Genomic DNA, 72,089 nt, shown 5'->3' on the forward strand with positions numbered 1-72,089 from the left:
AAGGGGCTATAGGCAGAACTATAATAATTCTTTTTTTTTAATATACATTTCTATCCCTCATTGGATGAAATGCTGTGGTGTTCGCCCAATGAACATTCCCCCACGGAAAGCAGAGGGAATTGAAGGCCATTGACCCACTGGACTAAAATATCGGTAAATGGTGGAAAACACAAATAAAATGGGGCTACTCTTTTGATACACTTTCTTTCTGGAAATACAAACATAGTTAAAAGATGTGTTTGCACCTTATGAAAACACTTTATCCAAAGGCTTAACCAAGTGGGACTCCATTTTCCCCTGATTTAGTGTCAGATCTCAAGCCCCCACACCACCCTCATTCAGATTTATATTTGATTACTTCCCAATAGTAAATTGGGTGACCCCCCAAACTATAATTGTTTGATGTCTTAACCTCACTAGCATACAATCTCTGCCTCTGCTATTTGATAAACCCCCAACCCTTTATACCTCAAGTAACTCCACCCATTCCATAAAAAGACGACTCCAAAGGCACTGGCGCTTATACATGAGTTCTGTGGATATTTATTTATTTTTCAATTCTGTCGTCTCTTGTGATTCAGGCACAAACAGCTGATCCAAAAAAAGGGGTACGGGCTTTCCGACTAAACAATTGGAGCAATCAACCAAGAGAAGTTTGTAAAAACGTGGTGTTTTTTAAGGTTCAAACTTGAAAATAAACTTCAACCAGAGCAGTAATTGCGGAAATACATGCACAAAACATACAGGATATGTTGCTCGTGTTAAGTAACTGTGTATTGTGTCTTACACAAAAACAATAACACACACATCTAACATCAGTTCTCCAAATGAAGACAGATAACCCCAAACCTACATGTTTCTGTTCTCCAGTAATTCACAGAACCATCTCATTTTTAGGGTGTTAGGAATATAATGACACAGTGACCCAGACAGCTCCTGATCCTGTGGGAAAGTGTGTTTATGGTCTCTTCCTTGCATCTGGTGTCAGTACAGCTGGCACCATAGTTCCAGCAGCTCCCAGAATCCTCTCACACTTAGCACAGGGCAGTTACCAGGCTGGCATTTTCGTTTCTACCCCAGCCCATCCCCTCTGTTACAGTTGTTTCTTCTCATATCGCTTTCCCAGCCCCCTCCCACCCAGCTCTTCATCTTCATTAGCCCCCACCCCCAGCTGGCGGTAGTGGAAGGAGTCATTTCAGTTTTGTATTTCAGAAGTGGCTCTTTTTAGTTTTGTCTCAAATATCCAGCCCAAAGAGAACTGATTAAAGTAAATTTACAAAGAACTGGAAAATTATATAAATATAAGCCTTACACAGATAGGAAATAAGGATTTTTAAAAAGAAAATATGCAATCTGATTTTCAAAACTTTAAACTTTTTAAAATGTTTATCACCCTAGCCTTTTCAATTTTAAAGTACATTTATCATTGTACAAGTGGTAATTTGTCATTTCAATAATTGATAAAAATGTATAAATATATTTCTTCACTGGGGAATAATATTTATTTTGGTCATGGAAAATGCAACATACATGCCCACGACACTAAGGTAATTAAAAACAGAAAGCCTTTGAGGGTGGAATGTGAGGAGGAAAGTCGGCCTCGCTGTTCTCTGCAGTCAGGCACCTTGATTTACAACAGGGACTTGTTTCCAATGGGGGACTGATTGCCACTTTCGGGGACCACCCCCCCTCCATGTCTGCCTAAGTGTCGGTCACTCCGGACAGTATATTATGCATTGGATAATTTCAATCTCTGACATTCCTTTTAGTTATTTATTTTTTTATTTTTTGTTGGGTTCCTTTTATAAAAAAAATATTTACATTTCGTACAAGAATACACCCATCAAATTTAGAATCAACAAAAGTGAAACACAATAAATCATCCAATATTACATCACAAAAACTATACACAAGCACGGTAAAATATGTACATTGTCAGAAACCCCAGTCCTCCCACCAAAAACATAACACATGATGAGACTAGTACACAACCGAAAACCTCCCCCATATTTTATCATAAAGATTAATTCTCCTGCCCCTCCTGAAAATGGTCTTTTCCATGTCTGCAAGTTTATTCATTTCGTCAACCCATTCATCAGTAGACGGAGCAACCTTGGATTTCCACGCACGTAAGATCGATCTCTTGCCAACTATAGCACTTCTAAAAAGCCATTTCTTTTGTGAAATAGTCAGATCATCCAGCAATTCATCCCCACCTAAGATCATTGTTATAAAATCAAAATCAATGCTCTTGCCAAGCACTCTCACACAAATCTTACAAACTTCCGTCCAAACATCACACACTCTAGCACAGCTCCATAGCATATGTTCCAGGGAACCAACCTGATGCCCACAGCTCCAACAGCCATCAGAATCTTGGAGACCTCGCTTCTTCAAACGCTCAGGGCTCCAGTGTACTCGGTTTAAAATCTTAATCTGCCTGAATCTTTTACCCAGATTAAGTGAGCAAAGCATTGCCTTCTTGCACATACTCAGCCAAGCCGCAGAAGTAATATTGCAGGCCAATCTTCTACCCCATTCCTCCCGCAAATTGTCATTCTCCTTGTAATTCATGACAATCCGCTTGTAGATTCTGCTGGCCAGTCCTCCTTCTCCCTGTTTAGGTTTAGCCAAAAAAAGGTCCATATCCAAGTCATTGTCCAATCAACCTCTCCAACAGCCTTTTTCAAACGCCTGTATTACACATTCGAAAAACCTGAAACGTCCCATTTCGCTTTTACCTCATCTGCTGGAAGCCACTTTCCCTCTCTCCCAAGGTTACTGATCCACCTCACCCCTCCAAGAAACCACTCAGGCCAGAACAGTGTCTTTCCGTTGTCTCCTATCTTAGCATTAAACCAAATGGAGGCATTCAGCGATTTCAGAGCATCAACTCCAAGTAGTTCAAGCAAGTTTTTCCAAGATTCCCATAAAAATTCCATAGTAGGGAGTTTCTTGCCTCCCAAATTCATCTTTGTAGTCAGGATCGCTTTCGGGCTCAGTGGACCAGCAAAATCCGCCTCCGCGATTGTCCATTCATCAGGATCGTCATTTAGAAATGTGACAAATGACTGAGCTGAGAACGCCAAATGATATGCGGGAAAATTAGGGACCCTAAGCCCACCTTTATCTACTGGTAATTAGAGCTTCCAGAGTTTGAGTCTGCGAGGTTTGCGATCACAAATAAAGTTCTGCATCAATCTGTCCAATTCCTTCCAATAGTGCAGGCTCATCTTCACAGGTAGCATGCCAAGTACATCATTCACTTTTGGAGCTGAGGTCTTCTTGAGGGCATTAACCTTTCCCCATAGTGATAGGTTTAATAAAGCCAGCATCTCCAAATCCATCTTGAAGTCCCTACAAAGCTCCTTTAAGTTTTCATCCACCATGTCATCAACCAAAGGGGTCAACCAGATGCCCAGGTAGCGTAGTCATTTCGCACACCATCTAAAACCCATGGCCGTGAGCAAAGATTTATTACACATATAAGTTAAAGGCATAACTTCATATTTTATTCAGTGTGTTCTACATCCAGATACTTCAGTAAATTCGAACAAAAGCTGCATCAAACTGGGTAAAGATTTCCCCATATATTGCAGGACTAACAACAGATCATCAGTGTAGAACCATACCCTTTGTTCAACTCCCCAGCAATTCACTCCACTCAATCCAGGTTCGCACCTGAGTGCATAGCCAAAGGCTCTATCGCATTAATTAATAAGAGCGAGGAAAGAAGGCACCCTGTCTGGTACCCCTCTCTAATCGGAAAGATCTTGCTATCTTAATCCGTTTGTTTTGACATCCACCGTTGTGTTTGCATATAACAAAGCAATCCATGAGATATAACTCTCGCTCATGTTCATTTCACACAAAACAAAGCACAAGTACTCCCAATTTACCCGGTCCAAGGCCTTTTCAGCATCTAGGGAAAGAACCGCAATATCTTCATTATAATCCATGGCCTGATACATTGTTTGAATCAAACTATGTATATTGCTAGAGGTCCGTCTGCCCTTTATAAATCCAGACTGATTTTCATGGATCAGTGACGGAAGTCATTTTTCAAGTCTTGTGGCCAGGACCTTGGACAAAACTTTGTTGTCGGTTTAATTAGGCTAATAGGGCGGCAGCTTGAAGTCAGGTTACCATCTTTTCATTTTTTGAGAAACACAGAGATTGTAGCGTGATTAGTAGTTTTAGGCAGTGAACCGTCCCTCTGCAAAGTCACAAACATATCTTTCAACAACCCCAGGCCAGATTTCAGAAGTATTCTGAAATATTCGACCGGGAGACCACCCGGACCCAGGGACCTACCCACGTTCAATTTGTGATTCGCGTTCCTCAGATCATCAGCCGTCAGGTCTTTTTCAAGAAATACATGATCTGTATTAGAAATCTTTGGAATTTTCATGTTCTGAAAAAGTCTTTCCCCGTGCCGGATTTGCCCGGTTATTTGCAGTATTAATTCATATAATACTGTCTAAAAATGCCATTAATCTATTTTGGATTAAATAAGGTCAAGCCTTTAGGATCCGAAATCGAAGTTATTGCCCCATCAGAATTCCTTTTCCTAAGCCGATACGCTAGCCACCTGTCACATTTTTCACCCTTTTCAAAATACATGCACTGTGAATGATATAGATTACTCTATACCCTCTCAGAAAGAATAGCACTCATTTCGTTTTTTGGTCTTTGTAACTCCTTTTTTTTTCAGCATTCGTTTGGTCCAACATCAAGTCTCTCGAAAGATCTCAAATTTTTAGGTCTAATTCAAGTCTAGCGTTCTCGTTCTTTCTCTGTTTCCCACTGGATAAGCTTAGTAATACACCTCGCATGGTGCATTTAAATGCCTCCCAAATCATCATTGAACTCAATTCATCTGAACGGTTCTCGTCCACAAAGTGCTTTGCTTCAAAAACAATTTTTTCAAGAATGTCCAATTCATATAAAATTGATGTGTTCATATTCCAAGTAAAAGACCTACACAAATCAAATTTCATTTTCATGTGCATGATCAGTTATTAATATATTTCTGATTCTGCATGATCAATAGTTCTCAGTCATCTTCCCACCAGCGAGCAACATATCCAGTCTAGAGTAAGTTTTGTGGGCAACTAAAAAGAAGCCATATTCTCTCATCCTAGGATGTTGCATTCTCCAATTATCCTTCAAATTATGCTCCTCAACGAGAGCCTGGAGAGATAACTGATGATTATCAACTGTCCTATACAATCTATACCTACTCCTATCCAAAGTGGGGTCCATGACTGTATTGAAATCGCCACCCAGTAGAATGTTTTGAGAATTCAAATCCTGACTTATCTGAGCCACTTGTCTGAAAAACAATCCGTCATCAATGAACGGAGCATAGATATTGCAAATAATCATAATTTCCCCTTGAATTTTCACCAATAAGGCAACTATCCTCCCATCTTTATCTGCACATTCTTTCAGAACCTTCAAAGGTGATTTCTTACGGATAAGGATTGCAACCCCCTGAAATCTTGAGGTAAACGAAAATCCATGAGCTTACCCAATCAAATTTTTTTCCAAGGTTTTAATTTCATCTCTCAATAAGTGAGTCTCGAAGATGCAGTAGTCTCAGAACCAAACAGATTGTACAAAAAACCCACCCTGTTAAAGAAATGTTGGAGCCTAGAAGCGCTTTCAACCGGAGAAAAGAAATAAACATTTAACAAACTTATGTCCTAGGCACCTCTCCCAATCCCTGCAGAACTCAAAACAATATAAAGATAAACTGAATCCCGATAAGTTCTCCTCAAAAACTCCTAGCTGGTTCTGAACTATTGCTAAATCCCCAACACAAGATAATTAGGTTCAAATGAGGATGCTCCTACACTGGCCAAATAACGCCCTTCACAACAGACTCCAAATGAATACATGTGGAGGAAGACATATTCAACACCTGTATATATTGAAGTGTTTCATTGACAATCGCAAATCTAATTGTCAGCACACAGAACAAAGTATACCAACTCAAAAGAAGCCAAAAATGCTGTCTGCCCCATCATCTGAACAAATACTTCAGAGAGGACAGAAGAAAGCAACCCACTGAAAGCACAACCAATGCCATTCCTGCCCTCGGAGTTAGAACAACGCCTCATAATAACAACTAGCCCGATCGTAACAGCATCCATTTAGAAGAATCAAGAAAATACAGTGGGCCTCATTACGACCCTGGCGCTAAGGGGTCTGCGCCAGCGTTAGCTGCGCCGACCCCTTACCGCCAACTACGAGTTCCCATAGCGCCATGGTCATTTTTCCGCCCGCTTTTTGCGGGCGTAAAAATTCATGGCGCTATGGGACCTTGGTGTTAATTACGCCACCGTAATTTACGGTGGCGTAATTAACTCCTTCCCCACTCCCATTGAGCCCTATGGGGCCGAAATGGGAATGGGGAAGGGTAAATGGGTCAATGGGGACTTACCGCCCCGCCGACCTCGGAATGGGGCGGTAAGTCCGCCATCCGCCATGGCGTAAAGGGACTTTGCGCCATGGCGGAAAAGTCCGCCGATGGCGGAAAAAATCCGCCAGGGTCGTAATGAGGGCCAGTGAGAATTAAAAGAGTACAGACCGACTTAACCATCACATGTTGAAAGTTGTCATAGTAGCAATTTGGAAGTCCCCAATCTGCTCACACAAACCCAAAGGAAGCTTTTATTTGAGTCAATATCAAGTTCTGGAAATCTACAACCTGTTAGGCAAACCAAAGTGCGACAGAATACAATGCACTATATTTTGAAACAAATGAAACCCAATGTCCACTATCCTGAGATCCCTTATGTTAGAACTTAAAACAGCATAAACCTCAATTGTAATCTGACATTGTTTACACATTTTATTGTTATGAACACAATAGGAATCCAGGAATACCAAACAAAACAATCACCAAAAAAAAAATGTTTTAGAATGACGAGAGGTAGTTGTGGTGTATGATATAACCTCTAAATCAAATTGCGTATTCATAAAAACAAATAGATTAAGTAATAATACATGTTTCAGGTAAAGTAATTTAATTGCATTAATCACAAATAGCATAAGTTCCACATGATGTGTTGTGGTAATTGTAAACAGACAAATGAAATGTCATAGAGAAATGCCATTTTGACGTCACAAAAGAATGATAAGCTTTCAATGACCAACAAAGGTTGAGGGTCCAAAAATGAGGGTCTGGGAAAAACGTAAGATGTCAAAGCATACCTACCGTAGGGCTACTCTAAACCCACTTGCTGCGAATAAACATATTGTACTGAACAGTGAACAGATATAACAAGACCTCAAAGAAAATGTAAACTTGAGTATCCAAAAAAGTTGAAACAAACCTCCCCATACCTGCGTTACTTGAAATCACCCACCCCACGGTATTATAGGCCCCTTGACCTATCCCAACCCACTAGTTCATCCCTCAGGAGTTCCCCGCATCATCCCAATATTAAAACTAAAAAATAGGTGGCAGGGTCGGGGGAGAAACTGCACCAGAACCTGCTACACCTCGCCAGAGTTCCGAAGTGTGCAGGTCCTGAGTGCAGCACATTGAGGACACATATGAAGGTGGCAACATTAACAAAGATTAACAAAGATTAAGACATATCGGCTGGGAAGGGTGGAGGCTTAGAGCCTGGCCAAATTCCGCCGTCGCAATTGGAAAGGTTTCCTGAACCTCACAACACTGCCCACCATCACACCATGCATTCTTCTCCTGCTCTTGTGCTTTTCTCCCACAGCCTGATCCCTTACCCAATCGGGATATGAATCACAGCGCACGGACCTTCCCCTCATCAATTGAAACAGTGAGATTTCACTCAATATATGTGGGGTGTCCCAATGCTCCATCAGCATTTCACCCACATCCTTTTTCCAATCCAACCCATTTGCCCTGGACAACTGTATAGATTCCTTGATTATACGGTTGGTTCGTTCCACCAGCCCATTAGCTCTCGGGTTGTATAATACTGTGTGGTAATTCACTATGCCATGTTGTTCTAAATATTACTTCATCTCATTGGACACTAACTGAACACCGTTGTCAGATATTATAAACATATGGTATCCTTCGTGAACAAACTGTTTTTCTAAGTAATCAATCACTATGCCGGTTGACACGCACTCTACAAATTCCACCTTGAGCCATATCGAGGCATAGTCCACCACAACTATGGCAAACCTGTTCTCTCTCCCCAGCATTGGCATAGGACCCATAAAGTCAATGACAATCTTCTCCCATGTGTTATGAGGAATTTTCACACTACCAGTTTCCACCGTCAGAGTTTCAAGAGACATGTTAGTTACAGAACATGGAATGCACTGCCCCACTTCAATGTCTACCGTGGCATCCATTCCTGCGCACTAACATCTGGATCTTAGTTTCCTTTTTGTTAAACTTTTTCCCAATTGACCACGGTGTGCGTGCATGGTCAATTCACCCTGTAATAAAAACGGAGGTATCATCCCCTCCCCCGGACTAGTCCCCATTCAGAACTACTCAATTCATCTTTACCTTTATAGTAAGGGGATTTCATCGATTCAAATGATATCTAACCTTGATCCATGTACTCCATAGCCAACCTCACCTCAAGCTCCTCACTCACAACCTCTCAAGATCCTCACTCACAACATCTCCAGATCCTCACTCACTGAGCTATCCAATCCTCTGATATGTCGTCCACTGGTCCTACACCATCAAGAGGGGCCCTGGAAAGGCAATCAGCTACTGGGATACATTTCCCCGGAAGATATCATACTGGGAAATTGTAACTCTGCAGGGCTGCTAACCACCTGGCAATACTAGGAGTTGCCAACCCTGAACCTTTCATGGTGAACAAATGAGCCAAAGGTTTATGATCACTTCTGACCTTGTAAGCTATGCCCCAAATATATGTCTTGAAGTACAGAGAGGCCCTCAAACATGACAGGCTTTCCCGTTCAATTGTAGACTATCTAGATTCTGTGTCAGTTAAAGTTCTGGAAGCAAAAGCCACTGGTATTTCCTTACCCCTCCTATTCTGACTGAATACTGTTCCGATTACAGATACACATGCATCAACCGCTAGACAGGTTTCAGTAGCAGGATCAAACCAGGAAAAAGTGGGAGCATTAGCTATTCCCCCTTCAAGTCTCTTGAATGCTCCTTCTTCTACCTGCTCCCACCTGAACTCAATCCTGTCTTTTAACAAAACGCATAAAGGCTGTCTTTTTACTGCACGATTCTCCACAAACTTGGAATAGAATTCAATTAGACCCAAAAATGATTTTAACTCGTCTTTGTTGTAAGCGGATTTCACTTTGACAAAGGCATCCACTATTTCAGGACGTGGTACCATTCCCTCCTTTGTAAGACTGTGGCCAAATAAGAACCTTGGTGCACTTTGAATGGGCACTTGGCTAATCTGACAGTCATCCCCGCCTTTGCCAATCTTCGCATCACTTCATACACCCTGGCATCATGTTCACATTCATTTTTAGTGCCAATCGGAATGTCGCCCTGGAAAGCCTGAACACCAGGTACATCCCTGAACAAGTCTTCCATAGCTCCTTGGAATACAGGGGATGCAGATGCCAACCCAAACGGCATCCTTTTGAACTGTTATGCACCCATGCAAAAGGGTATACACCTCATGTAGCAGAATGTTTGCGGTGGGTACAAGGATATACCAACTAATACAATGTTACTGTAAGGCCAGAGCTTACCGCCAAAAATAAAATGCATGTGTCTTAGCAATCTTCAGACAGGAGTACCTCCCACTGTCACTTGCAGATGGAGCTGGGACAGTCTCACTCAATGTGCCACAGGTAGTACAGTACAACCCCTCCGCCATACTGTATGGCCAAAGCACCAACATTTGAACTGATCCCCTAACCCTTTCTATTAGACTTCCAAAAGTAGATGGAATAAAGGGAGCCTGTAATGCCTTAGACCACCACAGGAGGATGCATCTTGTAGCTTCTAACAGGGAATAAATCCTAAAAAGCTTTTCTCTTGACGTGCTCTAATCCACAAGAAATGACACCTCCCACATGTTGATTAACGGGACGCACTGTCTGCGCCACACTGAAGCGTGCAGGCAAACCCTGACCCTAGCCTGCCGGAACTACCGTTGGTGGCTACCAGAGGAGACATACCACTTAGGATCCCAGATGAGGGACTGGGCCAAAACCAGCAGCATGTGTGATGTGGAGCCATAGCTGTAGTGACACCACACCGGCTCTGACTGCAGTCCGGGTGCTAGTTCCAGTCACAGCCGCTCATACACCTCCAAGAGCCAATTACTGGAATCTATCTTGCGCGGTAAAAACTTTCGGCATCAGCGTCGCAGTGTCAGCTGTCTGCCTCTGCCTGACACATATCCCACGGAGCTCCCCCCACACCTTGATACTCCCCCGTCCTTCCTCGTTGCCACAATTGAAGTAATACGGGATGAATGGGTAAGTGATGTCATCTGCTTTATTGGATAAACATATTAGTATAACAGTAGTAAGACCCCAGAGGTGTTAGCGAAGCCAGCATGAAGTGACAGTTGATGACCCTCATGCCACAGTTACGTCATAGCCTCGGGTACGCGAGGTGAGGCAGTGACGTTCGCCTCGCGCACCCGAGGTGCATGCTGAGGATACCATACTCTCTTCCCTAACATTGAACTTACCCGGCCTCTCAGACCTATTCAGCCCGTTTCCCACCAGAGGCCTTGATCTCCCTAGTGCATGCTGGTCCAGGGTCCTTTCCTCTCATCTCTTCTCTGAGAGGGCAGGATGTTTGGGGGTCTATCCCCAAGCAACACAGAGAAGGCTCCAGAGGGGTCTTCAAAAAGGGGATGGGGCGGCGCATCTGGTACTGTACAAAGCCTCTCCTCGCCTCAGTCCTCAGAGTGAGGCCTGGCTGTCTGCTGCGGCTCTTCTGAAAGTCTTTCTGTCTGTAGCTGGAAACACAGAAACAATCCCTGTCTCTGCCAGGACTGCCTTATGGGTCCTCCTACCTTATAGGCTGTCTCCTGGGCAACCAGCCCCTCACAGGTTCTACCTACCTGCCACCTGGAGCAGAAAGACCCACTCTGAAATGTTCTCCTTCAAGGACGTGGCAAGGATTCGACCCTCTGGCAATACCTGATTACAAACCCGAGGAGTAAACTGGTTCTGCACCAACAGCCCCTCACCCTCACTTTAGTTGCATGAACTCTGTGTACAAAGGGGACAGAAAAACTGCTTGGAGCCCAAAATCAAACAACATGTGGGCTACACCTAGCAACGCAAGTGCAGCTTTTACATGTCCACCCCTGTTTCAGGTGTGAAAGTGTAAATGAAGTGACAGAATGGCACTTGCTTTGCGTGTGCATTTCTATTTGGGGCGTGGGATGTGGGCGCATGATGCTTTCCCCTGAACCTGGCCTGCGACAGGGGAGACCAGGCACTGGTGAAAGAGCCACGAGGGCTGGTCAAGTTCAGAATAAGTCCCTTTATTAAACAGTGATGAGTACAGAAATGCAGCATTCACTCCTAAAGAATACGCCCTCAGCATACATTGTGTGGACGTGCTTAAAATACATGTGAACATGTATTTGTGGATGCAGTTTTTTTCAATTAACCAGCACAACCTCAAAATGTGGCAAACACAATTGAAAAAAAAACCCTGTGCAGACCTTTTCCCCTGAATGATGCTGGCATCTGTGATTCCTCAGGCAATTTGCTTAACCAACCTCCTCTACCGTTAAAGACTAGTGCATGCTGCCTCCTGACATGCCCGATTGATCATGAGTCTTTGATGAACAGGAGTATTTACAGGACATTCTATGATACATATAATGACTGCGATCATGATAGGTTTCTCTTCTTGCACATTCCTTTTGCTGTGACTATCACCCCTGTGTGCTGGCTTCATACTCCATTGAGCATCTGATTAGGACACTGGTTGTGCTTGAAGACCACTGTGTCCCGCTTTTCATGAGCCTTGCATTGCAGAGACTAACCACCACTTCACATGCGGTCTAAACGCCCACTGGGGGTTGGGGCAGGCTTGGCGGTAGGGGGCAGTGCTGTGCCCGATGCAGCACTCTAGAGGGACTTGGATCTCTGCACTTTGTGCAAGAGAAGCTACTAACCATGACAGCTTTCTTAACGGACACCACTATAGTTGTGGGCCCACCCTGAGAACATCGAGGAACCACTTTGCATTACCCCTGGGTAAATTATTAATATCGTGTGTGACCAATAACTTCCCTACACAAGTTTATGACTAAAAACAACAAGCATTTACACTTGCAATATAGGACATCTTTAGACTTATAAATAAAAAGACATAAAGAATTCCCTCTCTTTAATTAAAATGTATTTATATGTATTCTCTTGTATAGCTCATATATTAGCATTGCTAGTAGTATGGCCAAACAATAAGCAGTCCCCAACATTGGCAATAATGCAGTTGAGCATAGTCATAGCAAGCTATTCCTCTATTCACTTCCAGAAATGTAAAGCTAGCTACAGCCAATCAATAATCTCTACAGCCGCATACAATATGGCACAGTAAAGCTGAAAGATATACTCAAAAGCGTGCCATCAGGATTGGTAATCCAGTAGACAGGTGAGGCTATAACAACCACTCCAAACCCATTAAATGGAAATGACTAAAGACATATAGAAATCCCGGGGCTTCCAGGGGCAGCTACCTAACAACTATCTAAAGACATGGATTGCAAACACAGGAAAAGCAGTTGAAATGCACCTGCTGCTTTCGCCCTTTCATCAACTATTGCATATGTGGGCCCACTTCTCCTTTCTAGGAGAGGTGCAAGGAGAAGCACAGGTTAGTAAATGCACTTTGCCCTGACTGGCTTCACACCACATTTCAGTGCAGCTCTGCACACCCACGAATAGTTAGAAGCTAGCTTAACAGAAATACAACATGGCCAGTCTTGACTGGCAAAGGTCATAGCAAAGAAACCCGTGAAAAATAGAAAGGTAAACAAGGCTTTACTCAGCATCTCAAAATATACAATTAAACAAAAAAATATGCAAAGGGCCAATTTGTAGGTGTTAGGCAGAATCCCATGCAGTTCCCTCAGGGAACTCTACCCAGCATTAGGACCACAGGTGAGAGCAATAAATCCCCTTTGGTATCAGTCTGTACCACAAAGATTTAGTTGGTAGCTGTGGCTAAACAGTCAGACTTATCCCAGGAGGGAGATGAGCAGTATTCAGAGTTTACGCAATAGGTATCACAGTACTATGGGACAAGGAAACACTGACCAAAGCTTTGTATCAAAAAGAGAATATATATTTATTCTATACACATCTAGTTCAACACATGAATCACAGTTGATAAAGAAAGTTAAGGTTAGTCAGGGAAAGTATATACAACTCCCTAGTCAATTGTAGACAAGTTTGCGGTAGAGTGAAAACTGAGCAAAGCGGCAGAGTGAAAACCAACTACAAATGGCACTCTATCAATTTAACGAAAGGGAGGGAAAGCACAAGTTAAACTGAAATATCTTCAAACACTCCCTAGCAACACTTCCCTGAAGTTTTGTGAACAAGTAATGCACAGTGACACTTTAGCAGAAAGATAAGTGAATGAAAACTGAGCAAAATGGCACTCCACAAGTTAAAACAGTAGGAAGGAAGAGTGGTTTAGAAGATTCAGGTGCATCCACACATTTCTCATTGAAAACCAATCTAGTGAGAGCAGATCTAACAAATCAGCCAGAGTCAATAGGCCTGAGCCAGAGTCAGTGGTACAGGACCAAGAGCTTAGGAGCAAAAATGTTCTTGTAGCTGCAGTCAAGTCTTTTGTAAACGAATATTGAAGAGGTAGATGCGAGGCGAAAGACAATGTTAAGCGAGAGGGCGGCCAACCCAACAAGTAGATAAAAGATTTAAAACACCTTTAGGGCTACCACGGAGAAAGGGCGGCCTGGCGGAACAATGTACCTTAAACCTGAAGAAGTGGCTCCTGCGGTGGCGGTTGTTCCTGGTAGTTCCTGCAGGTCGAGGGGTCTAGCAGAGGAAGAGAGGCTCTCGTCGTGGAGGAAGGTTCGAGACACTGCACTACCCAGGGATGAAACCAGCGCGGTGCTGCCAAACGAAGTTTAAAAGGTACGCTCCTTGAAATCGCGGTTCGGGTTGATAGCTGCCTGGCTATCCGGTCTCCAAGTGCTGGGCACTGTTGATTCAACCAAGGCAGTCCCAGCAAAGCGATGGGTGAACTGGTTGGTCCCACCAGCTCAAGGGAAGAAGGCTCATGCGATGAAGATCTCCTCTCGTTGTGTGGAAGAAAAGTGGTGAGACGATCCGGCAGGGCTTCACCGGTGGTGTAGATGCTGAAGATGTCTCTGACTTCTCTCCCCTTCGGTTCCGTAGTTCCAGTGGTGACGTCTTGCTCTTCCAGTACTCAGGACCCTGCTTTTATGCAGAAAGAAACCCATTCATACAGCCTAGCTGTCACTCAAACAGTGGAGTGGTCTTCTTGGTGGGAGACCCTCCAGCCTATCAGGTTAGAGTGCGACCTGAGTTCCTGCGGCAACTCTGTCCAGGGGTTCTACTCCCCCTCCCAAACAACAGACCCACCCCAGACTCAGAGGCGCCGAAAGGAGGGCTTCTTAGCAGAAGCCCGCCAAAAGAGCGAACAATGGATCCCCGACCTGGGTTAGGAGTTTAGAGTAAGACACGAGAAAGAATTTTTATCAAAGTTCTGGCAAATAAATCCTACCGGAGTAAAGTTAATAATAAAATAAACCGGTGGTATGTTAGAGGCTGTCAGTAAAAGTGTTAGCCTCGAACAATGGGAAAATCCCATAGGAAAATATTTGCGGTCGAATATTTATGGTAGTAACCACTGCCACCAGCCAGAAACTTTAGAGAGCGGGACTTTAAGGTACCCCCTTGAAAATGAACCCAAGGGAAAAACTATTAACCCTTCCCAGTACCTCCATAGTAAGATGGGTTGTACTGGTTTAGTTCATAAGATTTGACTAGTAAAGTCAATGGGGACTTTACATGTCCTGGGAGACAGTAGTCAGTCCCAGGGTATGGAGTCTATGTTTGGGGGTCGCTACGACTCCCCCATGTCACTGCACTGAGGGTGCTGTGTAACACATGTGAATAAAGATGGTTCCTATGGGTGAGAGAAAATCCCATAGGCATTAAAAACAAAAATAGCCTCGAAGACACATAGCAAAAATGCCTAAGAGTGGGAAAAAATAGTCTCGCTCTTAGCAGGTAAGAAACAAACCCTTCAAATCCAGCAAAGCTGCTGGGGGACTCTAAAGGTAAGGGAAATTAGCCATAGAATTGGAATTCTCCCTTTCATCAACTATTGCATATGTGGGCCCACTTCTCCTTTCTAGGAGAGGTGCAAGGAGAAGCACAGGTTAGTTAATGCACTTTGCCCTGACTGGCTTCACACCACATTTCAGTGCAGCTCTGCACACCCACGAATAGTTAGAAGCTAGCTTAACAGAAATACAACATGGCCAGTCTTGACTGGCAAAGGTCATAGAAAAGAAACCTGTGAAAAATAGAAAGGTAAACAAGGCTTTACTCAGCCCCTCAAAATATACAATTAAACAAAAAATATGCAAAGGGCCAATTTGTAGGCACAGAAGTAAGTTTACTGTTGTCTGGTAAATATGTATTGGAATCTCTGCTGCTCGTTCTTACCACAGCAAGTCAGGAGTCCTGCCAGCACATGGGCTCAGCTCTGCCGGGCAACTCTCCCACACATGGAATCTGCTCACCAGGAAACCTCAGGGTGAGCTTTGTGTGAGACGTTATTTAGAGCTTGTTTCATAGGAGAAAGTCATGCTTACATAAACTTCATCTGCATCCTAACAACTAATTCTGGCAGTCTCTAATTTAGCATTGGTTTTAGGAAAAAGACTGGAAATTAATGAAATGGTGGTGTCATGGACTGTAATCTTAGCCAGGCTATAAAAAAAACCCCACTACAATCATAACTGGAACAGGCAGTTGGTCTTTTTCCCACACCTTAGTGTGGTTTTTAAGAAACACGTGGAACTTGTCTAAATAACAATTAAATGGATCCCTTCGAAAATCAAGAATTATTCAAGGGCTGGGCTTAAGTTTTTTCGCCATATGCAATTAACTTTTTACAATGGCTGAAAAGCCAAATTCCACTGCAGATGTATTCTTTATGATGGAGAAAACACTTAGACTTTTAAAATGCATTCTGCTCAATAGTCAAGGGAATTTACTTCTTGAAATGTAAAGAAATGTTTGAAGAATTCTGTGAAACTGACTTAAAATCAAGAACTTAATGGACCCTTTTGATGTAAGCAATGTAAAGACTGGTTATGTGGCCAGCTTGCAGTGAATGAGTAACAGATGCCCTGAGAAAGGTCCATTGCACTGTGAAACATTGGTCACCATTTTTGTATGTCCTTCTTTGCCTTTGCAATCACAGGTATGAGCAATACATTAAAATCACATTTACAAGTCTTTTTTCATTGAAAATTGTCTTTTTTATAGATGTTTAGGACAGTTTCTTCACAGTGCCAGCAACTGGCACTGTGAAGTTATGTTCTGTCTCACTTAAGTTCAGTGGGCACAATAGTTGAAGGTAAACGTATTAAAGCAATGTGGGGAACCCCCACAGCAGAGCCCTGACATCTCCTGAATTAGAGGACCCAGAAAGGTGAAAGGTAGGAATAGAGGTAGTCATTAGAAGTGCTTGGAAAGTCATTATTGTATGTGCTATATGAATATTGCTTGTTGACCCGTTTAGAGTTATCAAATAGGCCAGTTCTCTCATGTGCTCTGGTCTCTGGGGAGGCATTAATGTTGGCATCACACATATTGAGAAGAGGCACAGAGTAGAACATAGAAACTGTAGTATAGCCTAGGTGATACATTAGGTGGTCCTTTGTGGGCCTTCCCACTCTCCTATCCCTCTTCATATTTTCCGGTCCTATCCCTGCTGGTATTTTACTTCATAAGAACCCCAGAGAACAGGTGTTTGGCCTCAACACACAGCCCGAAGAAATCCAAACTTTGGAAGAACACCCTGACCTCAAAGCCCATGAACACGAGAATAAGAGGTTTGTAAAAGGAAGATGGGGTTAGTGGCTTCTCCCCAGGAAAAATGTCCTGCGTTAAGCTAACACCTCAACTGCCTTTAAAACACTGTGCCCTGTTATGGATGACTATTTCCCAGTAGGAAGATGATGGTATCTCTTTAGATGGTTAGTGGGATTCCCATTCCCACCCTTTGCTACCATATTCCCTGCTAGACCTGGAGAGAGGAAGACAAGGGAAGACCCAAATATGAGTCTTTTTCTGGCCAGCAGGGGGCATCCACTCCCTTCAAGAAGGTGGGCAAAGCCCTGATGAGTGACTTTCCACCAACATTGGGGTACCTCCCTCAGGTGTGTGGTGATAGCCCCCTTGAACTGGTTCCATGTAATAATGTTGCCACAAAAATATCTCCATGCAAAAATATCGCCGAAAAATTGTCGTTTTTTGTGGCGACATTATTGCATGGAACCAATTCAAGGGGGCTATCAGCACACTTTTTTTTTTGTGCCCCTGTCGCCATATATATGGTCACCCAAATAATATCGCCATGACATTTTCCCGGCGATATTATTTACGGCGACCATATATGTGGCGATATTACCTGATACCGTTGAACTAGCAACTCGAGTCTAGGTATTGGAAATCCTAGACCTGTTTGCTGCAGGGGGAAAACCCCTTTGTTGGAGTAGAGTGGAACTGGGGAAAGTAGACCGAATGTAGACCACTCTTGGTCTAGCCCCATGAGTCTTGATTCTCCAGCTGCCCAACCTCAAGACCCACTTCAGGAGCTAGTACTGAATCCACACAGTACTATGCCATCTATGAGACCACACGGCACATGCTAAAGGGGCACAGAGCCATGCCCTTGCTATACTGAATCAGGTATTGTAAGAATGCTTTTGGGAATGTGTGTATGGCATGGTGTGGCTTCTGGGCTGTACTGGGACATGGCTTGAGTTACTGTTATATGGCCCTGACAGACATGGAATATACAGATGCTGGATTCAAGCAAAATGGGTGGTCGCTGTTACGCCTACATAAAGTATAGGGTCCTGCTGTGATCCGTCAGCACAACCTCATGCTTTGCTGATTTTGTATTTGCTTGCAGTGGATGGGTTGATATTTCATTAGGAATTCACTCTACGGATGCTGCACTAGGATTTCTGTCTGTGACCTTATTTACTGCCCGCTCTCATGCCACCATTCATCAAAATACATGGTGCCTCATTTGCTGAATTGTTAGCGGGTGTGTTGGCACCAGCGCTCCTCACCTACGACCCCCTGACTGCTTTGGGATGTTAATGTGTGGGGTGAGGATATCGAAAAACAGGGAGCTTGAAAACCTTGACTTGTATCACATGTCTCCAGGCCTGCTTAGGCAGACATGTATGACTACCTTTCCCACAATGCATCTTCAGCGCTCTCCTTCTCCTACAGTCATTCTTAGACACTCTTCTAGTTTGACTACAATTACCAGAATTTACATTAAGTAGATGTAGAGTGAACTTGCAGCCTTACTGCCATCAAAGGACCAGAATGGGGGGTTCATGCCTTGCACTGGGCACGAGTACATTGGATTTTGACATCATTTCACCACCATTTGCACGTGCACTTTATAATGATTCCAGGATGAGCACCTTGAGGGCGTCCGAGTTCACAGAAAGCTGGAGTGGCCATAACTCCGCCCCCTGCCCGGTCTGCAGGACTAGTGGTGAGGCAGTAATGCATTCTATGCTTTTTTGTGATGCCCTAAAATGTTGAGGGTAAAATATGTGTTAACATTACTTAAAGCTGCTCACATTCACTGCACTGAGGAAGCCATGGCTTATTGCAAATCTACCAGCAATTTCAATGTTGTTCATTCTGTAGCCAAGTATTTACACAGTGCTTGGATTAGGAGGAGCACCTGCCTGCTAATGTGGGCGCCGTCCCTATGCTCTAAGCAAATAAGTGCGGTCCATATGAAGTGCATGCTTTGATGTTGTAAATGAGCACAATGGCACTTTTGATATCTTCTAGGAGTGGTCTGAAGGTGGCCAATACGTAATGGTGTCCAGTGCAAGTTATTAGCACTTTTATTTTGGAGCGGAGTAAAGAGGGTGGGACCTGGGTGGATGATCGTGCACAGGGTGTTTTAGTGAATGCAGATATTGTCATCGTGCAATCATGTGTGTAGATCGATTCATTGACAGTTTGTGAAAGAATGACTTCAAGCCTATGGAGAAGTGATGGCTAATCGTGTTATCTTATACATTCCTATGTCATTTCTTGATGTTTTTATTTGTGCTGAAGACTTAAGTGGAATAAAGGCGAATGAAACGAATCGCCAGAATTCTGTATCTGATCTTTGCTTCTCTCGCAGTCTTTTTGGGGTGCATAGGTTATTGATATGGTACCTCATTGGACGGCTGCGTCATGTGACTTGGATGAGACCCAGGGGAGTTGATATGTGGCTGTGCCTTGCTGCCATCTTTGTGGTCTCCCATGAGCCTTCTTAGGGAGAATTCTCAATATGTGCTAATGTCCCACACCTTTTGAGACCCCCAGCAACTTTACTGGATTTCTAGGATTTTATTATTTTTTTTTTTTACCTGAGAAGAGTGTGAGCCTTTGTTCCCACTCTTCCATGTATTTTGTGTCAGGTTTACTTTTGTGTTCTTTCGTTATGGAGCTTTAAAACATCTCCAGTGGCATAATCTTTTTCTGTGGGTCACAGAGCACCTTCAGTGCAGTGACACAGGGGTGTCTTTCAGACTCTCCAAGGTTTAAATACCTTCTCTGGGACTGACTACTGTCTCCCAGAGCACGGAAAGTTAAATTGACTTTACTAGTCTTTTTAAATTTACTGACCCAGCACACACTATCTTCCCATAGAGTGCTGGAGGGGTTGCCTAGCTTCCCCTGAGTCAAAACACTCATTTAACAGTAAAATGTCATCTTTTCCTATTTTAAATGGCTGGTGGCAGTGGTTTATGATATGATATGGTATGATATGGCATTTGTAACGCGCCTATACACAAGTGTTTCAAGGTGCGGTGTGGCAGGGACGGGGGACAAAGGGAAGACAGACAACGATCTTACTAGGCCAGGTGTCATTTAGATCACGCATGTGCATGGGCAGAGGGGAAGGGAAAGTGCAAGGGCAAAGGGAGAGGGGAAAGTGCAGTACAGGGGTAGTAGAACAACAAGATACATTATAAAGGCCAGCTGGTGGCAAGTGCAAGGTAAGTGCAGACGACTTTAGATCAACTACCATGATTGCTTACAACCGCTAACAACGGTACCTAAAAATCGGATCAGCCATGGTTTTCAATATGGCGCCCAAGACCTATCTGTAAAAACAGACTATGGTCATCTTTTTTCCCCATTTATTTTAGCAAAAGTCCTTGTGTTTTTCTCTGCGCGCCAAACCAGGTTTGGTCCCTTTGTTCATTGGTCTTTGGTGGGCTTCAGTGCTGAAGCCCTCCTCTGGTGCCTGAGTGGCTGGGGTGGACAGGATGTGAGGGAGGTGCTCAAAACTCCCTGTGCTTAGTCTACTAGGAGACCTCAATGCACTCTGGTGTGATTGGCTGGCTAACTGTCTGGCAAGGACAGCCACCCTGCTGTGTGAGTGACAACCAGACTGGAATGAATGAGGGAAAACTGTTTAAAAGCAGGTCTCTGAGACTTGGAAAGCAGAGTCGACCACTGAAATAAAAGCACCGAAGATGAGCTGAAGGAAGAGGACAGCTGCAACTCCTGGACGACCGGTGAAGCCCTGCTGCAGGTCTGAATTGCCTCAAACTCTGATGACAGAGAAGCCCTTCAAGGTTAACTTCTTCCCTTGAGTTTGGGGGAACAACCAACTCGCAAGCCACCTGGACACTGTCCTATTCTGGTCCAATTTTCATCAGAGTGCTGATGAAAACCAGATAGCCAGAGGAAACCAGCTGTGGACTTTAAGGCACTCACAGCTTAAACTGATGTCTTGTTACAGCTTTTGGCCTCATCCCTGAGCAGTGCAGGAACCTCCCGACGTCCTCTTTCTTGTCCCCACAACTGAAGCCCAGGAACAGCGAGATCTTCTCGAACTGCCAGGAACAACTGCCTCAGCTACAGCTTTCTTCATTGACAAGGTACTGTGCAAACGCGAACGGAAATCTTTTCGGCCATCGAGAAAATGCGTGAAACTTTCCTCACCTACGAAGGCTTGTCCTTCCCTAAACATTCGTCAAACATTTTGCCTAGCCAAATCCTTTAAAAATCTGTGGCATAGACTTAACCGTTATGTACCAGAACTGTGCTATCCTATACGCAAGACTCTGAACCATTGACTTGGGCCAAGGCCTGTTGAGAAGAATTGCTGGTTGTATTTAACTGAAACCCTTTGCCATGCCTTTGAATGTATTTGGGCTGTCTATTCTTATAACCTTGTCTTTTCCCTCCTTTATTAAGTATCTGAAGTGCCATTTTGCTCCCACTTCATTTTGGAGCTAAACCGGTTCAATTACTTACCGGTTGGATTTTTGTGGTGTATTAGTGTGTGATATTGAGCTGCTTATGCTAGAGTAATGTTTTCTAACTGACTGAGTAAATAAATGTATATGCTTTTACCAAGAAACCTTGAGTAAGTGTTTACTTGAATCACTGTATTGGTTGGTCCTTTGTGTAACTTGTTCTACTGCTCACTTAGACTCTTGAGAAAAGTCTGGCTGCTCAGCCATAACTACCACTTTACTGTGTAGTACAGTCTTGTACCAAAAGTGAAATTGTGTTTACACTTGTAGTCTTAATTGCCTGTAGTGTTCCCAAAGGGTACTGCAGGCGATTCTGCCTAACAAGCCTCCTGCTGTCAGGGTCTGGGCTGCTCCTCATAACGGGCCTGGCCCCACGGAGCACCCACTATCCATGTCCCTAATGCATCCCAATAGATGCTGGGCCCCCAGTACACAGAGGTGGTGATGCAGCCTGATTTGAATGCCTGCATCACATGACCAAGCCTCGCCCCTGAATGTTTGTGTTCTACAGAGTGGAACTAGTGTAAGGATAACACCTGTTGGCCTAGCTCACACTTCTGACCCCTAATCAACATGTCTTCTATCTCTTGGCTGGTTCTGGATTCCCCCATTCTCTCCTACCAACACCTGGTCTGGTTTGGGTTCCCACTCCCCCTGTCCTCCTTTCCTCCCATGGCCTGGATTTGTGTTCTTACTTCACACATCCTCACATGATGTTTTCCAGTGCTTTCATACTTTAGTCCAATATCCAGGAAAGTTTACATCCACCTCACTCCCATAACCACACTTAACATGATTAAGCCCTCAGCAATGTTTTTCCTATTATCATGCTTTGTCAAATTTATTTTTGTCCAAAAATACAAACTACATTGACTATATTTTCCAACATTTAGCATCAGGTGCATCTTGTGTACCCGTACCTCCAGGAGTCCTCGGCCACTTGGCCCAGTCTTCCTGCATCCTCTGGCTTCTTCTCGGGTTTGCTCATAGACTTCCATTGCTGGTGGCTTCTCGGGACACATGGATCATCTTTCCAGCTCTCACAGGACCTCTCATGCATGTCGTGGTGGCGGCACCAGTGCGCGTTGCTCCTCCTGGAATCTGAGCCATCTTCCTGCTCTGACCTCCAGGAAAAACAGGTCAACGTCCCTTTTCCGCCTTCAGATATGTCCCATTGGGAATTCCTGCTGGCATAGGACATGATGTTCCGGAAGCATCTCACCAATTTGACTCCTCACTCCACAGAGCTGGCCTTACACAGTCACTAGAGGGCACGCGGTGGGGTCAAATTAGGCAATGGAGTTGGTGCTTTCAGTCAGTCGTCTCACTGTTGCAAAGGCATCTTGGCATGAGTTTGAATGTACATGATTATGGCCTAGAAAGGTCAAGTGATGAAGGAGACCAATGGATGCAAAATCCAGAATCTTTTGAGCAATATTAAAGTTAATTCCCAAGAACAACCCCAATTGCGACCGATTGGTTTGCAGATGTTGACTTTCAGACCCACATTTTATCGGGATTACGTTGAATGCTATCATTGAAAGAATGGATTGCATTTTTTGAATACTTGCCTGTTTTTGTATCTTATTTATGCAAACTAATGTCTTCTCTTTTTATCTTTGATATTGACATCGGGAATTCAGACACCAAGTATTCTCTTCAGCCGGGGGTCTTTAATTCGCTTCATAATTCAGGGGCTAGGGAGAGCAATGTAAGATGTAGATGAGGGAGATTTGGAAGATGTGGACTGACTGCCACAGGGTGCCACTAGTTATGTCCTGCTCACTGGCTGTCATCTCCCGTCTTGGAACATTGCTGGAATTACAGAAAAACCTCTGTTAGGGAGAATTCTCGGTTTAGGCTGAATTTCCTAACCTAGTGAGTCCCCAAGCAGCTTTGCTGGATTTCTGGAGTTTGTTTTTTCCATCCTGCCAAGAGTGAGACTCTTTTCTCCCACTCTTGGACATGAATGTGTGTAATTCCTTTTAATGTCAATGTGTTCGATGGGCTATGGGGTTTTTTACTCCATAGGGTCTCATATGTTTTTCTATGTGTGTTACACCGCACCCTTCGTGCCGTAACACTGGGGTGTCCTAGAGGATCCCCACCATAGACTCCATACCCTGGGACTGACTACTGTCTCCCAGGGCATGTAAAGTCACCATTGGCTTTACTAGACCTAAATTTACTAATAGAACTAGTACAAACCATCCTATTGTGGACGTACTAGTAGGGGTAATTGGATTACTCCTGGGTCTGTTATTCGAGGGGGCACTGTCCCGTCCCCCCTCGTCGAGTTTTGGCTGGTGGCAGTGGAAACTAATTGTTATATTCGACCCCGAATATAACCCTATGGGATTCTTCCCATTGTTGGAGGTTAATACTTTTTCTCGTTAATCTCTAACATACCACCGGTTTATTTATCTTAAATAAATCTATCGGTTGGTATTTTCTGCCAGAACTCGTTTCTTAAAATGGCATCTGTGTTCGTCTCTGTGACTCCTAAACCAAAGGTTGAGCCCTTTGTTCCACTTTTGGCGGGTTTCTGCACAGAGGCCCTCCAAAGTGGTGCCATTCTGTCTGGGTACCACAGGGGGTGTGGGAGGGGGTTTAGGCACCCTGGACTGAGTTGCTGTGCCAACTCGAGTCGCACTCTGGTGAGATTGGCCCAAGTGGTGAGCCACCCCGCTCACCACTTAGCGTGTTTTGATTGACAGCTAGGCTGAATGAATGGGGGTTTTCTGCATAAAAGCAGGGCTTTTGGGACTGGATCTTCAGAAGTCGCCACAGGACCTTAGAATCCGACGAGGGTAAAGCTGAGCCGACTCACCACTTCCCAACGACAGAGGAGATCTCCCGGCTGGAGAGTCTTCTTCCCCTGACTGGTGGGAATAACCAGTCCCCTTTGCTTTTTCTTCGTTCCAGGACGTAGTGGTCGAATTGCCCGTGCTGAGCACGCCGGCAACCGGATAGCAACTACCCACTGTACCGCGACCAAAAGGTGGTGCCTTGTGACTGAGCACTCCGCGGCTGGTCTCTTCCCTGGTGGTGCAACGATCTTCAACTTTCCTTCGACGACGAGATCATCTCTTCTCTTGGCAAAGCCCCGACTTGCATCCACCACCAGGAACAACTGCCCCCGCCGGAGCTGTCTCTCCACATACAAGGTACCGTGTCCGCCTGGCATCCCTTGTGTCGGTTAGCGTGGGGTGTCTTAATCCTCGCCTCTCCATTGGGTCGCCTCCAAGCCTTCTTAACTTTCTGTTCTGAACTGGTCCAATCTTTCTGTGACAATTTGCGCCAAAGACTCAAAGTGCATTTCCACTGTGATACTTTTTGGGACATACCGTCTTGCCTCTCTCCGAGTGGGCCTGGCCTCTGAACTTTGTGATTTACAGTAGACCCTGCCTTACTTGCCTTGCATTTGTTCGTAAAAGTGTTGGTACTGAGTTGATTTCATACCCTGCCTTTTCTCTCCCGTCCTAACTAATACTAGAGTGCCATCTAGGTTAAAGCATCCACCTCTGTCTGCAAATAAGTGGTGCCGTTGAACCTAGACTTGTCGAACTATTGTTAGGGGGATTGATTTACTTATAGTAATTGTAATTGAAGTTGTTTACCATATTAGTGCCAGTGTGTTTTCCATAGATGTGTTTTTATAAATAAATAACTATATATCTTTACACCGAAGCTTTGTTCCGTGTTTGCTTGTTCTACTGTGTAGATTGCCCTATTTTGTATACTCCGCATACTGCCTAACTCTTCTTGAGGGAAGTCTGACTGCTCAGCCACAGCTACCAAGTGAATCTGTGTGGTACAGACTGCTACCAAGTGCGTTTACTGCCAAATACCTGTAGTCCTAAACCTTTTGCAGTGGTCCTAGAGGGAACTGCACAGGTTTCCGCCTAACAGTCTCTCCCAGACCTTGGATTTATCAGGATTCACAAAAGGTCTCTCCAAGACTTTGGTTGACCAGGATTCACATTGGTGGCAACAGGTATGTCTCCCCCTTGATTCAGGGACTTTTTTAGACAGCTGATATTATTTTCTGTATTGAGTTTTAAGGTCTCCCATGGCCTACAGTCTACCTTCTGTTTTTTTTGCTTGAGAGCCCTCATCCCAGTTCATCCTTTCATTCAGTTTCCCCTTGTGTTAGTATGATATGATATATGATAAGTTATTCATAACACGCCTGAATACAAGTATTTCTAGGCGTGACATTACAAGGTAAGGGAGGACAAGACAAACGATCTTACTAGGCCTTGTGTCATTCAGATTGTGCAGGTGCGACAGCACAAAGTGCAGGAGGAAGGGAAGAGGGACGTGCCAGAGAGAGGGAGGGGTTAAGTGCATCCAGGGCAGCATGGCTCTGGGCAAGTGCAAGGAGGTAGGGGACTGTAGAGGTTACAGTTACAGACCCCTAAATGGCTGGCAGGCCCATAGGCAGTACAGGGAAGACTGATCATGGAGGAGCCACGTACCCAGTGAGACTTTGAGGGTAGCCAAGCAAACAGTCAGCACAGTTTACAGGTAGGTCAACATGGGAGGGAGAGAGAGAGTAAAGGAAGGTTTTGAGCTGCTTTCGGAAACCTCTGGTGGTCTGGCTCAAGTTTGAAAGGGGTAGAGTAGTACCTATTTCCAGAACAGCTGATGTGAGGTTCTCAACCATGCACTACCTCGTTCCAGGTGGTGGTATTCCAGTGAATCCAGGAATCCACTGTAATCTCATTGGCTTCCCTTCAGTCTTCCACTTTTCCCCGCTTTATCTCAACTAATCATCACTAATGTACAGTCCTTCAGGCCTGTTAGCCTCTGTTTCCGCCAGTAGGTATTGTCTTGGGAGGGTTGCCCAGAGCAAGGCCAGTGGCTAAGATTAATCCATAACCTTCCACCTACCACAATTTATGGTTATAGTCTGTCTCCCTAGGTCAGATAGGATATGTCCAGACATGGGTCCCTTGCTTGCTGCCAGGACTGCACAGGAACCAAAGAATTGGACTGGCAGTCCCGCCATAACAGCTGTGCAAGCCTGCAATAGGTTGAAGACCAAATAGAGACCCAAAGGGCCGGGACTTCCAGGATGGTTCAGCATGAGGTGGCTGGGAAGGTACTAGTGCAATGACATGTTGAGAAGTCCATCCTAGATGCAGTAGAGGCTGGAGGATGAGGGCAGCATTGTGGCACTGGTAAGGAGGACTGGCAGCAGGAACCACAATTGTAACTGCAGAGGAAGATACGAACAACACCACAAGGTTTCCTGCCCTGGTTCCTCAACAATAAGTATGCTGAAAGTGGGCTAGCTCCCGGTATGTGGCAGCTTGCCTGGATACTGGTGGTCTGATGAGGGAAGGAGACACACCCTGCATCCTGGAGTTAGCTGGCAGAAGCTGGTGCTGAAAGGGGAGCTTGCCAGGAAGTGTGAAAAGAGAGTGACCTAATGCAGTCAGAACAAGAGTGACAGGAAACCCAGGAAGTGGGTCCAGGAAGATGGAGTAGTGCTAAAAAAAATGAATTGAGGAATAACCAGACTGAGAGGCAGCCGGGCAGAAGGGCTTGCTGCAGGGAAGAAGGGCAGCAGGAGAGGAGCGGGCAGGAGAGGGTGGCACTTGACCAGGTACAGGATCAGCACATGCCAGAATGGGGAGATGGAACCAGCAGAGTAGAGTAGATGGCGGCCAAGAGGATGGGTCGTGGGGACAGACCTAAGCTAGGATGCCAATCTGCAAGGACTGGAGGAGCAGACAACAAGCCCTTGAGTAGGAATGTGAGGGAACCGGGCTTACATGGATGCTGGGAATAACCTCACCAGAACCGCAGTGTTGTGCAACCCCTCGCCCGAAGGGGTCTGTGAAGGGAATGCTGGAGCCTCGCAGGCCCTCCAGACAATTTTAGACCACAGGGATTTCTAATCGCAGAAGATGTTGTGTTCCCTTTTACACTGATGGATGTTTAGAAGATGATTAGTTCTCTGTTCAGCTAGCAGATGTGTTGTTATTATTTTGGTGAGAAGATATTACATTTCCTGTCTTGCTAGTCAATAGTTTCTTCATGTTTTGCTGCATGGTATATTGTTCCTTTTTTCTTAACATATAGAGCCTCATTACGACCCTGGTGGTACGGGGTAAACAGCGCCGTAAATGGTGCCGGCGCCGCTTACCCCGTACCGCCTCATTACGAGGTCCCCTCGCGGGACCCAGGAAGCAATGCCTGCTCAAACCGGGCATGCTTACCGGGTTCCGCGCGGGGAAGAGGGAGCAAACAACGGGCCAACTTGTAATGGCCCATTGTTTGCTCCCTCTCCCATTCAGCCCTATGGGGGCTGAAATTGGAATGGGGAAGGACCGGGTCCGGGTCCTTGGAGGGAGGAATTACCGGGCCTTCCGAACTCGGAATGGCCCGGTTATTCCTCATTCTGAGGACCCGGACGCGATTTCTGCGGCAGCCATGCCGCCAATAGCGGCATGGCTACCGCCGAACTCGTAATGAGGGCCATTGTTTCCTTTCTCTATTACATGATGTTTTGATCTCTTTTATGCTACCAATGAGTCATTCTTGTTTTGGTGTGAAGATCCTAAATTTCCTTCTCTACTAGTGAGGAATTCATTATTTATTTTTGCCAGACAGTGATATGTTCTTATTTTCGCTGGAGGATGTTTTGTTTCCTTTCTTTGCTAGATGATTTGTGCTCTCTTTCCTGCTAGCAGATGTGTTGTTCCCATTTTGGTTACATCATAGGTTTGATTTTTCTGCTAAAGATTACTTTATTTTTTTGATAGATGATGTTTATTCTTATTTTTTCCCAGAGCCTGTTTTGTTTCAGGTATATCCTAAAAGATATTTTGTTTGCTTTCCTGCGACTGAATGTGTTGTTCTGTTTTGGTTAGAAGATCTTAAGTGTGATTTTCTGCTACGGAAGATATTGTAGTTATTTGCTAGATGTTGTTTTACTCTCATTTTTGTCAGAGGTGGTTTTGTTTCCTATGTTTCCTAAAGGATGTTTTGTTTGCTTTTCTGCCAGGGAATGTGTGTTTCTCATTTTGATTAGAAGTTCTGGTGTTTTTATTTTTGCTACTTACTATGCTAGATGGTGTTTTATTTAAATGTTTGACAGTGGTTAGTTTGTTTCCTTTATTTCCTAAAGGATGTCTTGTTTGCTTTTTCCCCAGTGGATGTGTGATTCTCATTTTGTTTAGAAGTTCTGAACTTTTCATTTTTGCTACTTATTATTTGGATACTTTTTTGCTATATGGTGTTTTCTTCTCATTTTTATTATCGGGGTTTGTTTTGTTTCCTTTCTTCCCTAAATATGTTTTGTTTGCTTTTCTCTCAGTGGATGTGTGGTTCTCATTTTGGTTAGAAGTTCTGATGTTTTTATTTTTGCTACTTAATATTTGGACGATTTTTTACTGGATGGTGTTTTATTTTCATTTTTGTCAGCAGTTATTTTGTTTCCTTTATTTCCTAAAGGATGTCTTTTTTTGCTTTTCCCTCAGTGGATGTGTGATTCTCATTTTATTTGGAAGTTCGGAAGTTTTCATTTTTGCTATTTACTATTTGGATACTTTTTTGCTAGATGGTGTTTTGCTCCCCATTTTTTTAAAGGATGTTTTGTTTCCTTTTCCACTCTTGAGTGTTTAGCTTTGTAGCTTTGCCTGGGGACATTTGTCTCATTTGTTTGTGAGAGGTTGTTTCCTACATTTTGCTGTAATCTTCAAGCTGTTCAGTATTAATGATACTTTTGACCTCAATGATACCTTTGACCTCTTCTACAGTTTATTAATGCGCCCAACATTGGTTAAAGCACATCAGTGGTTATTGTGAAATATTTGTTTCTGCTCACAAAAAAGCCACATGACGTCAACCATGACTTTAACCAATGGCATGATTCAGAGCCTTGGCTTGGAATTCCTTAAACTGAAAAATAAGTGTCTGGAGTAAGAAGCATCATCATTGGCTTGTGCTCAGGCTCCACCAGTGCCCTGAACCTGCAGGGAATTATTTGGTTAACACCCTGCAGGGTGTATGTGAGTAAGCAGAGAGTTGTTGGGAAGGCTCTGTGTGTGGAGCACGTGACAGAATAGCCATCCTCCATGTCAATTACTTGTCATTACCTTGTAATAGTTTTGGGAGACGTTTGTAACTGACAGCAGTGACTCACTTTACAGCAATGTCGTGGATTATTTTGTATTAGGACTCTCCTCACCTGCGTTCCTCTGGATTGCCTCATTTCCACTCTCTAGCCGGGATGTGCCAGACCCACATGACTCTATTCTCTCCTTGCAAACTATAATGAGGCTTTAATTTGAGCTTGATTTCTGGAATTTAATTGCTCAGGAGTAGCTGCCCATTGACTTTAGTCTTCTATAAATACTCACACGGTGCTTGAAAGAGGACACAGCAGGCAACTTGTCTGGGTTCACGCAGTCTGGGGAGTGGATCCTTGAATTTGAGTATTGGTTTGCTGCGAGGACCGCGGGCGACCATGGAGCGAGGACACAGGATGCTGGGGATGGTGCAGAGGGTCAGCCTCATCGTTGTGGTTTTGTGGATCTGCTTGGCAGGTAAGCCCTTTTAAGCTTCACTAGGCCACGGGTGCCCACTTGAGTGGGCGATTACTTGGGCAAAGAGGGCAAGTGCCCTTAGGCACCCCCACATCTTCTGCTTGAGGTTTGATTCAGAGTTTGGTTATATAGCTCCATGGTGTGATGGAATGATGAATGCTGTGTATGTGAGAATGTATCCAACAAAAAGTAGAAGTGTCTGTATCTAGGACCCCTGGTGTCTACGCTGAGGGTCTGACCTGTCCCACTACATGATCCAGCAATCCCAGTGTGCACAGAAAAATGTAACCGAGTAGTAACTTCTCCATCGCCATGCTCAGCATCAGTCAATGCATGGAGCCCTCTAAAACTGCGCCCTCACCCCCACTAATAATGCCATGACTCGAAAAACAAGCACGGCCCCCTCAGGCCTATTACTTCTAAATCCTCCTTCCGTGAGTGTGTCGTGCTGTTGCTGCGTCCCTGTGTCTCCTGCTCGCTCTCACCCGCCTCTGTTTTCTCTGCTCGGGGGCAGCGGGTCCGGTGGGCCCAGGGAACCTAACCTGAGCTTGGACCTCAGAAGAGAGCATGCAGGGAGGAGCGCTGGCACAAGCAGGGGGAACACCAGGTACGAGTAAGGCAAGCCCTAATTGTGGTATTTAGTCCACTGTACACTACATTTGGACCATACTTTTTGTAAGTATAGGGGAGTCACCTGGCGTATTTAGCACTAAGGCATCTGCATCTAGTGGCCATACTTCTTTTTTTTTGTATTTTTATTTTTAATTTATTTTTTACATCGCTTACTTTGAAGCTCGACTGTGACTGTGGGGCTAGGCCCTTTGAGCAGTCGAGCGAACTATAAACATTACTGGTAAATGTGAAATTTTAGCTGCTGAGCTACAGCCAAATTGCTATTTGTGGTGTTGACCACGGGGATATCCCCCTTTGAACGCGGTTGCACCCCTTGAGGCAAAGTCCGCTATTGAGTAGCCCATAACCATCAGCCTTAAGTCTGGGACTCCGCAGATACCTCCCTCACGGATAGGGTAAGGAGGGACTACCGCCTTGGTAAAAATAATCTCAAAGGCTACCTTCTGAAACAACCAATTGACTGCGCCTGTTTAACTGCGTGTTTATATGCCGTTCTACAGGCAAGGACCCCAATTGAATTATAATCTCCGGAAACGTAATAATAACTTCCCAGACACCGGAAGAAACAGTATAATGGCCAAAGCGGAACTAAAAAGAAAAGAACCTCTAACGAAAGGGGCCATCACAGACTTCTTTCCTCCGAATGTCCTCCCCGAAGAAAACTCCACTGCTATGGAAGAAGAGGATCCAGTGAATAACCCCACAGTGGCACCACATGAAATCACTAACTACGATGACATAGACAATAACTCACTTCTAGATCTCTGCCTGTCAATGCAGCGGGCCATGACATCAGCACACCCACGACAGTCAGGCAACAACACACGGAACCCTCCACCAAGTGCCCCATTACCTCATAGGGATCAGGCCGAAAGACTATCCATATCTCCTAATTTAGCCCCGTTTCAGGAGTCTTCTGCCCTCGGAACCAATAGCAAATCCATCCAGTCGAGTCTCCACTTCAAACACACCTATCCTGGCTGACTTGCAATCCTCAGTGGCTTCCTTGCAGTTTGCCCTTAAAATTCTCCTGAAACTGTGTGGGCGTATTCTGGAGACTACTCTCACTTCTGCAGCAAAAGAAGGAGCCAAAGACACCCCTGGGGTAGACGAAAACCTGATCCCTAGGCTCACGGATAGTGACCCTGCACAGCCGCCTGCAGATCCAATACCTGTATCTGAACCTTCAGATGAGTCAGAAGTACACTTCTCAGGCAAACAAAGAAGATTGGCTAGAAGAGCAGCCATGAAGAAAAAGCCGTGCACGATAGCTTCTCCTTTACTTGCAACTGCTCCGGCAGGGAAACTGTCAAAAAAGACCAAAAAAAGAGCAACTAGGGCATCGAAACGAAACGCTGGTTTATTCCCGACACACTGAATGAGTCGATCTGTATGGAAGAAAATATACTTGACCTCGAATCATCCCATTTGAACAATGACCAGGAGAAGATCTCTTCTACTCCTAATAAAAGCCCGAGTAGGGCCCCATCGGCAATAAACATCCCTAATCCGCCTACCATCAATGAGACCCCATTATCTGAACATTATAACAACCGCATATGTATTATTAAAAATCTGTACCAGCAACATGAGCAAAACTGGCTTACAAGATCGGCTCCTACGACCAGGCTTCGCTCAGTGCCTCAACTTCGTGTTCTCAGCTCTACAGACTTTGAATATGTGGCGCCTCTCCATGTCACCAACCCTAATGTCTCTGCGGTTCATTGTAAATTTTTGGCGACAGCTCAACTGATGCGGAGTTTCAAACTAAATATTTTGGTTGTAGACATTGAGATCGATGCCGATCCTGAAATGGAAGATCCCAGCTGCCCCCGTAAGGCGGTCTCTTCGCCTGAAAAATCTCCGCTGGTAAAATCCCTCTCACCTTCAAATCTACCCAAGGCGGATAAAATTGAGATTGATGATGTACAGAAAGTCTTAAGTTGGCTGGCTGAATCCCTCCCTCTAATGATAAACAAACAATGAGATCTCACCATTGCCTCGTGGAATTGTAGAGGTTTTAACCACTTACTAACTTCTCAAGGATCAGTAGATATCTTAACAGACCATTTGAGCATTTGTCTACAGGAAACATGGTTGGTCTCCCCGGTGATCCTCAATGGATACACATTGTACCAGTCTTTTGCTAAGAAGGGACCCAGGGGTAGACCATTTGGAGGGTTGATTGTGGGTTTCAGACACTCTGTTCAATCTCGCCGAATTACCGCAAGTCAACCTGACAACATCTTAGCAGTTGAAATTATGATCCCCCAAGAAGATGTGACTGAAAGAATCCTACTCATAACCTCTTACAATCCACCAGGCGCTGTATGTAGAGAAGAAATACAAGCGGCGGTCCATGAGCCACTTAGCGAATGGACCATGATACTGGGGAACAACTCAGTCATATTCACAGGTGACTTTACCTGCCATATAAAGGGCTCGAAAGGCACTATCCTCAATCCTCTACTATACCCTAAGGGACGTATGCTACACAACATAGAGGATCCTGAAGGCCTAAACTGGCTACACTTCTTTTCAGACTTGGATTTGGAACTTATTAATGGGAGAACACGTAGCGACTATCCCGGTAAACATACTTGGTGTAATGCCTCTGTAACCAGTACTTTAGACTACATATTTGTTAGTCCAAATATAGCCACCAGAATTAAAGATATGAAGGTCATCTTGAATAACTGGAGCGACCATAGCCTTCTAACATTGACATTAGCAGTAAACTGGTCAACTCCGAGCCCCTGCCCCTTGGGTAACTTGACGACAAATCAAGCTGGCACTTTCATTCGTTGGCACACAAAAAACATTGAAAATACGACTCGCTCAACATATGCTGTTCTTCTTTACGATATCCAAGCCTTTACCAAATTCACTGCTAATGATATTGAAACATGGATTGCGGATTTTTCATCATCACACGCTACTACACTTATTAGCAAGATGATACAAGATGGAAGGAAGACCAAACCTTTTGACAGGGCCATCCGAGATGCCAAACGAGTTCTAAGGGCTTCCATTCGAAAAGCAAGGGCTACTGCAGTGACACTTGAACAATTTATGGCTCGGAGTAGAACTTTAAAGAACAAATATCGCGCCTGGATTAAGACGAAGAGAAGAGCAGAGAAGCTAAGCCGTTGGCAACAAATGGTTCAAGTAGTATGCTCCAAAAATACAAGAAACATCTGGGGTGTATTAAACGAAATGAGAGGCCCCATCCATCACACCATGGTCAACCCGATAGGTGCCCAGCAATGCTCTGAATTTCTGTCTACACGTAACGCCCCGTTAACACCTACCCAGCAGGGCAGCTGTGAATTGGTCCCCTCTGAGAAACCCTTTATTGTGACCAACAAACTAATTCTGGCAAAAATCAAATCACTAAAATCATCTAGAGCACCTGGACCTAACGGCTTAGCCAACGTTGTATTGAAAAGTAATCCTGATTTCTGGGCCAGCCTGATCAAGATCCAATTTGAAAACATACTGGAAACTGGCAACATCCCGACTTCCTGGCAAACTTCCATATTGATCCCGGTCTTCAAGGAAGGAAACAGACTGGAACCAGGAAACTATAGATTGCTGTCTATGTTAGACTGCACAGGGAAGGTATTTGCTTCGTTGCTTCTAGACAAATTGGAGACGTGGGCAGACAGAACTGGAATATTCAATCAATTCCAAAGCGGATTCAGGAAAGGATATACCACCACCATGAACCTGATGATTATAGATCTACTGAGGTCCGGCGCCAAGACCAGTGGGAAACCTCCTCTATATGCCTTGTTTATAGACTTTCGAGCAGCTTTTGACACAGTCACCCGTGACAAACTCTGGTCAAAATTAAAACTATTGGGATGTCCCAATGAACTTCTCTATTATTTAAGAGCCTTACATTGACACACAACGGCTAAACTCAAGCTGGACTCCCAAGGCCATATGACCACTCCAATTTTACAAAATCGCAGAGTAAAACAAGGCTGTGTTACAGCTCCTTTTCTCTACAATGTATTCACATACAACCTTCCCATAGCAGTATCTGCAGTGCACAACTGCCCTCCACGGATAGGATCCGAGCACTGCCCAGTGCTCGCTTATGCAGATGATCTGATCATCATGGACCACATATTTAGTGGCCTTTCAAGATCGGCCACGGCACTCTGGGATTATGCCCATTAAAACGATCTGATTATTAACAGTGATAAAACCCAACTAATGGTATTCTCAGCAAAAGAATTAGCCAGACCAAAGTTAGTTATGCAGGGGATAGAGATAAAATACACCCCCATATACAAATACCTTGGGGTGGAGGTTGATGTTACAGGAGAATATCCTACCTGCATACAAAAGCGAATCACCAGAGCTGCACAACTAACAGCATTAATACATCGCTTTGCAATTAAAAATTGTGGTTACACTATGTGGGGCGTGCGCCAGTTGTATCTGCAGATACTGGTTCCTATGGTTAACTATGGACTGGAGGCGCTTCTAAACATCAATTTAGGTTGGCTCCAAGTCATAGAGGGCAAATTTGGAGGCAGATATTGGGCCTCCCTCAATGTATTCCAATGGAGATCCTAAGATTGGAATTGGGGCTAACTTTCCTGAAGGCTACTGTACTTAAAAGAAGAGCTGAGATCTACTTGAAGATGACTAACCAACCATTGAACTCCCTGCTAAGCTCATTACATCAGGAAATTTCAAGGGAGGCTACTCTCTACCATCTAAAAACTCATATGCAAAACCTATACAAGGAGATTGGCTGTATTCCTGCACTGAGGAGCACACTCGACGCATCAAAGAAGGCTCTTCCCAAACAAATAGATTCATGGGACTGGCTCGAGAATTTCGATCATCTGAGTAAACTTACAAAGTATCAATTTGTAAAGTATAGACTATATACCTACTTGAAACCACAGCTGTACTTCAATTTGAGCCCTTCTAGTAAACTTAGACGTTTCCTTCTGTTGCTGCGTCTTGACTGTTTACCGGTGCTAGCAAATAAGTCGATAGACAACCATCTACTGCCACACGAAAGATATTGTCGTATGTGCAAGAACATTTCCACTAACGAAACAGCTATACACCTTCTAACAGCCTGCCCGTCAATGCTTAAAACTTATGAACTATGCAATGGGAAAGTGGTTCATAATTTGGATCACATAGAGGCTCCATGGTTTTGGTATCACAGCTTAAATTCGACCTCTTTAAAAACTCACATAGCTATGTACAGTATATGGCTGAGCATTGAGAAATCTCTGGGCCTCGCCATCTAGCCCAAACAATAACTCAATTCCATCACAGCTTATTGGGCCAGCAGGATATGTCCCCCAAAGCATGACTTGTGGCGATCATTATCTTCTCGAGGACCATTGGTTTACGATACGTGATACTGTGGAACTAAATGAAGATATTTACAACATCACTGACGGAGGGAAGGCTTTGGCCTCTGAAAATGAAATGAAATGAAGTACACTTTTGCGTGACGCATTGTATAAAAATGTTAACGGTAGTCACTGCTTTATGCTCTATGACACAGCAGCACCATATTGTTTTTGTCATTGTTATGTAGAATTATTTTTTTATCCTTCTTTACCGCCGGAAATCTCATGATTAGAATAACTAATTTTTAAATTTCCTTTACTGTATTAATTTTAATTTCAAGTGAGGTTTTAGTCTTCCCATTTTTGTCTGGTATTTTCTGTCCGGTTTTATTTTTTATTTCTATTCATAAATGTGTAAAGTTTATATTTGAACTGTTCTCACATTATTAAATACATCAAAATTACTTCTAAGGACCACGCGCAGTGTCACTAAAACCAAAGTCATTACAGGAGGATATTTTACCTGCTGACATATTCAAACAGGTCAGGTGCTACTCTTTCCCATTCCTCCAAATAGTGAATGCTTCACTCATCAATGCATCCTTCAAGACGCCTAGAAAATACCCACCCCGGCCCGGATTACCTCACCGACTATGGGCGGATCACTAGACTTCTGTTTATTGAAAAATCATTGAGAAAGCGCTGGTGATCCAACGCCTTGATCCAATCACCCAACAAGGTCTGCTCCATGCCAACCAATCAGGATTCAGAACAGTGTGTAGGATGGAAACCGCGACCATCCAGGCCATAAACAATGCTCTCCACTTCATGGAAAAGGAGACCCCGTCTCCTGGTCCTCATGACCTCTCTGCTTCCATGACCTCTCTGCTGCGTTTGACACAGTCGGCCATGACACACTGAAGAGCCTTACCACTCACAGAATGGGGTTCCCGGCACAGTCGCCACCCGGTGTACCTCCTGCCTCTCAGGGAGGTATACCCAGAAGTACAGATGGGCACCTCCAGGCTGGACCATTGCTCCTCCCAAAAGGTTCAACCATCGCCCAGTGATTTTCAATCTCTATCTGGAGCTACAGGGGTGACTTCCTGGGGACCCAAACATCTCAGCTCACTAACCCAATGGAACACTAGCTCCTTTGCTATGAGGGCAGCCCCAGCACTCTTGCAGTTCTGGAAGGCATTCAAGACCCAGCTCTTGAGAGACCACCAAGGGAACACTAAGGATGTTCTATTGGCCTCACTGATCTGCTGCCCCCTGCAGGGTAACTTCAAGCCTTATAATCAAGCATTGCTTTTTTATTTGCCAAGCCTCCTTTAAGGGTTGCTCTCTCGCCTCACTGAGGCTGCTTCCTCTGCTCTACGTTTTCTGGGATTGATTATCAGTCCTTATTCTTCTCATATCTCCATGCCCTCCCTGACTTTCCACTGTCCAGAATCCCTCCATCTGCAGCCAGGATGTCTGTGCCTCACGTATACATGTTGTCCCTTCAGTCCCCTTGGTTCCCCCTAGTCCTGTGTACAGCCACACTCTGCTCCCATCTTAGGTCCACTCTCCTCCCCACTGGCTCCCATCCCTGCACTGGCCTTCATGCAGGTGCCCACTTACCTCCTGGAGCAGCTACCATTTCATGGGCTCTCTTTACCTTTCCAAGTCTTTCATACTTCTCTTCATGTCTCTATCCCCTGCGGTTCACGATTGCTCTGAACACTTTCAATCACTTTTCCTAGCAGAGATTGCAATAAATAAATAAATAAATAAGGGGGTGTTTCTCTTGCACAGGGGATCTACTTCTGTATCCCGAATTCTGCACGAGGATCGTGATTACCAACTGGGTCACTTCCCAGGGCCTTGACTGATGCTTGGTTTTTCTTTCTGCAGGTTCTCACGTCTCCAATGCACAGTCAACCACTGTTGCCACCACTGCTGCCACCACTGCTGCCACCACTGCTGCCACTACTGCTGCCACCACTGCTGCAACTACAGCTGTCACCACTGCTGCAACCACTGCTGCCACCACTGCTGCAACTACTGCAGCAACAACAGCTGCCACCACTGCTGCCACTACTGCTGCCACTACTGCTGCCACTACTGCTGCCACCACTGCTGCAACTACAGCTGCCACTACTGCTGCAACCACTGCTGCCACCACTGCTGCAACTACTGCAGCAACAACAGCCACCACCACTGCTGCCACTACTGCTGCAACTACCGCTGCCACCACTGCTGCCACTACTGCTGCCACTACTGCTGCCACCACTGCTGCCACTACTTCTGCCACTACTGCTGCCACCACTGCTGCCACCACTGCTGCAACTACTGCAGCAACAACAGCTGCCACCACTGCTGCCACTACTGCTGCCACTACTGCTGCCACCACTGCTGCAACTACAGCTGCCACCACTGCTGCAACCACTGCTGCCACCACTGCTGCAACTACTGCAGCAACAACAGCTGCCACCACTGCTGCCACTACTGCTGCAACTACTGCTGCCACTACTGCTGCCACCACTGCTGCCACCACTTCTGCAACTACTGCAGCAACAACAGCCTCCACCACTGCTGCCTCCACTGCTCCAACCACTGCAGCAACAACAGCCGCCTCCACTGCTGCCACCACTGCTGCCACTACTGCTGCCACCACTGCTGCAGCAACAACAACAGCCGCCACCACTGCTGCCACCACTGCTGCAACTACTGCTGCAACAACAGCCACCACCACTGCTGCCACCACTGCCGCCACCACTGCTGCAACTACTGCATCAACAACAGCTGCCACCAGTGCTGCCACCACTGCTGCCACTACTGCTACTACTGCTGCCACCACTGCTGCCACCACGGCTGCCACCACTGCTGGAACTACTGCAGCAACAACATCTGGCACCACTGCTGCCACCACTGCAGCAACAACAGCCACCACCACTGCTGCTACCACTGCTGCCACTACTGCTGCCACCACTGCTGCCACCACTGCTGCAACTACTGCAGCAACAACAGCCACCACCACTGCTGCCACTACTACTGCCACCACTACTACAGCAACAACAACTCCAACCACTACTACAGCAACAACAGCTCCCACCACTACAGCAACTACTACTACAGCAACAACAACTCCTACCACTACTACAGCAACAACAACTCCGACCACTACTACAGCAACAACAACTCCGACCACTACTACAGCAACAACAGCTCCCACCACTACAACAGCAACAACAGTTCCCACCACTACAGCAACTACTACTACAGCAACAACAGCTCCCACCACTACAACAACTACTACTACAGCAACAACAACTCCTACCACTACTACAGCAACAACAACTCCTACCACTACTACAGCAACAACAACTCCAACCACTACTACAGCAACAACAGCTCCCACCACTACAGCAACTACTACTACAGCAACAACAACTCCTACCACTACTACAGCAACAACAACTCCTACCACTACTACAGCAACAACAACTCCAACCACTACTACAGCAACAACAGTTCCCACCACTACAGCAACTACTACTACAGCAACAACAGCTCCCACCACTACAACAGCAACAACAGTTCCCACCACTACAGCAACTACTACTACAGCAACAACAGTTCCCACCACTACAGCAACTACTACTACAGCAACAACAGCTCCCACCACTACAACAGCAACAACAGTTCCCACCACTACAGCAACTACTACAACAGCAACAACAGTTCCCACCACTACAGCAACTACTACTACAGCAACAACAACTCCTACCACTACTACAGCAACAACAACTCCTACCACTACTACAGCAACAACTCCAACCACTACTACAGCAACAACAGTTCCCACCACTACAGCAACTACTACTACAGCAACAACAGCTCCCACCACTACAACAGCAACAACAGTTCCCACCACTACAGCAACTACTACTACAGCAACAACAGTTCCCACCACTACAGCAACTACTACTACAGCAACAACAGCTCCCACCACTACAACAGCAACAACAGTTCCCACCACTACAGCAACTACTACTACAGCAACAACAGCTCCCACCACTACAACGGCAACAACAGTTCCCACCACTACAGCAACTACTACTACAGCAACAACAGCTCCCACCACTACAGCAACTACTACTACAGCAACAACAACTCCTACCACTACTACAGCAACAACAACTCCGACCACTACTACAGCAACAACAGTTCCCACCACTACAGCAACTACTACTACAGCAACAACAGCTCCCACCACTACAACAGCAACAACAGTTCCCACCACTACAGCAACTACTACAACAGCAACAACAGTTCCCACCACTACAGCAACTACTACTACAGCAACAACAACTCCTACCACTACTACAGCAACAACAACTCCTACCACTACTACAGCAACAACTCCAACCACTACTACAGCAACAACAGTTCCCACCACTACAGCAACTACTACTACAGCAACAACAGCTCCCACCACTACAACAGCAACAACAGTTCCCACCACTACAGCAACTACTACTACAGCAACAACAGTTCCCACCACTACAGCAACTACTACTACAGCAACAACAGCTCCCACCACTACAACAGCAACAACAGTTCCCACCACTACAGCAACTACTACTACAGCAACAACAGCTCCCACCACTACAACGGCAACAACAGTTCCCACCACTACAGCAACTACTACTACAGCAACAACAGCTCCCACCACTACAGCAACTACTACTACAGCAACAACAACTCCTACCACTACTACAGCAACAACAACTCTGACCACTACTACAGCAACAACAGTTCCCACCACTACAGCAACTACTACTACAGCAACAACAGCTCCCACCACTACAACAGCAACAACAGTTCCCACCACTACAGCAACTACTACAACAGCAACAACAGTTCCCACCACTACAGCAACTACTACTACAGCAACAACAACTCCTACCACTACTACAGCAACAACAACTCCTACCACTACTACAGCAACAACTCCAACCACTACTACAGCAACAACAGTTCCCACCACTACAGCAACTACTACTACAGCAACAACAGCTCCCACCACTACAACAGCAACAACAGTTCCCACCACTACAGCAACTACTACTACAGCAACAACAGTTCCCACCACTACAGCAACTACTACTACAGCAACAACAGCTCCCACCACTACAACAGCAACAACAGTTCCCACCACTACAGCAACTACTACTACAGCAACAACAGCTCCCACCACTACAACGGCAACAACAGTTCCCACCACTACAGCAACTACTACTACAGCAACAACAGCTCCCACCACTACAACAGCAACAACAGTTCCCACCACTACAGCAACTACTACTACAGCAACAACAGTTCCCACCACTACAGCAACTACTACTACAGCAACAACAGCTCCCACCACTACAACAGCAACAACAGTTCCCACCACTACAGCAACTACTACAACAGCAACAACAGTTCCCACCACTACAGCAACTACTACTACAGCAACAACAACTCCTACCACTACTACAGCAACAACAACTCCTACCACTACTACAGCAACAACAACTCCGACCACTACTACAGCAACAACAGTTCCCACCACTACAGCAACTACTACTACAGCAACAACAGCTCCCACCACTACAACAGCAACAACAGTTCCCACCACTACAGCAACTACTACAACAGCAACAACAGTTCCCACCACTACAGCAACTACTACTACAGCAACAACAACTCCTACCACTACTACAGCAACAACAACTCCGACCACTACTACAGCAACAACAACTCCGACCACTACTACAGCAACAACAGCTCCCACCACTACTGCCACCACTACAACAGCAACAACAGCTCCCACTACTACTGCCACCACCACAGCATCTACTACTAGAGCAACAACAGCTCCCACCACTACTACAACAACAACAGCTCCCACAACTACTGTCACCACTACAGCAACTACTACTAGAGCAACAACTCCCACCACTACAACAGCAACAACAACTCCTACCACTACTGCCACCACTACAGCAATTACTACTTTGACATCTACTGTCAGCACTGCTGCAACAACAGCAGCAAACGGTGGGTCCACCAATACAGCCGGTACTGGTGTCACCACGACTACCACTGGATCCTCCACTTTAACTACAGGAAGCACTACTGCCACTACTACTACAAGCAGCTCAGACACCACTACGACCGGTGGTAAGTATGCATGCTACAGCAGGCTGTGTTGCAAATCTTAACTACCTCTCGCCACATTGTGAGTTCAGTCTCGAGGCGGAGTGTAAGTGCCTGGAAAGTGTGTCTGTGCCGAGGGGTCCTTGGGGAATGACCTATGGTGAGAAGAAATAGCAGGAGTCAGTCTCAATGTGGCATTCAGTCCCAGGGTGGCTGGGAGTCACTCACAGGATAGGGCCACTCCTGAGAGCAGTTTAGTCTCTGTGGGCCTCATTACGACCCAGAGGGTAAGTTACCGCCTGGGTCGTACCTTTACCACCATGGCGTAAACTATGTTTACGCCATGGTGGTTGGCGGACTTACCGCCCCATTCCGAGGTTGGCGGGGCGGTAAGTCCCCAATCCCCATTTACCCTTCCCCATTCCCATTTTTGCCCCATAGGGCATAATGGGAGTGGGGAAGGCGTTAATTACGCCACCGTAAATTACGGTGGCGTAATTAACAACAAGGTCCCTTAGCGCCATGGATTTTAACACCTGCTAAAAGCAGGTGTTAAATCCTCCATGGCGCTAAGGGACCTCGGAATCAGGCGGTAAGGGTCGGCGCTGTTTACGCCGCCGTAAACCCCTTACCACCTGGGTCCTAATGAGGCCCTGTGTCTAATCCTGTGTGGCACTCGTCGAGTGGAGAAGGTGGAATTCAGGGGATAAGCCCTCGAGTACACAGGTTGAAGAACTTGAGTTCACCCGGCTGGTTCCACCCCCCCTCCACACACTGCACTTTGAAGGTGTAGAATGAACCTAAATAGCCTTGGAATGTGATGAGCTATGAAGTGAGACAGGACTCTCACGTGTCGTCCACCCCAGTGGCCTTCTTTTGCCCAGGAATAAGCACCCGTTTATTTTCTGAAGCATGTATGCACTGCCATGTTCCTATTAGACACTGAGCAGTATTGCTATGATACAGTGTTGGTCTTGTGTGTGATGGGGTGATGGCATGAGTTGGGTGAGTGCTTCCCTACATTGCCTCGATGTAGGAAAGGGTGTGTGCTTCTTATCTGACAATGCTCAGCATGGTTTCAATATTACTGTCTTTTTAACATGCCAATACTTTCCAGATAGACTACATTATGCTACATATAGCTATTTATTGCTACATGTGGCAGTAGGGCTGACAGTATGGCCACCTGTGCCCAAAATGGGCTCAGGTCCACCCAGCAGCAGCCTCACGCTGCTCCAACCAGGGGAGGTCCTTTACTTCCGCTGTTGGGTTCAGTTTTGAGTGTTGTTTGGGTTCATGCCCTTTCTTAAGCCTCTTTATTTCATAATTTGAAGCAATAACCCTTGCGCGTGGCACACAGCCCACATGAGCCACCGTATGCCACGTCTGTCTTCCCAAGCCCCTCTTGGCTCCCAGCATGCCACTCAGATACTGCACAGAGTCGCCAATCGGATGCCAGCTGGAAGTTCTCAGCAGCCTTTGCAGCTCATTGGCAGGTTGTGGGCATGAGACACAAGGGGAAGTTCTCTGGGCCAGGTGCAGGGAATTCTGGGAAGGTGCGGACAATCAGAGGTGCATGGAAGGGACTAAGAAGTGAAATGGGGGGCAGGTGAGGGCCAACTCTTTATACACAAAAGGGATCAGATGCTCTGTGTTCCAGGGTTTCATACTCGTGCACAGAATAATAAACTCCAGTGGACCCTTATACCTGAGTGCCATGAGTCCCTGCCCCAGTGTGAAATACTAACTGTCTCTTCCTTTCATTCACAGTGTCTGGAGTACTTGGCGCAGGGCAGGGCCTGTCCATCGGGGCAATAATTGGCATCAGCTTGCTGAGCGTCCTTTGTGCAATTCTCCTCATTTTGGCAGTCCTTGCGGTAAGAAGGGGGACCCTAACTCATCTTTCTCTGTGTACATTCTTGCCCTCATTGACCATAGAGACCTATACATGAAGACAAGAGAGAAGACTGCACTTCCGGGAAGCTTGGGGGCGGTAACAAGTCTAGCAGCAGACCCCTGGCAGGCGGGGTCATGGAGACAAGCAGCTCACAGATTTAGAAGTACTAGAAAAAGACAACTTCATTGCATGAAGGGGAAGGGTCTTCAAAGGGTTTAATACTTTATGTTTCCACAGGCTTCCCAGTGTGGCTGACTACCCAGCATGCATCTGTCATCATCCCTCCTTTCTAAACATGATGGCCTCCAAGGGCAGGTCTGCACAGAAGCCACTCCTGGTGGAAGGAGTGTCAGCCTCTGAAAAGAGGTGCCCATTACCTTGGCACTGGGCTATTTCTCTTCCTTCTCCCTCAGATCCAGATGCCCCCCCTCGGGAAGAGCTTCGTGCTGAGGTAGCCCCCACTTGTTTGAGGTTGCCCAGACCACAGCAAACGCCAACATTTTAGGTTATCAGACATAGGCTAACGGTGCAAGCCACTGAAAACATGTCTGATTCTTTCCAGCTCCTCCTGGAAGAGATATCAACAGTGGCAAGCATAATTAGTGGCCCCTGTGCACCGCTGCATCATCACAAGAGAGTGTTAGAGTGCAGCCGATGGAGGACTTGGGTAGGAGCTGGGGAAAGCACCTCAGAGCTCATCCCAAGATGGACGCAAGCAGCAGCTTAACCAGGGAACTGGTTGGGAACCGTGGCACAGAATGGCCCTCTGTCCTGAACAGCAAAAAATGTAGTGGGTCCTAGAGGTAGCAGAAGGGGGGGGGGGGTGCCTGAAGCACAGAGAGCCTGCTGGAGGGAAGCTGAAGATCTCTCACGCATGCTTCAGAGGTGCCTGAAGCACAGAGAGACTTCTGGAGAGACACTCAGGAACTCTCATGCATGGTTGAGAGGTGCCTGAAACACAGAGAAACTGCTGGAGAGAAGCTTGGGAACTCTCATCCATGATTGAGAGGTGCCTCAGGAGTAGAGAGACTGCTGGAGAAAAGCTCAGGAACCCTCACGCATGGTTGAGAGATGCATGAAACACAAAGAGACTGCTAGAGAGAAGCTTAAGAACTGTCATGCATGGTTGAGAGGTGTCTGAAGCGCAGAAAGACTGCTGGAGAGAAGCTAAGGAACTCTCATGCATGGTTGAGAGGTGCCTGAAGCGCAGAGAGACTGCAATGCTGGAGTCTCAGGCACTGTCGCACATGATAGAGAGGCTGTTGGAGCCCAGGCAGTCTCTCGCATGGTAGAGAGTTCCCATATGGTGAGAGTAGCCACATGTGTAGCATCTACACGATTTAGGAGAGAGGTCCCCAGTTCAGACCCACAGAGACATGATATGTACATAGCACGGGTTGCTATCTTTGGTTTTGTGCTTATCAGTATTTTTGTATTTTGTTTGCACAGGCTATCAGTTTCTTCAGAGGAGGGAGGTTTTTAAACCGGTACAACTTCAACAACCAACGCAGACAAAACGTGACCCCCCGGCAGACGAATTGCAGGAGCCCGAACAGACAACAAGATTGCGAGGACCGCTTCTAGCTCGCTTCTGTGGGTGACTAATGCAGCTTGCACCCCTCTGGAACCCCCTCAGAACTTACTGCCCTAGAGGCTGCGAGGCACAGAGCAGACCTGGGCAGGAAATCTGCTCTCCTGCCTCCTCTCTTCCTCCATCACTGCTCTGAGCAGTGCTGTCCAAACAGACTGAGCAAGAATGGAGCTTGGTGAAATGCTGTTCCTCACCGCTAGGTGGCAATCATGTACGAAGAAACAACAGTGTGAGCAAGAAGACTCTTCTGTGTTATGAAAGAACTCTATGCCTTGACAATAAGTGCTCTGATTTGTCATTTTTAGGTCTGGCACCTGGGACTATAAAGCTTTAGCTCTCCACCAGATTCTTTGTATCAATGTATGCAGGGACACTGGCTCCAATCAGCGGCTCCGTGATGCATGTCCCAGTAGATCACAGGGAATTCTCTGTTATGGGGTTGGCCAGTTTGTAGAAGGTTGGGGGCTACTGTGCAAACTTGTGCCACATGTATATTTATCGGTTTTATTTATAGCAAATGGCAGAGTCTGTGCACACCTGGCACCCGGACTCCTTAATGCGGTCATCATTTCATTTGTTAAAAGCTCTTGAAAACACGTATTAAATACAATATCTGTCCATTTTATTTTTGACATCTGGATTTAAAAATGTGTGGGCATTTGTTTCATACATTTTTGTTGTATAATTATCAGTAACTACTTTTTTGCGACATTGTCTTACGCTACCGCCTCATCCTAAACAAAAATGGATGATTTCTGAATAAAGAGATATCAAGAACACAAGTATAAGGCGCTTTAATCGCGTTTCATTTTAAACAAAGACATATATAAGTCTGCCCTTTATTTTGAGCATGTGCCAATTAAATGGTGTGAATAAGAAAGGGGCTATAGGCAGAACTATAATAATTCTTTTTTTTTAATATACATTTCTATCCCTCATTGGATTGAATGCTGTGGTGTTCGCCCAATGAACATTCCCCCACGGAAAGCAGAGGGAATTGAAGGCCATTGACCCACTGGACTAAAATATCGGTAAATGGTGGAAAACACAAATAAAATGGGGCTACACTTTTGATACACTTTCTTTCTGGAAATACAAACATAGTTAAAAGATGTGTTTACACCTTATGAAAACACTTTATCCAAAGGCTTAACCAAGTGGGACTCCATTTTCCCCTGATTTAGTGTCAGATCTCAAGCCCCCACACCACCCTCATTCAGATTTATATTTGATTACTTCCCAATAGTAAATTGGGTGACCCCCCAAACTATAATTGTTTGATGTCTTAACCTCACTAGCATACAATCTCTGCCTCTGCTATTTGATAAACCCCCAACCCTTTATACCTCAAGTAACTCCACCCATTCCATAAAAAGACGACTCCAAAGGCACTGGCGCTTATACATGAGTTCTGTGGATATTTATTTATTTTTCAATTCTGTCGTCTCTTGTGATTCAGGCACAAACAGCTGATCCAAAAAAAGGGGTACGGGCTTTCCGACTAAACAATTGGAGCAATCAACCAAGAGAAGTTTGTAAAAACGTGGTGTTTTTTAAGGTTCAAACTTGAAAATAAACTTCAACCAGAGCAGTAATTGCGGAAATACATGCACAAAACATACAGGATATGTTGCTCGTGTTAAGTAACTGTGTATTATGTCTTACACAAAAACAATAACACACACATCTAACATCAGTTCTCCAAATGAAGACAGATAACCCCAAACCTACATGTTTCTGTTCTCCAGTAATTCACAGAACCATCTCATTTTTAGGGTGTTAGGAATATAATGACACAGTGACCCAGACAGCTCCTGATCCTGTGGGAAAGTGTGTTTATGGTCTCTTCCTTGCATCTGGTGTCAGTACAGCTGGCACCATAGTTCCAGCAGCTCCCAGAATCCTCTCACACTGAGCACAGGGCAGTTACCAGGCTGGCATTTTCGTTTCTACCCCAGCCCATCCCCTCTGTTACAGTTGTTTCTTCTCATATCGCTTTCCCAGCCCCCTCCCACCCAGCTCTTCATCTTCATTAGCCCCCACCCCCAGCTGGCGGTAGTGGAAGGAGTCATTTCAGTTTTGTATTTCAGAAGTGGCTCTTTTTAGTTTTGTCTCAAATATCCAGCCCAAAGAGAACTGATTAAAGTAAATTTACAAAGAACTGGAAAATTATATAAATATAAGCCTTACACAGATAGGAAATAAGGATTTTTAAAAAGAAAATATGCAATCTGATTTTCAAAACTTTAAACTTTTTAAAATGTTTATCACCCTAGCCTTTTCAATTTTAAAGTACATTTATCATTGTACAAGTGGTAATTTGTCATTTCAATAATTGATAAAAATGTATAAATATATTTCTTCACTGGGGAATAATATTTATTTTGGTCATGGAAAATGCAACATACATGCCCACGACGCTGAGCAAATTAAAAACAGAAAGCCTTTGAGGGTGGAATGTGAGGAGGAAAGTCGGCCTCGCTGTTCTCTGCAGTCAGGCACCTTGATTTACAACAGGGACTTGTTTCCAATGGGGGACTGATTGCCACTTTCGGGGACCACCCCCCCTCCATGTCTGCCTAAGTGTCGGTCACTCCGGACAGTATATTATGCATTGGATAATTTCAATCTCTGACATTCCTTTTAGTTATTTATTTTTTATTTTTTGTTGGGTTCCTTTTATAAAAAAAATATTTACATTTCGTACAAGAATACACCCATCAAATTTAGAATCAACAAAAGTGAAACACAATAAATCATCCAATATTACATCACAAAAACTATACACAAGCACGGTAAAATATGTACATTGTCAGAAACCCCAGTCCTCCCACCAAAAACATAACACATGATGAGACTAGTACACTCCGAAAACCTCCCCCAGATTTTATCATAAAGATTCATTCTCCTGCCCCTCCTGAAAATGGTCTTTTCCATGTCTGCAAGTTTATTCATTTCGTCAACCCATTCATCAGTAGACGGAGCAACCTTGGATTTCCACGCACGTAAGATCGATTTCTTGCCAACTACAGCACTTCTAAAAAGCCATTTCTTTTGTGAAATAGTCAGATCATCCAGCAAGTCATCCCCACCTAAGATCATTGTTATAAAATCAAAATCAATGCTCTTGCCAAGCACTCTCACACAAATCTTACAAACTTCCGTCCAAACATCACACACTCTAGTACAGCTCCATAGCATATGTTCCAGGGAACCAACCTGATGCCCACAGCTCCAACAGCCATCAGAATCTTGGAGACCTCGCTTCTTCAAACGCTCAGGGCTCCAGTGTACTCGGTTTAAAATCTTAATCTGCCTGAATCTTTCACCCCGATTAAGTGAGCAAAGCATTGCCTTCTTGCACATACTCAGCCAAGCCGCAGAAGTAATATTGCAGGCCAATCTTCTACCCCATTCCTCCCGCAAATTGTCATTCTCCTTGTAATTCGCGACAATCTGCTTGTAGATTCTGCTGGCCAGTCCTCCTTCTCCCTGTTTAGGTTTAGCCAAAAAAAGGTCCATATCCAAGTCATTGTCCAATCAACCTCTCCAACAGCCTTTTTCAAACGCCTGTATTCCACATTCGAAAAACCTGAAACGTCCCATTTCGCTTTTACCTCATCTGCTGGAAGCCACTTTCCCTCTCTCCCAAGGTTACTGATCCACCTCACCCCTCCAAGAAACCACTCAGGCCAGAACAGTGTCTTTCCGTTGTCTCCTATCTTAGCATTAAACCAAATGGAGGCATTCAGCGATTTCAGAGCATCAACTCCAAGTAGTTCAAGCAAGTTTTTCCAAGATTCCCGTAAAAATTCCATAGTAGGGAGTTTCTTGCCTCCCAAATTCATCTTTGTAGTCAGGATCGCTTTCGGGCTCAGTGGACCAGCAAAACCCGCCTCCGCGATTGTCCATTCATCAGGATCGTCATTTAGAAATGTGACAAATGACTGAGCTGAGAACGCCAAATGATATGCGGGAAAATTAGGGACCCTAAGCCCACCTTTATCTACTGGTAATTAGAGCTTCCAGAGTTTGAGTCTGCGAGGTTTGCGATCACAAATAAAGTTCTGCATCAATCTGTCCAATTCCTTCCAATAGTGCAGGCTCATCTTCACAGGTAGCATGCCAAGTACATCATTCACTTTTGGAGCTGAGGTCTTCTTGAGGGCATTAACCTTTCCCCATAGTGATAGGTTTAATAAAGCCAGCATCTCCAAATCCATCTTGAAGTCCCTACAAAGCTCCTTTAAGTTTTCATCCACCATGTCATCAACCAAAGGGGTCAACCAGATGCCCAGGTAGCGTAGTCATTTCGCACACCATCTAAAACCCATGGCCGTGAGCAAAGATGTATTACACATATAAGTTAAAGGCATAACTTCATATTTTATTCAGTGTGTTCTACATCCAGATACTTCAGTAAATTCGAACAAAAGCTGCATCAAACTGGGTAAAGATTTCCCCATATATTGCAGGACTAACAACAGATCATCAGTGTAGAACCATACCCTTTGTTCAACTCCCCAGCAATTCACTCCACTCAATCCAGGTTCGCACCTGAGTGCAGTAGCCAAAGGCTCTATCGCATTAATTAATAAGAGCGAGGAAAGAAGGCACCCTGTCTGGTACCCCTCTCTAATCGGAAAGACTCTGATCTTAATCCGTTTGTTTTGACATCCACCGTTGTGTTTGCATATAACAAAGCAATCCATGAGATATAACTCTCGCTCATGTTCATTTCACGCAAAACAAAGCACAAGTACTCCCAATTTACCCGGTCCAAGGCCTTTTCAGCATCTAGGGAAAGAACCGCAATATCTTCATTATAATCCATGGCCTGATACATTGTTTGAATCAAACTATGTATATTGCTAGAGGTCCGTCTGCCCTTTATAAATCCAGACTGATTTTCATGGATCAGTGACGGAAGTCATTTTTCAAGTCTCGTGGCCAGGACCTTGGACAAAACTTTGTTGTCGGTTTAATTAGGCTAATAGGGCGGCAGCTTGAAGTCAGGTTACCATCTTTTCATTTTTTGAGAAACACAGAGATTGTAGCGTGATTAGTAGTTTTAGGCAGTGAACCGTCCCTCTGCAAAGTCACAAACATATCTTTCAACAACCCCAGGCCAGATTTCAGAAGTATTCTGAAATATTCGACCGGGAGACCACCCGGACCCAGGGACCTACCCACGTTCAATTTGTGATTCGCGTTCCTCAGATCATCAGCCGTCAGGTCTTTTTCAAGAAATAAATGATCTGTATTAGAAATCTTTGGAATTTTCAGGTTCTGAAAAAGTCTTTCCCCGTGCCGGATTTGCCCGGTTATTTGCAGTATTAATTCATATAATACTGTCTAAAAATGCCATTAATCTATTTTGGATTAAATAAGGTCAAGCCTTTAGGATCCGAAATCGAAGTTATTGCCCCATCAGAATTCCTTTTCCTAAGACGATACGCTAGCCACCTGTCACATTTTTCACCCTTTTCAAAATACATGCACTGTGAATGATATAGATTACTCTATACCCTCTCAGAAAGAATAGCACTCATTTCCTTTTTTGGTCTTTGTAACTCCTTTATTTTTTCAGCATTCGTTTGGTCCAACATCAAGTCTCTCGAAAGATCTCAAATTTTTAGGTCTAATTCAAGTCTAGCGTTCTCGTTCTTTTTCTGTTTCCCACTGGATAAGCTTAGTAATACACCTCGCATGGTGCATTTAAATGCCTCCCAAATCATCATTGAACTCAATTCATCTGAACGGTTCTCGTCCACAAAGTGCTTTGCTTCAAAAACAATTTTTTCAAGAATGTCCAATTCATATAAAATTGATGTGTTCATATTCCAAGTAAAAGACCTACACAAATCAAATTTCATTTTCATATGCATGATCAGTTATTAATATATTTCTGATTCTGCATGATCAATAGTTCTCAGTCATCTTCCCACCAGCGAGCAACATATCCAGTCTAGAGTAAGTTTTGTGGGCAACTAAAAAGAAGCCATATTCTCTCATCCTAGGATGTTGCATTCTCCAATTATCCTTCAAATTATGCTCCTCAACGAGAGCCTGGAGAGATAACTGATGATTATCAACTGTCCTATACAATCTATACCTACTCCTATCCAAAGTGGGGTCCATGACTGTATTGAAATCGCCACCCAGTAGAATGTTTTGAGAATTCAAATCCTGACTTATCTGAGCCACTTGTCTGAAAAACAATCCGTCATCAATGAACGGAGCATAGATATTGCAAATAATCATAATTTCCCCTTGAATTTTCACCAATAAGGCAACTATCCTCCCATCTTTATCTGCACGTTCTTTCAGAACCTTCAAAGGTGATTTCTTATGGATAAGGATTGCAACCCCCTGAAATCTTGAGGTAAACGAAAATCCATGAGCTTACCCAATCAAATTTTTTTCCAAGGTTTTAATTTCATCTCTCAATAAGTGAGTCTCGAAGATGCACTAGTCTCAGAACCAAACAGATTGTACAAAAAACCCACCCTGTTAAAGAAATGTTGGAGCCTAGAAGCGCTTTCAACCTGAGAAAAGAAATAAACATTTAACAAACTTATGTCCTAGGCACCTCTCCCAATCCCTGCAGAACTCAAAACAATATAAAGATAAACTGAATCCCGATAAGTTCTCCTCAAAAACTCCTAGCTGGTTCTGAACTATTGCTAAATCCCCAACACAAGATAATTAGATTCAAATGAGGATGCTCCTACACTGGCCAAATAACGCCCTTCACAACAGACTCCAAATGAATACATGTGGAGGAAGACCTATTCAACACCTGTATATATTGAAGTGTTTCATTGACAATCGCAAATCTAATTGTCAGCACACAGAACAAAGTATACCAACTCAAAAGAAGCCAAAAATGCTGTCTGCCCCATCATCTGAACAAATACTTCAGAGAGGACAGAAGAAAGCAACCCACTGAAAGCACAACCAATGCCATTCCTGCCCTCGGAGTTAGAACAACGCCTCATAATAACAACTAGCCCGATCGTAACAGCATCCATTTAGAAGAATCACCAAAATACAGTGAGAATTAAAAGAGTACAGACCGACTTAACCATCACATGTTGAAAGTTGTCATAGTAGCAATTTGGAAGTCCCCAATCTGCTCACACAAACCCAAAGGAAGCTTTTATTTGAGTCAATATCAAGTTCTGGAAATCTACAACCTGTTAGGCAAACCAAAGTGCGACAGAATACAATGCACTATATTTTGAAACAAATGAAACCCAATGTCCACTATCCTGAGATCCCTTATGTTAGAACTTAAAACAGCATAAACCTCAATTGTAATCTGACATTGTTTACACATTTTATTGTTATGAACACAATAGGAATCCAGGAATACCAAACAAAACAATCACCAAAAAAAAATGTTTTAGAATGACGAGAGGTAGTTGTGGTGTATGATATAACCTCTAAATCAAATTGCGTATTCATAAAAACAAATAGATTAAGTAATAATACATGTTTCAGGTAAAGTAATTTAATTGCATTAATCACAAATAGCATAAGTTCCACATGATGTGTTGTGGTAATTGTAAACAGACAAATGAAATGTCATAGAGAAATGCCATTTTGACGTCACAAAAGAATGATAAGCTTTCAATGACCAACAAAGGTTGAGGGTCCAAAAATGAGGGTCTGGGAAAAACGTAAGATGTCAAAGCATACCTACCGTAGGGCTACTCTAAACCCACTTGCTGCGAATAAACATATTGTACTGAACAGTGAACAGATATAACAAGACCTCAAAGAAAATGTAAACTTGAGTATCCAAAAAAGTTGAAACAAACCTCCCCATACCTGCGTTACTTGAAATCACCCACCCCACGGTATTATAGGCCCCTTGACCTATCCCAACCCACTAGTTCATCCCTCAGGAGTTCCCCGCATCATCCCAATATTAAAACTAAAAAATAGGTGGCAGGGTCGGGGGAGAAACTGCACCAGAACCTGCTACACCTCGCCAGAGTTCCGAAGTGTGCGGGTCCTGAGTGCAGCACATTGAGGACACATATGAAGGTGGCAACATTAACAAAGATTAACAAAGATTAAGACATATCGGCTGGGAAGGGTGGAGGCTTAGAGCCTGGCCAAATTCCGCCGTCGCAATTGGAAAGGTTTCCTGAACCTCACAACACTGCCCACCATCACACCATGCATTCTTCTCCTGCTCTTGTGCTTTTCTCCCACAGCCTGATCCCTTACCCAATCGGGATATGAATCACAGCGCACGGACCTTCCCCTCATCAATTGAAACAGTGAGATTTCACTCAATATATGTGGGGTGTCCCAATGCTCCATCAGCATTTCACCCACATCCTTTTTCCAATCCAACCCATTTGCCCTGGACAACTGTATAGATTCCTTGATTATACGGTTGGTTCGTTCCACCAGCCCATTAGCTCTCGGGTTGTATAATACTGTGTGGTAATTCACTATGCCATGTTGTTCTAAATATTACTTCATCTCATTGGACACTAACTGAACACCGTTGTCAGATATTATAAACATATGGTATCCTTCGTGAACAAACTGTTTTTCTAAGTAATCAATCACTATGCCGGTTGACACGCACTCTACAAATTCCACCTTGAGCCATATCGAGGCATAGTCCACCACAACTATGGCAAACCTGTTCTCTCTCCCCAGCATTGGCATAGGACCCATAAAGTCAATGACAATCTTCTCCCATGTGTTATGAGGAATTTTCACACTACCAGTTTCCACCGTCAGAGTTTCAAGAGACATGTTAGTTACAGAACATGGAATGCACTGCCCCACTTCAATGTCTACCGTGGCATCCATTCCTGCGCACTAACATCTGGATCTTAGTTTCCTTTTTGTTAAACCTTTTCCCAATTGACCACGGTGTGCGTGCATGGTCAATTCACCCTGTAATAAAAACGGAGGTATCATCCCCTCCCCCGGACTAGTCCCCATTCAGAACTACTCAATTCATCTTTACCTTTATAGTAAGGGGATTTCATCGATTCAAATGATATCTAACCTTGATCCATGTACTCCATAGCCAACCTCACCTCAAGCTCCTCACTCACAACCTCTCAAGATCCTCACTCACAACATCTCCAGATCCTCACTCACTGAGCTATCCAATCCTCTGATATGTCGTCCACTGGTCCTACACCATCAAGAGGGGCCCTGGAAAGGCAATCAGCTACTGGGATACATTTCCCCGGAAGATATCATACTGGGAAATTGTAACTCTGCAGGGCTGCTAACCACCTGGCAATACTAGGAGTTGCCAACCCTGAACCTTTCATGGTGAACAAATGAGCCAAAGGCTTATGATCACTTCTGACCTTGTAAGCTATGCCCCAAATATATGTCTTGAAGTACAGAGAGGCCCTCAAACATGACAGGCTTTCCCGTTCAATTGTAGACTATCTAGATTATGTGTCAGTTAAAGTTCTGGAAGCAAAAGTCACTGGTATTTCCTTACCCCTCCTATTCTGACTGAATACTGTTCCGATTACAGATACACATGCATCAACCGCTAGACAGGTTTCAGTAGCAGGATCAAACCAGGAAAAAGTGGGAGCATTAGCTATTCCCCCTTCAAGTCTCTTGAATGCTCCTTCTTCTACCTGCTCCCACCTGAACTCAATCCTGTCTTTTAACAAAACGCATAAAGGCTGTCTTTTTACTGCACGATTCTCCACAAACTTGGAATAGAATTCAATTAGACCCAAAAATGATTTTAACTCGTCTTTGTTGTAAGCGGATTTCACTTTGACAAAGGCATCCACTATTTCAGGACGTGGTACCATTCCCTCCTTTGTAAGACTGTGGCCAAATAAGAACCTTGGTGCACTTTGAATGGGCACTTGGCTAATCTGACAGTCATCCCCGCCTTTGCCAATCTTCGCATCACTTCATACACCCTGGCATCATGTTCACATTCATTTTTAGTGCCAATCGGAATGTCGCCCTGGAAAGCCTGAACACCAGGTACATCCCTGAACAAGTCTTCCATAGCTCCTTGGAATACAGGGGATGCAGATGCCAACCCAAACGGCATCCTTTTGAACTGTTATGCACCCATGCAAAAGGGTATACACCTCATGTAGCAGAATGTTTGCGGTGGGTACAAGGATATACCAACTAATACAATGTTACTGTAAGGCCAGAGCTTGCCGCCAAAAATAAAATGCATGTGTCTTAGCAATCTTCAGACAGGAGTACCTCCCACTGTCACTTGCAGATGGAGCTGGGACAGTCTCACTCAATGTGCCACAGGTAGTACAGTACAACCCCTCTGCCATACTGTATGGCCAAAGCACCAACATTTGAACTGATCCCCTAACCCTTTCTATTAGACTTCCAAAAGTAGATGGAATAAAGGGAGCCTGTAATGCCTTAGACCACCACAGGAGGATGCATCTTGTAGCTTCTAACAGGGAATAAACCCTTAAAAGCTTTTCTCTTGACGTGCTCTAATCCACAAGAAATGAAACCTCCCACATGTTGATTAACGGGACGCACTGTCTGCGCCACACTGAAGCGTGCAGGCAAACCCTGACCCTAGCCTGCCGGAACTACGGTTGGTGGCTACCAGAGGAGACATACCGCTTAGGATCCCAGATGAGGGACTGGGGCCAAAACCAGCAGCATGTGTGATGCGGAGCCATAGCTGTAGTGACACCACACCGGCTCTGACTGCAGTCCGGGTGCTAGTTCCAGTCACAGCCGCTCATACACCTCCAAGAGCCACTTACTGGAATCTATCTTGCGCGGTAAAAACATTCGGCATCAGCGTCGCAGTGTCAGCTGTCTGCCTCTGCCTGACACATATCCCGCGGAGCTCCCCCCACACCTTGATACTCCCCCGTCCTTCCTCGTTGCCACAATTGAAGTAATACGGGATGAATGGGTAAGTGATGTCATCTGCTTTATTGGATAAACATATTAGTATAACAGTAGTAAGACCCCAGAGGTGTTAGCGAAGCCAGCATGAAGTGACAGTTGATGACCCTCATGCCACAGTTACGTCATAGCCTCGGGTACGCGAGGTGAGGCAGTGACGTTCGCCTCGCGCACCCGAGAGGCATGCTGAGGATACCATACTCTCTTCCCTAACATTGAACTTACCCGGCCTCTCAGACCTATGCAGCCCCTTTCCCACCAGAGGCCTTGATCTCCCTAGTGCATGCTGGTCCAGGGTCCTTTCCTCTCATCTCTTGTCTGAGAGGGCAGGATGTTTGGGGGTCTATCCCCAAGCAACACAGAGAAGGCTCCAGAGGGGTCTTCAAAAAGGGGATGGGGCGGCGCATCTGGTACTGTACAAAGCCTCTCCTCACCTCTGTCCTCAGAGTGAGGCCTGGCTGTCTGCTGCAGCTCCTCTGAAAGTCTTTCTGTCTGTAGCTGGAAACACAGAAACAATCCCTGTCTCTGCCAGGACTGCCTTATGGGTCCTCCTACCTTATAGGCTGTCTCCTGGGCAACCAGCCCCTCACAGGTTCTACCTACCTGCCACCTGGAGCAGAAAGACCCACTCTGAAATGTTCTCCTTCAAGGACGTGGCAAGGATTCGACCCTCTGGCAATACCTGATTACAAACCCGAGGAGTAAACTGGTTCTGCACCAACAGCCCCTCACCCTCACTTTAGTTGCATGAACTCTGTGTACAAAGGGGACAGAAAAGCTGCTTGCCACCCAAAATAAATCACCTAGAAGTGTAAGTGCAGCGCTTAGATTTCCACTCCTGTTTCAGGTGTGGAAGTGTAAATGAAGTGATAGAGATGCTCATGCTTTGCATGGACATTTCTATTTGGGGCTTGGGATGTGGTCGAGGTCTGAACCAGCTAAAATGATGCTTTCCCCCGAACCTGTCCTGCGACAGTGGAGACCAGGCACTGGGAATGCCCAAGTAGTGTACTGAAAATAACATAGCTTCCTGCGTACCAAGAGAGGGACTCACTACATTGGAAAGGAGGATGAAACGATAGGCAGTTAAGGCGCGGCATACACCGGCAGGGAAACCAATGTATGACAGATGTTCTCTCTGAATGTGAAGCAAACCGACTCCAAATAGGTGGCCAACATGGAGGTGAAAGTGCAGAAGAACAGCCACATTCAAGAACATGGACGCCACAGCAGGCCCAAGAATGTTTTATTTAATTTATTTGCATGTATAAAGCGCACAACAGCCCTCGGGCATCGGCGCGCTGGATTAGCAAAAGTATTGGAATCCAAGATGCTCAAATTCACGACAACGCATCTATTTTAGAAGCTTCTAAAGCTGCACAGACAGTAATTCACAGTGAGCACCAAGGTCGAAATGCCAGGAAGGGAGTAATGGGTCAGCAGAACCCAGAAAGATAACCGTTCGGAGGACAAAAAACAGCAGCCTCCCAAGTTAGTTAAATTAATACGAAGTGAAGTAACACGTGAAAGTGTAAATAAAGTGACAGAATGGCACTTGCTTTGCGTGTGCATTTCTATTTGGTCTAAACGCCCACTGGGGGTTGGGGCAGGCTTGGCGGTAGGGGGCAGTGCTGTACCCGATGCAACACTCTAGAGGGACTTGGATCTCTGCACTTTGTGCAAGAGAAGCTACTAATCCTGGCAGCTTTCTTAACGGACACCACTATAGTTGTGGGCCCACCCTGAGAACATCTAGGAACCACTTTGCATTATCCCTGGGTGAATTATTAATATCATATGTGACCAATAACTTCCCTACACAATTGTATGATTCAAAAGAAGCATTTACACTTGCAATATAGGACATCTTTCTAATCATGAATTAAAAGTCAAAGAATTCCTTCATTCTTTTATTGAAATGTATTTATATGTATTCTCTTGAATAGCTAATATATTTGTATTTATTATGTTTATATAGCGTTTTCATCCAAAGTGCTTTACATTATAACAACAGAATACATAGAACATTATAACAGAAGAATCAAATTTGAATCGAACCAATAAAAACAGTAAGTGAGCAATTAATCTGTGAGGGGGAAGAGGAGGGGAGGGGAGAGGAAGGGAAGGGTGAGGGGGCAGAAGAGATATAAGGGCGAAGTGAGGGAGGATAAGGGGAAGGGGAGGGAGGAGAGGATCATAGGGAGGATATGAGGGAAGGGGAGAGGATGAGAGGTGGGGAAGGTTTCAAGGTGGGGAATGGAGAAGGAGAGATTTCAGGGAAGTGCGAAAGGAGGAATAGGTAGGTGTGGAGCGGATCGAGAGAGGTAAGCAGTTCCAGTGGAGGGGGGCTAGGAACTGAAAGGAGCGGAAACAGGAAGAGGCACATGGGGAAGGAGGAACGGTGAGAAGGAAGTGGTCGGCTGAACGGAGGGAGCAGGAGGGATTTTAGAAAGAGAGGAGAGAGGAGAGATAAGGGGGAGCCAGGTCATGGAGAGATTTAAAGACTAGACGGAGGAAATGAAATATTAACATTACCAGTAGTATGGCCAAACAATAAGCAGTCCCCAACATTAGCAATAATGCATTTGAGCATAGTCATAGCAAGCTATTCCTCTATTCACTTACAGAAATGTAAGGCTAGCTACAGCCAATCAATAATCTCTACAGCCACATACAATATGGCACAGTAAAGCTGAAAGATATACTCAAAAGCGTGCCATCAGGATTGGTAATCCAGTAGACAGGTGAGGCTATAACAACCACTCCAAACCCATTAAATGGAAATGACTAAAGACATTTGGAAATCCCGGGGCTTCCAGGGGCAGCTACCTAACAACTATCTAAAGACATGGATTGCAAACACAGGAAAAGCAGTTGAAATGCACCTGCTGCTTTCGCCCTTTCATCAACTATTGCATATGTGGGCCTACTTCTCCTTTCTAGGAGAGGTGCAAGGAGAAGCACAGGTTAGCAAATGCACTTTGATCTGACTGGCTTCACACCACATTTCAGTGAAGCTCCACACACCCACGAATAGTTAGAAGCTAGCTTAACAGAAATACATCATGGCCAGTCTTGACTGGCAAAGGTCCTAGCAAAGAAATCCGTGAAAAATAGAAAGGTAAACAAGGCTTTACTCAGCATCTCAAAATATACAATTAAACAAATAATATGCATAGGGCCAATTTGTAGGCACAGAAGTAAGTTTACTGTTGTCTGGTAAATATGTATTGGTATATCTGCTGCTTATTCTTACCACAGCAAGTCAGGAGTCCTGCCAGCACATTGGCTCAGCTCTGCCGGTCAACTCTCCCACACATGGAATCTGCTCACCAGGAAACCTCAGGGTGATCTTTGTGTGAGACGTTATTTAGAGCTTGTTTCATAGGAGAAAGTCATGTTTACATAAACTTCATCTGCATCCTAACAACTAATTCTGGCAGTCTCTAATTTAGCATTGGTTTTAGGAAAAAGACTGGAAATTAAAGAAATGGTGGTGTCATGTACTGTAATCTGGTTCTCATATCAAACTTAGCCAGCCCATAAAAAACTCCCCCACTACAATCTTAACTGGAACAGGCAGATGGTATTTTTCCCACATCTTAATGTGGTTTTTAAGAAAACACGTGGAACTTGTCTAAATAACAATTAAATGGATCTCTCCAAAAATCAAGAATTATTCAAGTGCTGGGCTAAGTTTTTTCACCATATGCAATTCACTTTTCACAATGGCTGAAAAGCCAAATTCCACTGCAGATGTATTCTTTATGATGGAGAAAACACTTAGACTTTTAAAATGCATTCTGCTCAATAGTCAAGGGAATTTACTTCTTGGAATGTAAAGAAATGTTTGAAGAATTCTGCGAAACTGACTAAAAATCAAGAACTTAATGGACCCTTTTGATGTAAGCAATGTAAAGACTGGTTATGTGGCCAGCTTGTAGTGAAGGAGTAACAGATGCCCTGAGAAAGGTCCATTGCACTGTGAAACATTGGTCACCATTTTTGTATGTCCTTCTTTGACTTTGCAATCACAGGTATGAGCAATACATTAAAATCACATTTACAAGTCTTTTTTCATTGAAAATTGTCTTTTTTTTTATAGATGTTTAGAACAGTTTCTTCACAGTGCCAGTTGCTGGCACTGTGAAGTTATTTTCTGTCTCACTTAAGTACAGTGGGCACAATAGTTGAAGGCAAACATATTAAAGCATTGTGGGGAACCCCCAGAGCAGAGCCCTGACATCTCCTGAATTAGAGGACCCAGAAAGGGGAAAGGTAGGAATAGAGGTAATTATTGTGTGTGCTGTATGATCATTGCATGTTGACCCGTTTAGAGTTATTAAATGCGCCAGTTCTCTCACATGCTTCTGGTCTTACATGTGATTGGGGACTCGTCTGTCACTGCTTGAGAAGAGGTGCAGAATAGAACATGGACGCTGTAGCTTAGCCCCAGTGATACATTAGGAAAGCTTGGTGGGTCTTTGTGGGCCTTCTCGCTCTCCACTCCCTCTTCATATTTTCCTGTCCTATCCCTGCTGGTATTTTACTTCATAATAACCCCAGAGAACAGGTGTTTGGCCTCCACACACAGCCTGAAGAAACCCAAACTTTGGAAGAACACCCTGACCTCAGAGCCCATGAACCTGAGAACAAGAGGTTTGTAAAAGGAAGATGGGGTTGGTGGGTGCTTCCCAGGAAAAATCGCCTGCGATAAGATAACACCTCGAACGTTGTTAAACCACCATGCCCTGTGATGGGTGACTATGTCCCTGTTGGAAGATGATGGCATCTCCTTGGATGGTGGATGGGATTCTCTGCTAGACCTGGAGAGAGCAAGACAAGGGAAGGCACAAAGATGAGTCTTTCTCTGGCCAGCAGGGGGCATCCACTCCCTTCAAGAATGTGGTGTTGAGGAACTTATGGTGGCAACAAGTAAGACAGGCACAATTGATCACAGTTCATGGGTTTTTATTGAGCAATGAATACTATATGCAGGGTGGAACGCCAATTCTAAACCTAAATCTAAGATGGGAGCAAGCGTCGACCCTCAAATGAAAAATAAGGCAGTCCTAGTGACGCTTTGTCAAATCAAAAGGGCCTATACTAAGAAACCTATTACCAAACCTCACAACTAATACAAAAAAAGTGTGTTGGATATTTCTCAGGAAAGGAAAGAAGTGTTCCTAAAACAATATGTCAGGATGCGGTAGCCTGGGTCTCCCTTACTCATATTTTGACCACGGTGTGAGATGGGAGCTTGGAGCACAGTACAGTCTTGGGCTTCTCCAGCACGAGACGACAGTTCCAATGGCAGCTGGCAGGACTTTTGATGGCTAAGTCTCTTCTCACTTGAAAGTCTCTTGCCTTTGAAGGCCTCTCGTGTTCAGATAACAAAAACAAAAGTTCCTTTAACAAATGAAAGTTAATTTCCAATATTCACATGATGATGGGTTCACCCCTGGGTCCCCCTCTTCTGGGAGTGGACCTTTCCTGACTTCCTATTCACTTAACTCTCAGGTTTTACGGGATTCACTTCCCTTGCTTTCTCTTGATGCAGGATTCACTTAAAATGAAAGGGAGAGGAACAAGGTAGCACAAAAAAAAACAGCAATCTTACTAGGCCCAGTGACATAAAGAAAGTGCAAGTGCAGGGAAAAGGGAAAAAGGGAAAAAGGGGAAGGTGCATAGAAGGGGGGAGAAATGGATAATATATATTTATATAATATATATAAATAAAGGCGATAAACTGTGTTAGTGCAACCACCAAGTGGCAGGTGATAGATTAGTCAGATAGGGTATATCTGATAGTTGCAGAAGAAAAGTGGGAGGGGTACTGTATTGGTACAGATACAGAACCCCAGTGCAAGGGGTGGCCCGTAGGCAGTGCAGGAGCGTGGCAGGGTGAGTAGGTACCTGGGCCCAAATGACAGAGGGTGGCTAGGTGCACGGTGCCAAGAGAGAAAACAGATCAGCAGGGTAGAAGGGGGACAAAGGCAGAGGCAAAGAGGAGGGTCTTGAGGTGCTTCCGGAACCAGATACGGTTCTCCTCAAGTTTCAAGGTGGCTGGGAGGCTGTTCCAAAGGGAGGCCCCAGTCGAAGACAGATCTACCCCCAGCTTGTTTCTTTGCAAAACGACTAACCCTGAGGAAGTTAGAAGTAGAGGAGCGACGGGCTCAAGAGTGCAGGAATTTGCGGAGGTATAGTTGAAGGTATTTTGGACCCAAGCCCCAGAAAGCCTTGTGGACAATACAGAGGATTTAAAATGTAATCCTTGCATCCACTGGGAGCCAATTAAGGGATTTCAGAGCTGGAGAGGTAGGATTCCAGATTTTGAGGCAAAGGACAAGTCTCGCAGTCCTGTTCTGGATTAGTTGTAAAGGGTGGAGAGTGGAGGCAGTTAGATTTAGAAAGAGGCTGTTACAGTAATCCATCCTAGAGAGAACCAGAGCCAGTGAGTTTTTGAGGGAAGGAGAGGAAAGGCAGAGTACCTCTAAGGAGGTGCAATAAAAAGTTTGACTTTTTGGAGACATCAGAGATGTGTGCGGAGAAGGAAAGTGTGGAGTCAAAGGTAATCCGAGGTTCTTAGCCTCACAGGTGGGGGGAAGAGGAAGGCCAAGGGAGGCCGGCCAGAGAGTGAAGGGAAAGGATGGAGAAGGTGTACCAATGAGGATGATCTCAGTCTTGTTGGCATTTAGACAAAGATCGCTGGTGGCACACCAATTCTGAATGGCGATTAGACAATCAGAGATGAGGCAAGGAAAGAAGGTGGCTGAAGGAAGCCTGAAAATAAGTTGGGTTTCATCAGCATAGCACTGGAATTATGAGCAGAAAAAGGAACTGCAATAGGCGAGAGTTGCCAGGTAATTGGTTGAAAAGCCATGCCGAGAGGTTAGACCCCTGGGGAACACCACAAGTGGAGAGGGAGATAGAAGATAGGAAGGACCCAAGTTGTATCTGGGAGGGTCGATCAGTAAGGAAGGAGTTCAGCCAGGCCAGATCCTGATCAGTGATACCCAGGTTGTCACGCAGACGATTGAGCAGGATGGTATTGTATACTGTGTCGAACACAGAGGAGAGATCGGTAGGATGGGGACAGAGGGAATGTTTAAGTCAATGTTGGAGAGCAGATCTTCGTGGATATTCAGGAGAGCAGTTTCCATGCTTCTGGCAGCTCTGTAGCCACATTGGGGATCATGGAGGGAGCCAACAGAGTCCGAATGAAGATTAAGCTGAGAGATGGCCAGCTTTTCCAGGAGCTTACCCAGAAAAGGAGTAATTGAAATTGGGCAATGGTTGGCCGGACAGGAGGGATCAGCTGTGGGTTTCTTGAGGAGAGGATTCACAAGGAAGTGCTTAAGAGAAGAGGGGAAAGAACCAGAGGCAAAGGAGAGGTTGCAGAAATCAGCAAGGGCCTGGGCAAGGGTCTCAATGTGGTCTTTAATGGTTTTAGAGGAACAGGGATGGACTTTCCTTGCTTTCTCTCAATGGGGGATTCACTTCCCTTGCTTTCAAATTGCTTGTAGATCAAAGTCTTTCGTTTGTACAGGGATTTTGTTCGACCCTCTGTATGACAAGTTTGACCTATTTTGCTGGCCCTCCTATGGCCGTCTGGCACTTATAGTTTCTCTTATATGGACATCAACCACACTCTCTTGAATTAGCACCCATGTGGTGCCGGTTTCCCTTTGCTGTTGGCCTCCCCTTCCACCTTTTTACAGTTCATATAAAATTCGTTAAACTTGGTTCAAACTTGTCACTTTGTGCTTCTCATTCAACGCAGCCCGGTCCTTATCGATTCCCCCCTCGACTCACCGGCTGTGATGAACCGCTTGGCTGTTGCCTCTCTGGAGTCAAGACCGGTACCACGGACGCAGGAGCTTCCCTCGATCGTGCGTATCGGCATAGGTTTTCCCCGTGTACGACTGACATCTGCTGCAGGACACTTGTGCTATTGTTCCCAGTCTTAGGCTCTCTTCTACGAAGGCTCTACAGGACTGGGACAAAATGGTGTATGGGAAGACAGGTCTTTAGGACCCCCTCCCCAACATTCCCCACCTCCGTGAGGCTCGTGGCTCGTCAGCGGCCCCCCATGCACCTGGCCGGGGAGGCAGGATGGCTGCTGATCGACACATAAGGCCACACGACCCGTACTGTAATGTACCATAGACACCATTTTGAAAACGCCAAGACTCCATTTTAGATGTACAGGCCAAACCCCAAGCAAAATAGCCTGCATGTGAAAGCTGTAGCTGTGTCTCTGTTCACCGCGCACAGGGAGCCATGCACTCTCCCCGCGCCTCCACCCCATGGCACATCCGCTGAAGGCCGTTCCCACGAGCAACCAGACATGAACAAGTATCAGAACAAACACTGTATCATTTACCTTCCGCAGTACATCACTGTCCTAGATGTGACCTGACTTGCAGCTCGAGTCTGGAAAATATCAAGAACCACCCCAATCAAACAAGTATTGACCCTGCATCTAACCCCCAACATTTAAAATATATAGTGTCAATAACCTTCCTCCATGAACCCCTGCCCACCGCAAATACCATGTGCCTTGAAAGTTTAATCAAAAGGCTTGATAGATTCCGCCTTATGCTAACTAATGATTGCTGCTAGTGTACAAAGGATAAAGCGAAAAGCGTTACAGAGAATACTTGTGTGTAATGTAGTGAAACACGGTTTAAAAAGTGTAACAGCTGTCAAGGGTATTAAGCCGTTTTTTTGCTATGTACAATAATGTAAACAAACGTATTGCTTCTCTGATCCTGAGCATACAACCCAACCTGATGCTACCTCACGTTGTTATCTGTTTGTATGTCCTATGAATTATCAAAATGTGTTCCACTAATGTTATGTAATAAATGGCCCGCTGCCCGACCCCCATTGTTACGTATGAAGCAGTAAACAAATTTGTGAACGATAGAAACATGTAATCATCCTAATGCTACTAACTGTAGTAACTGTCTCCCCTTATAGTATATTGTGTAGTCCAGTGGTCGAAGTGTACGAAAAGAAGTAGTGGAGCTATGTTCCCTACTGGCCAGAACTGCTCCCCACAAACCTGATTGTCATGCCCACTCCCATGCATATTACATCCCCAAAACACATGTGCATGGTGTTTAAGGGAACGTCCAGTGCAATGCACTGAAAGTCCAAGTTTCAACTTCTTCCTACACTTTTATTTTAAAATGAAACCATTTCAGAACTGTTTCTTTTTAAAATAAAAGTATGGGAACGGTAAAACTTAATTAAAAGAAGTAGAGGAGCACCTCTCCCGACCGCTCCCGCCCACTTCGACCACTGGTGTAGTCCAGGAACAGAGAATCGCTCAGAGCTGCAAGGCCATCTCCCCCTCCTCCCGTCAAGGCCCGCCAGGGCTTGCTGGTGTTCGAACAGCACAGCCTCACCTCCCCACATTCCTGCTGGACCCGCTTCAAGTATTTACCTCCCCCATGTCAGAGGCTGCCGTAGTTTGGCCAAATGAATTATGTACAGCCTGGTCCTAAATCCCACCGCTGTGAGGGGCCAGAGATGTGCCCTTACTAATCCAATACTACTCCAGTTCACCCCAAGTTAATGGGCCATAGAGACAGTTATTCCCCCCTGTACTAACATATTGTAAAGTAATCTCTCACCACATCTAACAGAGTAAAATGACAAGGCAGCTCATCCCATGCCCTCTGACAAGACACCTGGATTTATGACACTCGGTCGATAGGTCAAAAGCAACTGTACACTGATGTATTGGTGAAGTTTCATATTGCATGTTGCTTCTCCTGTCTCTCATGTGATCGTAGATTAACCTATTGTAGGATTTGCAGGACAACTGGAGTCATATAATGTGATTAGTGTTTGTGTGTGTGTTTGGCCACAAGGGCAAAGTGTTAGTGCAGCCACCAATCAACGACCCAGACCGCGTCCAGCCTGGCAGCTCCACCCCAACGAACCCAGCTGACCCGTCCACCCCACGTTGGCACCACGCAGATGTCCGCCAATTCTGGAGCAGCTCATCGATGCACCACCTATAGCTTATTCAACACCACCCAATCCAAGAGACTTTTGTGCCCCCTATAGCTTACAGGATTTATGACGTAGTTTTATAATAAATATCACTGTCTTTGCTATTGTCAGACAGAGCCCTCTCGGAGCTTGCAGAGTCCTTTGCATGCCCTATATTGATTATATAAAAAACCCTTTTTACATCACCTGCACTCGGTCTTGGTCTCATTTCCTCGTGGGGTGTCTCCTTTATTGCCTCTCATAGTGGGGAGGATACTGCCTTAAGGGGGATGCTCGCTTTCAACGGGCAAGGTCACATCTCTCCTTGCCAACCTTTCGATTTCTGCCGCCTTTCTCCTTCTCTTGAACTGCCACGTGTTAGCTGTCTCATCGTGCTGTCTGCCATGGTCACCTTGCTCGTACTGTGCTCTCTGTCTCCACCTTTTATCCCTGTTGGGAAGGGAAAGGGCTGTCAGGTATGTGTGATTCTGATCAATTGCCTGACTTTGTGTGACCCTCGTATTGGTACATGTCAGGTAAACGGCTCTGGTGTTAGTCCGTTGTCCTTTGTGCTGTGTCAAAGTGCTTGTGTTGGAAAAGGCAGAGGGGGGCAGTGGTTTCAAACATCCTGTGAAAAAGGATGGGGAAAGGGTGTTAAAGGAAGGGGGATACTGCACATCACCCGCCGGTGTCCCAATCCCACTCCCCGAGGAACCCCCATCCAGGTGATCTTCCCTCACTGGTCCACCCCCAAGAACTGGATGCAGTAGTGATGGCCATATCCTGGCCAACTGGATGACAGATCCCTGGGGACTAGCTCGGGAGACACCTTCAGGTTTCTCGCATTGGGCAAACCCCTGATGAGTGACTTTCCACCAAAACTGGGGTACCTGCCTTAGGAGTGTGGTGATAGCCTCCTTGAACTAGCAACTCGAGTCTAGGTATTGGAAATCCTAGACCTGTTAGCTGTAGCGGGAAAACCCCTTTGTTGGAGTAGAGTGGAACTGTGGAAAGTAGACCGAATGTAGACCACTCTGGGTCTAGCCCCATGAGTCTTGATTCTCCAGCTGCCCAATCCCAAGATCCACTTCAGGAGCTAGTACTGAATCCACACAGTACTAAGCCAACTATGAGACCACATGGCACATGCTAAAGGGGCACGGAGCCATGCCCTTGCTATACTGAATCAGGTATTGTAAGAATGCTTTTGGGAATGTTCGTATGGAATGGTGTGGCTTCTGGGCTGTACTGGGACATGGCTTGAGTTACTGTTATATTGCCCTGACAGACATGGAATATACAGATGTTGGATTCAAGCAACATGGGTGGTCGCTGTTAGGCCTACATAAAGTATATGGCCCTGCTGTGATCTGTGAGCACAGTGTTTTGCTGATTTTGTATTTGTATGGAGTGGATTTTGTTATAGTTTCATTAGGAATTCACTCTACGAATGGTGCACTAGGATGTCTGTCTGTGACCTTATTTACTGCCTGTTCTCGTGCCACCATTCATCAGAATACATGGTGCCTCATTTGCTGAATCGTTAGCAGATTTGCTGGCACCAGCGCTGCTCGCCTACAACCCCCTGATTCGGCTGAATTGCATTGGGATTTTACAATGTGGGGTGAGAATATCGAAAACCTCGGAGCTTGAAAACCATGACTTGTGTCACGTGTCTCCAGGCCTGGTCAGGCAGACATGTATGACTACCTTTCCCACAATGCATCTTCAGAGCTCTCCTTCTCCGACAGTCATTTTTAAACACTCTTGTACTTTGACTACAATTACAAGAATTAAATTAACTAGTTAAATGTATGAATTGATTTGATATGATAGTTTATTTATATAGCGCCTATACACAATGTGTTTCAAAGCGCTTCAAGGCAAGGGAGGGAACAAGGGAAAATACAATGACATTCTTACAGGCCATGAACAGTAAGGATGTGAAATTAACTATCGTACTCGGCCTGACGACATTTCAGATAGTGCAAGAGCTAAGACATAGATAAGGAAGGGAGGGGGAGAGTGGGAAGGAAATGGAAACAGACAGGCGACTACCGTACTAGGCTTGACAACATTTCTGGTAGAGCCGGAGAGAAACAAGTGGTGAGGGCGAGCAGTGCAGAAAGGGAATGGAGGAACAAAACAAGAGACTATCATACTGCGCCTGACGACATTTCAGATAGTGCTGGAGGGGGAGTGGGGAGGAAATAAACAGTAAAGGGATGGGGGAGACGAGTTTGCTATCATACTAGGTGCCGGGACAATTCTGATAGAGTAAGTGCATAGAAGAAAGTAAGGGGAGGAGATAGTAAAAGGGAGAAGGGAAAGGAGGAGAGAACAGAGAGTTAGCAGTCAAGAGTGGAGAAGCAAGAGGGGAGAGTGAATACTACTATGCAGAGTAAAAATGCAGCCTTACTGCTATCAAAGGATCAGAATGGAGGGTTCATGCCTTGCACTGGGCATGAGTACATTGGATTTGTCTAATAAGCATGAGTTTGAGTTCAATGAGTATTCAGACTTCATTTCAACACATGCTGGGGAAAGGCGCAGTGATTTACGCAGCCACAACAGCAGTAGCAGCACGGAAGACCCAGGAAGTGGTGGTTGGCCGTGCACCCTGGTGGATAAGAATGGCACTGAGGCCCCGCACAGGTGAAGTCTGCAGGGGAAAGGGCACAGTGTTTTGCACCACAGGTGTTTGGCGACAAAGAGGAGAGGCATGGGAGAGTAGAAGAGCTGAAGCTGGTCTATCATTGCTACTCCATCCCCACCAGCGGGAAGCGGTAATCTTTCTGAGCCCCTGTTATGCATCCTCTGCCTGTCAAACACACTTTGTACTGACTAGACTGTTTAAGGCCCTGTGCATCAACCGCGTGTGCCCTCTGCATGAGTTGCTTGCATGATCGCATCACATGCACCAGTGCAGGCAGCCCTCTATGCTGACTGCTGAGAGTGCTTCGTCCGACGATGAAGCAAGCTCGGATGCTGCCTGCTACTACCATTTCAGGTGTGTGCAAAATTCTGGCCTTGTTATTTCTTGAACCCGTGTACAGGTTCTTCCTAACACCACCCCCACCCGACCCCTTCCTTGGGTGTGGTGGTTCTGTTCTTCTTTCTTTTGACTTTCCTGGTATTTTGTTCCTGAAAATCACATCGATTTCACAAGGCTTCGAGAATGGATTTACAGTGTCAGCTGGCTTTCAAAGTCAATCAATTTTGCTTTACTTTGCAAGGTTCTCAAATGGTTCCTTGACAGCTGAGGAAATCATTTAAGGCATGAGTAATAAAAGGGCGAGATAAGGATGCAGAGGGGTGTTGGGGGGTGGGGGTGTAGCCCACAGAAGCAAGAAAGAAACAACCAGCTACCAAAAGATGGCCCCCATGTTAGAAGTCAAATGAATCCGCCCAGGCCAACAATCCAGATATGTGTCTGAGCTACAGTCTCCCGTCCCGCTCATGCCCACACCCCCACTTCAGAAGGTTAGAAGGGTATTTATACCAAATGACTAATGCATGTGTGCTTCACACTAATGTATGCAAGACGCAAACCAGCAATTCACAAATATGGCCATTCACACTCTGAAGAGTGATGAACACTGCTCACTGCAGTTCCATATCTGGACGTCATTCAAAAGCGCTCAAAATCTACATCACACAGGAGATATAATTCAGGAAATGTTCCTACAGGGGCATGTGAAAAATATGGATGCAAGATTTCCTGTGACTTTTAGCTCGACATTTCGTAATGCATTTTTCTGCATCGGCACCCTTGAGTTGGAAGCTGCGTGTCTATGTACAGGCAGTGGCAGCCCCTCCACCTCAACTGATATATAGATAAAATGGTAGGTAGGTAAAATCGTTCACTCTCCTGTCATCATTGTAGGAATCAGGATTAGATTGCCTTTATTAAAAGTAAAAAGTACATTAGAAATATGGATCACTGCGCACGCTCCATACGTGCTACGGAGATATATTATGAATAATGTGTTTACAAAATGAAAATGCTTAAGTAAATGCAGAATATAGCACCCTGATAGAAGAAATAGCACAGTGTCAGATAAATATGTATTTTAAAATGGATACTCAAATACAAAATGGTATCCAGGCTTATAAAGCCAGGAGTGGGGAACTATAAACCATGCCAAGGGTTTTGAGATAAGCAAGAAGGACTGACACATGCATTATGGCAGCAAAATCAGCCATTTGGAATATTCAGAACTATTGATGATGGGAGTAAAGCAGTTTTGGCAGCATCTTGTAACAAGATATGATGTTTGTAGGTTGAAAATGGATTTGGCATAGAAATCCGACAAGAATGAGATAAATCTAGACAATTAATAGAAGGTTCTGACACATTTATCTATGTTCTTGGGTACTTGTGGAGAAAGTGTACAAGGCGTGCCATCTAAATGAGTTGCAAAGCTCAGCTGTATTATTTGGCACCATAAAATGAGGATATATATATATATATATATATATATATATATATATATATATATATATATATATATATATATATATATACATACATATATATATATATATATATATATATATATATATATATATATATATACATATATATATATATATATATATATATATATATATATATATATATATATATATATTTTAACGGTGTTGTGTACAAGAAAACTTGGCATAACCTCCGGAAGTAGATAAGTAGATAAGGTGCAGACATTGACTCATGAAGAATGTTCTTGGCAGGAGTTGAGCACTTTCATAGTTGTGTCCAGCCAAGTCTAAAATAGGCATATACATTTTGTGCATCAGAGAAAAATTGTGGATGCCAGATATGCTAATGTTATGTTATGTTGTGTTAAAGGTACTTATATAGTGCACCATCACCAACGGAATTGGTCCCCAGGCGCTCTGGCAGATCTGTAAACAGGAAGGATGGGTACTGTTATTCTGGAGGAGGGGAGCAGGAGAGTGGGAGAAGTGATGTGCTGTTGGCAGCTTCAGATCGGTATACACCGAGTTCTGGGCTTTGGTGTTAGTATAGGATCGGGTGAGATCTCGAGTGCTGTAGGTGATGTTTATGTGTTGTTGATGTGGTGTGGTAAAGTGCGTGCGGATTGCTGGGTGAGAGATGGTTGTGTGGTTTTGTGTGGTTTAAGTATGCAGAAGATTGAGGGCTGGGTTAGTAGGGTCTGTACCCTGATTCAGGTACTTTCTGATTCCGTTAGAGTTGTAACCCTGTCGGTTTGGTTGATGCCGGTTCTCATGGACTGACTTGCTTTGTTGGTGCTACGCTGACCCCGCTGTATCATAGTGAGTATTGTTTGGATTGCTAGGTGCGTCTGAATCTTTCTTCGAGTGTGGGACTGAGTTGGTAATATCTCTATTTTCTTGTTATCTGGTGTGACACTGCTCAGTTGAGGTTTTGAAATGGTT

The sequence above is a fragment of the Ambystoma mexicanum genome, chromosome 13 (assembly GCF_040938575.1).
Source record: "Ambystoma mexicanum isolate Mex_15411 chromosome 13, UKY_AmexF1_1, whole genome shotgun sequence".
Lineage (NCBI taxonomy): Eukaryota > Metazoa > Chordata > Amphibia > Caudata > Ambystomatidae > Ambystoma > Ambystoma mexicanum.